A 72089-nucleotide genomic window follows, 5' to 3' on the forward strand; every position below is an offset into this window, starting at 1 on the left:
TTGTTTGGATTGCTCAGCTCACTTTAAGCCCTTCTTAGAATTCCAAAGGGGTTGTTGCTGGAGGAGAAATTCTCCACATCATTATTTAATACTCCTCTGTGTCTTCACATGTTTGAGTCTGTAAAACAATTCTGTTCTAAGACACTGAAGGTGAACTCCTGAGGTTGAACAAAAGGATTCACTTGTCTCACCAGAAATTCAAAGATATTACGAAACAGAAATATCACTTCCCCTTGGTAATAGATTAGCCACGAATCACAGCATCACACAGGCTCGATCGTAATCTAACACTTCATGCCTCAGACAACAAGTTGATTTGTCAAGGGAATACCCCTGCGAGGGCTGCCAATAGTATCGACGCCCATTGAAGAGGATATAATTAAGCTCTTGGTGAGCTAATTTCATTTTCTTTTTTTTCTAACAATTTAGGGTACATAAGTGAAGGATTGAAATAGATAGAAGATGCTAAGAGACCGTTCTCTGCCCAAATCCGGAGCAAGAGTTTCACCTCTCTTTGACCTGATAAAAGATATTTAGAGACATTCAAACAGCTTTCCCTCAATATCGCACACTTACACCATATGTCTGCTGCTACCAACTAAGCACCATCAGGTATAACCGTTTCTTCCAAATTAACTGCAGAAAAGCTCAGTGCTACATGCTTGTTATCTGCCTTTATTATGGCTCGAGGACAGGGAAATTGATTCTGATGCACTGTACCACTCACTGTGAGCAGTGTGGAGTAAAGGTATATGTCGATTAGGGTAACTTCTTAAAAGCTTGTTATTTGCTTAGGAATACATCCATTACCCAGTGAATCAAACATATTTTTTCTTAAATAAAATTTATGTGGAGACAGATAAGTAGAACATTAATAGTAATCTTAATCATGCCCATATTGGGCTAACCCCTGACCCTGCATAAGGCAAGTGCTTCACTATGACAAAGAAATAATCTCTCCATCCAAAATTCTCTCCACCTTTGACCTTCAGCCACCCCCTATAACTAAGTATAATTATTTTTGAAACACAGAAAAAGGAATTCATCATGCATGTGTTACATGTCTTGATCAAAAACATCAGTTGGAGGATTAAGAGAGCAGCAAAGATTATCTGGAGTTTTGCCTCATGTTGTGATGGCCTAGCTCACTCCTGTAGTGCTAGATTCTAAAAGCTAAGCCAGCACTTGGGAGGCTGGGCATCAAATGCAGGGAGAAAAGTTGGGTTATGAACTTTCTCTGTCATTAGTCAAGAGTGAATAAATTGGGAATTCTCTCAAAGATTCCTTGCAGGTAGCAGAATACCTTACAGAGAGTGGTTTAAGCAAACCATGGTTTGTTTCTCCCATGCAAAAAGGTGTCCAGAGATAGTCAGTGGCATTATTTAAGCAGCTCCAATGCACATGTAGAAAGACCTTTTATTGTCACCTTTCTATTTCTAACTTTACCTTTTTGTCACAGTCCAATCTCTGAGGCTCATAAATTAGCTTTAATATTTTTCCACATGTTTATATTTGTCTATCTCTCCCTGCATCAGCAAGAAACTAATAAATATGTTAGATTTCCTCTCAGAGGAAGGAACAAAGAGAACAGGAAGAAGAGGCAGTGGCTAATCATGATGAACTGAACATGGACTGAGTCCAATGGCAGCGGGGCTCCTCGGCAGTGTTCCTGGTCAGGGATGAGTTAACAGAATCCACAGCCACTCTCTTAGATAAGTGTTAACAGGGCACTTTTTATTAATCTGGTCCAGTAGGTCCCTTTGGTCATTCTTACCAAGAAGAGTACAGGTAAGCATATATTTTGGCTTATCCCTACACTCTCCTTGGTCTTGCAAGAGCTTGCAAGAACCCAAGTTTTATAAAATGCTGAACCTAATGAACTATTTCCAGGTGTGAAATTCTGGAACTTCAAAATGAAATAGCATCTGCTCTTCAGAAAATATATCTAGACTGACTTCTTGAAAGGGCCCCCTCTTTATTCGGACAATTTCTCTCATGGACATTGGATGTAAGCCAACCCCATTTCTTCTTTCTCAAGTTTGCCCCACTTGCAATTTGTTTTGTGTGTTTGTGATCCCAGTATCAGAGTCTCTTCCTCAAAAATTACTTTCCAACTCTCTCCCACTATGTTTCCATGGACTTTCAAGCTTTAAAGAGCATTACCTTTTCAGTGTTTCCATGACAGCTCACCCTAGCCCTGCCACACTTCTTGATACTTCATGGGTCTCCATGCCCTTAAATTGCTGGCTACGTCAAAGGTCTCTCTTTTCCTCATATAGCTTTATACATATGCTGATTTTCTCTTTAAATTATCTCATCCTATCCAACCATTAACTCCACGTTGGTCCATTGCATCCAAATTTGTATCTATAAACAACTCTATTCTCCTCTGGGAACTCTATTTATAATTACCATCTCTCTATCTCAATACAAAAGGTCCATCAGCACCACATTTTCAAATTTTCAAAATAAAATTTATGGCAAACAATATACATTGAAAATATATTCAGCATCATTGGGCATTAGATTAATACAAATTAAAAGCATAATGAGTTATTACTACCTTTTAGAATGGCTAAAGTGAAAAAATAAATGCTGGCAAGGATATGGAAAAACTAGATCACTCACACATTGCTGGTGGGAATATAAAATAGCACAGCCACTCTGGGAAATGATTTGACATTTTTTTCCAAATGTGCAACTATCATATGACCCAGATTTCACTCTTGGACATGTCCCTAGAGAAATTAAAAATTATATTTGTACAAATACCTGTACAGTATCTCCTTCTCCCTTATCCATGGTTTTATTTTCTATGGTTTTATTTGCCTGTGGTCAACCATGGTCCAAAAATGTGAAATAAAAAATTACAGAAATAAGGAATTCATGAGTTTTAAATTGTGCAAATTCTGAGTACTTGACTTCATCTCATCACATGGGCATCGTATCACCTCACGTCATCACAAGAAAAGAGGCGCATGTGTGGGATAAGTTATTTTAAGATAAAGAGATCACATTCACATGACTTTTATTATAATATATTGTTACAATTATTCTATTTAATCATTAGTTACTATGAATTTCTTACTGTGCTTAAATTATAAGTTAAACTTTATAATAGGTATGTATGTATAGAAAAAAATATAGTATATATAGGATTTGGTACTATCCACAGTTTCAGGCACCCACTGGAGGTCCCTACAGTATATAGATACTGCAGAAACATTACTGGTAACAGCTCCAAACTGAAAACAATCCAAATGACCTTTGATAGGTGAGTGGTTAAAGAAACTGTGGTACACACATACCATGGAATAATACTTAGCAACAAAAAAGAATAACTATCAACATATGCAAGAACTTGGGAAATTTTCCAGGAAATTAGTTATGCAGATTGAAACATGCCTACCCCTAAAGGTTACATGCTGTATGACTCCACTTATACAAAATTCTTAAAATAAAAATTTAGACATGAAGAATGTACTAGTCATTTCCAGGGGTTGGGATCTGGGTGACGTGGGTGGAGGGAGGGAAGTGTGGCTTAATAAAATGGCCAAATGAGGAGTCATTGTGGTAATAAAAATGTTCTATATCTTGACTGCTTATTGATTTCAATATGTGGGCTGTGATATATTTTTATAAGATGCAACCATTGGAAGAAATGGTAAAGATTACATGAAACCTCTGAATAATTTCTTACAACTATATGTAAATCTACAGTCAATTCAAAATTTAAAGTTTAGTTTGTTCAAAATCAAATTTGCTCAGGATACCTCAGCAAATTAGCAAATTAGGAGAGCAAAGTAAAAAGAAACCATTCAAGTAACTAGAATGAGAAAATTTCTCATTAAAATTATATTGTAGAGTGTAACCACATTCTTTCTCCGAAATTATTTCATTAAACCTTGCATTAACCATATTCCAAAAGGCTTAATTATCTCTACCTTGATATGACAATATTTGTATTACTTTCTCTATTTTTCTCTTATAAATTCTATGTAGAATCAATATTTTGGGGATTTTTTGGGAAGAAATCATCTCTTAAACCTTAAAGCAAAAAACTTACTAGGAATTTTTTTTTCTAGTTTTCATAACTCCTTGTGAGTTTCTTAACTTTATTTTTATCATTAATATGATTACAGATGTCCCCATTTTCCTTCCCTTTTCCTACCTCTCCCCCGCCCTGGCCCCACCTGCCTTCTGGCCATCACAACACGGTTGTCTGTGTCCATGGGTCCTGCATATGCATCCTTCAGCCATTCCCTTCACCTTCTTTCATCCAGCCCACCATTCCCACTTCTCCTCTGACAGCTGCCAGTCTTCTCGATGTATCCATGCCTATGTTTCTATATTGTTCATCAGTTTATTTTGTTCATTAGATTCCACATATAAATGAGATCATAGGGTATTTGTCTTTCTCTGACTGCCTTATTTCACAATGTTTCAAGTGTGTCTGATACTAAACTGATACTATTTGATTACTATTTTTACCAACTTCATATACTTCAGATAAATGTATTTCTCTGAGTAGATATGAAGAATATTTATGGTGAAGAAAAGGAAAGCCATAAAGGAAAGCCATTAATAGAATACCAGAAGATACCAAGAATGAAGGACCAAGAAGAAGCCAATGAAAAAGGGAAGACAGAAGAACTTAGAAAGATTATTGTGAAGTAAAAGGCAGAGACTGATTCATTCAATATAATTTCTTCAAATTTATTCTCCATTAACTGATTCTTTTTTGGTTGAATTTACACTACTGTTAAAATTACCCATTCAGCTTATTTTTAAATTGTTTTAAGTAAACATATTACCAAAGTGTATCATATGTAGACTAGTGTACAAATGATAAGTGTGCAGGTCATCGAACTTTCACTAGGTGAGCCCAGACATGGAACCACCATCCAGTTTAAGGAATAAAACGTCACCAGAACTTGTTTTGCTCCACCTGAGTCACCAACTATACTTTCCCCAAGGGTAACTAATATTCTCATGTCTATTACCATAGGTTGTTCATGCTGGATTTTGTACTTTACATACATGGAATTAGTACAGGCAAAACTGAAATGTAGTTATCTTCCCCACAATCCACCTTCACCTTTGTTTCCTCTTTGGCTTCCCCAGTTAGAATGCTTTGGGTCATCTTCTTTTTCTCCCTCTCCTCATTCCCTCATTTCTTAAACTATCTAGCTCTGATATCTGTGACCTAAATATTTTTCAAATTTCTCCCTGACTCTTTGCTACTATTGGCACTGATGTAGGAGGTTATTAGAAATGTTTTTTGGAAATCAGTGGTGAACACCCAAACTAGTTATCTTCCAGACCTCACTGTTACCCTCTCTGCCGCACTGTTTTCTCACTACTCTTTCCAACATGACTTTTCTAAAATACAAAACTAGCTAGTCACTCACTTGTCTGCTTGAGAGCAAACTGTATCTTTGCTTTATCTTCAGAAAAAAAAGACCAATCATTTTAACTTGTTTAAAAATCCTGTGAAGATCTGTCTTTGGCATATTTTTCCCTATTCAATCTGCTTACCAATCCCACCATGCATTGCACTCCAACCATATGGTAATATTTGCAGTCTCAAAAACATAATATTTCACACACCTTGAAGTATTTTCAGATGCTCTGATTTCTTCCAAGGATGCTTTTCTACCTTTTCATTTGCCTAGTGAAGAGCCTATTCAACCATCAAAACTCAATTAAAATATCCTCACTATCCCTCATCTCACTCTCAAAGACAGTTAGTAGCTGCATGAATTCATTTCAGCATAATCTACAGATGCTTCTATGTAGCACTTCTGACATAATATACAATCATTTCTAGTCATGTCTTTCTGCTCCATAGATTGAGTTATTTGTTCAGCTCTTCCCTATATTCTCCATGTCTGGAAAAGTATACAAAAGTTGTTTTATTTGAATGAATGAACAGTAATAAAGAATAAACATGAAAGATAGAAGTACAATACTGTTCTCTAGAAGTATCAAGGAAGGAAGGAGTACATCCATGCACAAAATAGGGCATTTAAGTTTAAAGAATGCATACATGTTAGACAGGCTGAGGATGAGGCAGGAACACACTTCTTTTGGAAAAGGTGCACCTAGTATTGTAGATGCCAAGTGTTGCTTAGAAAGTGCTCATTTTCAGAGAATTTCAGACAATAAACCACTTTTTCAGGCCTACCTGAGACCTTCGAACAACATCTCAGCCACCAAACTCAGGTGCAGGCCCTGGCTCCTGGACGTATTTTGACAAAGTGAACATCATTAAATAAGAGTTGGCCTGGAATCTGAATACTCCTAGGTTTAAATCCCCCCTGCCTACAGGATATGAAGTGTGGCCCTCTACAGGTCTCCATTTTATCATCTCTGTGACAGAATAACATGTCTTTTTTGAAATGGATTAATGTGAGCATCAAATGAACTAATGTTTAAAAAGTGCCTGGCACAATACTTGCAAGCGTTAGTGCCCTGGAATTATCAGTTCCCTTTTCTGTCCACCTCACGCCTGCTTGTGTTGTCCCTCTTTTTATACATTGTGAATTGTGCACTGCACATTGTACCAGGACGAGGAGATAGAATGGTGGAAGTGAAATACACGTACTGTGTGCACTGACTGTATAGCAAAATGTGTGGAGGAGACTGTAATACTTGCCATGTGAGCATCAATGCTAAATCTTGCTATGCTGACCCCTGAGGTTCCCTGGAGGCCCAGTGTGGCCTGGATTGCTGATACAGGCATGAAAAGAATTGTGCAGCTTAGTACAAAACAGCTAGCTCATGTCACCTGATTTTGCACAGATTCAGAGCACCACACATATTCCATCTGATTTGTGCTTAGTATAGATAAAGAGAAAAAAAAGTCTGAAAACAAAACCCACCTGCTAAATCAGCTCTTTTGAGGTTCCAGCCAAGGGTGCACATAAATGAATCTGTACTTGCCTAGGCAGTTTCTACTGTGATATCTTTCAGCAACACCATCTCAGCATCTAGCAGAGGCACATCTGTATCTGACACCGTGAGGACAGAGGGGCCCATAAAAGCGATGAAATGACCATGATTCAGCTGCTCACTGCAACTGCTGCTTGAAAGAAAAATAAATTAGCTAAGCTACCTCATGTTTTTCTCAGTATGACACCACATACAGTCACGTATTTGACAAATGCTTTTTAGGCATCTACTATGTGATCACAAAGCTTCATGTTGATCAACAACCAATCTGAGAAATCCTCTTGTTCTCAGAACCAGTAAGATGTGCAGAGAGACCGAAGCACATGAAAAGCATAATGGCTTAGCAAAATATGTATTGAACAGTGGCAACCAGATGCTGTGAAGATGAGTCAGAGTATATAGAAATTGGAAAATGATTTATTGGCACAGAGTTGCTACAGAGGTGGGATCTATGAGGATCACTGGGTAATGTGGGCCATGGGTGATGGCACATAGGACATTGGAAGAAGATGGAGGGGTGAGGGCCAGAATGACATATTAAAGAAATAAGCAACAGTGTATCTTGATTTTCTTTTGCACAAAGCGAATTATCACAGTCTTCAGGAGGGTTTAACTGATCACAACAATGTGATCAAAATGTCAGCAGGCTGATCCCCACCTGGAGACTCCAGGTCCCCTTCTAAGTCATGTGTCTTATCAGAATTCTTTAAGTCATGCACAGTATATGATATCTCCCAGCTACTGTGAGAAAGTCTTTCTGACACTTCGTCGTCTTTAGAGACTACACCTCAGGGCCACAGTAATCTCCTTTTTGATTAACTCAGTCAACTCATTAGTAATCTAACTGTAGGGGTAATAATCCTTCAGATTTACTGGCCCTAACCACAGTCAGATGGAGGGGACTTCATGGGGCATGGACACCACAGGGTAGGAATCTTAGAGGTCATGTTAGCATTTGGCTTGAGGTCAGACAAAAAGTCCTCAACAAAGAATCCCCTTCATGGTTAGCTGTCATTACCCTGTATGTATTTGTTTGCCCTGTGTGGAAGAGAGTTGCAATACTTTGGACTAAGATTCTAGAATTGGATCACTTAGGTTCAAATCCTGACTCTACTTCATAGCTGTGTAACCTTGGGTAAGCAACTTAACCTCTCTGATGGCAACAAGGAGGAGTTCTCTTGAAGGCTTTTTATTTATCCTCTGCAGATAATATTAAGTAAATTTCAATTTGAAAGTAACTTCAAATGTGACCATTTAATACAGATAATTTTGGAGAAATCTTCTTGTTTTCTTGTTGTGGTTTCTTTTCCTTGGGAATTACGTCAAGAAGATCAAGTATCAGCTTGTTTATTAATAGCAAATATTGCAGTTAGACTAAAAAAAGTAATGGTCTAATCTTATTCTGTATTAAAGACCACAAAATATTCCAGTGTTTTAGACACTAATAGACCCTGGTTTGCTAAATTAAATTAAGCAGTTCAACCTATAAGAATTAAGCCCCTGCTTCTAAAGAGCAAGTCTGCAGAGTAACTAAGCCAATAAAAAGGCAGCCTTCTCTCCTTACATGGGAAGGATGGAGCAGTGTGGAATACATCCCCTTCTTCGGATGTCTGTAAAGAGGGGTGGCTAGACCATAGTTATAGGCCGGTGCAAACTTAGGTGGGCATCTTGCTGCTTTTGAAGATATTATTGATCCTGGATCAATTCTTTGTTTCCTCCAATTAATGACATTATCTCATCCTCCGGGGTCACAATCTTCACATGCGTCAAAATCATAGGGTTTCAAAGAAGAAACCTGACTGTGACTATGTGACCCAGCCCAGGCCTGGCTGCCTGCCACTGCAAAAGCCAGTCCTGGAGAGGCAGGTGCTGATGTAAAGGAAAGTGGTTATTTGCAATGCTGGCCATCTGGAAGATGGGTGACTCATGTCTCAAAGCCCATCTCCACCTCTCATTGGGACAGAGGTTTTTGTAAGGATAGAGAAGAGACAAAACAGAGAGATCAAGGGAGGGGGTTGGAAATTTCTCTACGTGCAAATGAGCGCAGTCTGGTCTCATAAGGCAGGTGATGGTCCTGTGTGCATCATCATCTTGGCTTCACGTCATCCTGGCTCCACGTCATCCTGGCTCCATGGCTGAAGGTCAGCAAATCTTCCAGAGCTGGTTTGCTTGAAGGTTGGAGCTGTATCTTTTGAAGTTAGTTCCTAGGATTCTTACACAAATGTGTTTTTCATCTACAAACCACACACTAGTCAGAGTCAGCACTTACAGAAACAATATCAAAAGAATGGTGAGGTGGGTTATAGTTTTTCACTGTTACATTTTTCCACTGTTACAAATGGGTCCTGACTGGGGGACCACGGTTGTGTACTGGGAAGGCAGACCTACATGCTTGTCACTGCATGCTTGTCTGACTAGTACATTGGTTTTTCCATTTGTGAGAGTGTAACTTTAAATGCTCAATGGGATGAGTCTACATAGGAATGCTACAAATAATTCAGCTAGGCCAATGTACTCTAATGTGAAACCCATGGAAACTGCAAGGTAGCAGCTGTTTTCCTAAGGCTTGGAAGTGAGTAGGTCTAGACTATATTGGTCCTCAGTCCTTGATATGCAGGGTGTCATACACAGAGCATCTGGTGAGGTGGGGCTGATTTTAGGTATAAGGTAGATATCTGGTCTTGACCGCATACTCTGAAAAATGCTCCTCTAAAAGATAGCAGGCAAATATTGTGGCTATAATTATCTAGGCAAAGATCATTGGGGCCTAGGCTACAGCGATGTTGGGGAAAGGGTGGGGGGTGCTGGAGGCATTTTCGGTGTTTTTTAGCTTACACTCTCCTGAGGCAATGAAACTTGTGTCATTCGGAATAGATATTTAGCAGAAAAATTTTTCTCCCCCTCAGTCTGGGCTCTGAGAGCCTGCATTTTATCATTTAGACAAAGAACACCAGCGGATTCTATAATACAAGGTAACAACATAATGCAACTAAATGACACAATAACAGCTCCCTTAACATAAATTTGTAGTATTTCTTATATCTATGTTCAGCAGGAAAGAAAAGTCACTGAACTCACAGAAAAACTTCTAACCTAGCTTACAAAATAACAACAACTGAAGAAATATACATCAACCACAAGAATAAGAAATTAGTTTATTTTTAAATGACAGTATTTTTATTCATTAACTAGAGGGAATTAGATAGCCTCTTAGTCATTCTTATTATTTTTATTAGCAGTAAAATTTCTCCCTTGAGAAGTCTTTGAAGCGGTTGGAAAGTTTAGAATGGAAAAAACATAAAAGTGAGAAATAATTGATACAGATTCTTTCCTGGTGGTGATAAGCATTGTGAAGACTCCAGTGTGCACCCTCTGGCTCCTGAAGAATAAGTTTGAAGTTTCTCTCCACAGGAGGGCGCTTTTCTCCCAGAGCAGTGATTTTCACCCTTGTGCCGTGGCAGGCACACTGGTGAGCCACAGGAATTTTTATACCAGACCTGACTGACCTCTTTTCCTTTAGATTGTCAAACAAAAAATGACAACAGCCAACACAACAATCCTATTCCGGAATCCATTTCCCTCCGGGGTCAAGGAGTCAAAATCATATAGTTTTTGTCAGATCATCAAAAATATACGTTTTGGTGTGCCGCACAATTTTAGTCATTAGTTTATATGTGTCTTGAGATGAACAAGGTTAAAACCACTGTCCTAGAGGGTGGAGTTGCTCAGTGTTGTGGAGGCCTGGCTATATCATACGTCTGAGGGTGGGTGGACTGGGAGATTCATCACAGAACATCTGATAGACCATTCGCCAGCCTGCTGCTTCTGGAAGCAGTCCTTTCTGAAGTCTCATTGGTTGGCAATGCCATGTGTGAAGGGCAGTGACTGAGAAAGTCTGGGGAACGTGATGCTTGACTCAGAGCTGCCTTGTGTAACTTGAACCTAGCTAGGTTACCTCCTTGTACCTCACTTTCTGCCACTTAAAATTAAAGCAGTTAGGTCAGATGAGACCTAAAGACCCTTCCATCTCTGCCATTTTATTTTCCTGTCATTTAAATCTAAAGTTTAAATGTGGGAAATCAGAGTAATCAAGAATTCGAATATCCAAGTATTAGAATGAAAGCCCAAAATTCATCTGTAATCTTGTTTCTGCCTACCCAGTCAGCTCATTTCTAGGCATGCTTCTTCTTGCTCAACATATTCTCCCAAGTTCCAGCTTTTCTCCAATACAAAGTCATTGTATATTCCATTTCCTCCTTCTGTAAGGCTCTTGCACAGGCATTTCCTGGCTATCCTTTGTAAAAAATGTCACTTTCTCAGGGAGGCTCTCCTGACTCAATCTAAATTGGACTCTCAGTAAGTACTCCTTTTATAACAATGCATTCTTTTCCTTTACACTGACGCTGAAGTTTAACATATATATGTGTGTGTTTTATTTGTTAAGTGTGTTTATTCTTCAGAAGACTGTAGGCTCCTCTAGGACAGAGATAGTGCCCACTGTGTTCAATACTGAACTTCTGCCTAGAACTTGAAACAGTGATCCATCTTAAATAGATGTCAAGTGAATAAATGAGTGAATCAATTAATTACTGTGATGCTTTTCTCCACTCCAACATCTGAAACAAAGCATCCCAATCCATTTAAGGCATGAGATGTACACCTTCTGTCTTTTATCACAGCTCATAGGGTGTCTGGGAGCTCACTTCCCTTGATACGTCCATCCAGTCCTAGACCTCCCTGTGGTTTATGCATGGCGGGCGTCCCTTCTTCTTTTAACTCCCAGGGATTAAAAAAGGAGGTGTTCCTCTTCTATGTTCTCCTTATGTAGGCCATTAAAAAAAAGATTCTCTGTTGTACAGTCTTTCTATCATTGCTGCAACAAATTATCACAAACTTGGTGGCAAAAACAACAAAGAATTATTACCTTATAGTTCTTGGGTCAACAGTACAAAATGGATCTCGATAGGCTGAAATTGAGGTGTCAGTAGGGCTGTGTTCCTTCTGGAAACTCATGAAGAGAACCCATTTATTTGCCTTTTTCCAGCTTCCAGAAGCTGCCTGCAATCCTTGGATCCAGGCCCTCTTCTTTCATCTTCAAAGCCAGCGAAGGCAGGTTGAACCCTTCTCAGGCTGAATCCTTCTGACGTCCACTTCTGTAGTTATACCCTACGTAAGGTGACATCCACCAGTCCCAGGGACCATGGCATGGACTTCTCTTTCTGAGGGGTAAGGCGACATTATTCTACATACCGCAACTGCACTGTCTCCCATTCTACCCTGTAGCACAGCATATTCACACCTGACTAAACCATCCACATCCTCACTTCTACCCCTTCCCTTCTCTCCGTTGTAAGAATTTCACAAGAATATTACTCTAGCACTAAGGAGGCTATGCAATGGCCATTTGTATTTGACATATTTGACTTTCACAGTTATAACTATTTGCTAAAAAACTGGAAAGTCCATTGCATTTTGCATAATGATTTTTCTGAGGCATGCATTTTAATCACTAGCCTTGTAAATAAGAGTCTAAATGAGAGAGTGGACCTAATCTTCTCTACATTCAATGTCTACATTTAATATAGCTCTTTCAAATACTTATTGTAATGTTATATGGCAACAATTGTATTCCGTAGTGCGGCCTTGTTTGTAGCATTTCAGAAAATCTATTATTTATAAAGACCAAAGTTATAGTGAACAAAAAATATAACTATCTTTGCCTAATAAATACCAACATACATTAATTAGGGTTTATTATATATAATGCACATTTGACCTTATCATCTATTATCACAGCAACCCTGTTGGAAAAGTTTTGCAGGCAGGAAACAGAGGCTCAGAGGCCATCTGGAGTTCACCAAATGCCAAAGATGTAGTAAAGGGTGGAGCCAGGATTGGAAATGGTTTGGGAAAACAATCAAGTTCTTTCCACTTCCCCAAATATCCAAATGCATTCATGTGGGTTCCTTTTGTTCATCTTGTCATATAAAATCACTGCAGCTTCCAGGTGGCAGAAGCTCCAGCTCAGCAGATTGGGTCCTAATTAAGGCCTATTGTGCAGTTGACACTCTTCCTGTGAAAGCCCAGATAAAGGCCTCAGACAACAGCAAAACCTGCCCACACATCAGACAACAGGGTCTTTTCTTTTTTCTTTTACAGAAAAAGGGATTTCACATCTTTGCAAACTATTATTTTCTCAGGACACCAAGATGGGGAAGAATAGAATATAGGAAATAGTTCTAATATTAGTTGAGCATCAGTTTAGAATTAAAAAGAAAGCATTGAAAAAAAAAAGACATCTTTATAGCACAAAGGGTAGGGTGGTTACCTGAGTAAGTAGCTGAGCTCAATCTCGGTCAAGGAATGGTGGAATCTAATTAGCATTGGCGTCACTGAGGCCCCACAAACGACACGCGAGGATGCGGCTACGTGTGCTTGGTGGGGCGCCAACACTGACCAGTCACTGCCTGATGGTTCACCCTTTCCATGAAAGCCAAAGAACAAATTCACTTCACACACGAAATTGTCCAAAAGTATCCATTCTTCTAGCTAGTTCCCAGTCAATCATTAAAGTATAATTTTCCAAAGGTTAAAAAACATAACCAGCTAATAAGTATAAAATGAGCACCTGTCAAAGATTTTAAACACTGAAAAAAAAAAAAAACCCAGCAAGAAACCAGTTTCAAATGAGCTGGAGGAATATAGAGATTTACAGACAATGTGATGAAGAACTGTAAGGATAACACCGCAGTGTTGGACAAAAAAAGTTAGTTAATATCCAACAGGGCACTCAAGTGTTAATTCCAAGGGTGTTTTTCCAACTGTAAGGAACTATTTTCACCTCTGTTGGACACAAATGTGTAAGTTAACCCCTCACCTAGGGCAGGGCTTCTCAGACTGGCTGGCGCTATGCATTGTGGGATGAAACGCTTCGTTGTGGGGCTGCCCTGTGCCTTGTAGGATGGTGCGAGCGCCCCTATCCAGTGGCACATCCCCCGCAGTCAGGACAATCAAACATGTTTCCAGATGTCATGTGGCTACTGAGGGTCCAGTAGTGCTGCTTTAACGACATCACAACTTGTCAAAATATGTACAAAAGTTGCAAATGGGCAAAAGAGATCACTGGGTCTTCTTTCAGCTCTCACCGAGCTCTTACCTTTGAGTGTCTTTTGACTGGGCTATTTTACTTAAGTCTCCAGGCAGGGATTCTGGATCAGGAACAGTTTCGTGGTACACACCCTCTACTGCTACACCCCACTGCTGATTTTCTGTTCAGTTCCGCTTCTCATTATGCTCCATCATCACCTGGGTAGGAAAAAAATCCTAATTTGACCATATGTTTGCAAATAATACCCATTTTTCAAGGGATGCTGTAAATTATGAGTAGCCATTTTTAGTCCACTCTTTTTAGATTTTAATTGTTTTATATTTAACCCTGCCTTACACATTTGTGTCAGAATGTGACAGTGGTAGGCAAGGACTATAATAAATTCAAAATTGGCCATTCACCTCTCCCTTATAGTGGTTCCATTTCCCAACAGGACTGTGCCCTCTCTAATTTCTCCATACTGAGTACGCGGAAAAGATTATGGACTTCGTGACCTTTGGTGATAGTAATGACAATGAAGACATAGGTTTACCAGTTCTTTATCTAAAACTCTCAAAGATAAGTGGCCTTCCAAATTCAGAATTTTTTAAATTTCAGGCAGCTGATATGGTTCCTATTACCAGACATTCCCAGCAACATCTGGGGCAGCATTCTGTAATCAAACAGTTTAACATTTCAGCAGCTAAGCAAATGGACATACACATCAAATGGGAATAAAAATCTATAAATAGCCTCACATCCTTTCAGTTTAGGCTTTGCTACTAAATGAGTTTGTGCCAAATGTATGAAAAAAGATTTTTGTTTTCAGACTTTTTAAAATATCAGGACTTTAAATTAGGGATTCTAGACGGAGCATAATAACAAAAACAGCAGCAGCAACAACAATATCTAACGGAGTATTTACTATGGGGAAGGCCCTGTGGAGTGGTACATGTGATTAGATCAATTCAACCTCCCACAATATACCAAGCACTTTTATTATCATCCCTGTTACACCGTGGAGTTTGAAGAGTTGGGCACTAGCCCAAGGTCATACAAGATTTAGACCTAGAGAATTTGTTCCACAGCCCAGGCTCCAAAGTCAGATTACAAATTGAAACCTAATGACTCGAGCCTCCATTCACTACTCAGACTTTTCCTTTTGTTCTGCCTGTCAGTAAGTCTCCAAACAGTGAGTCGGGGACATTTTATAAGTCAGTGAGGGGCAGGTTATTATGTTTTTTCTACATACCCTGGGTATTTTCAGGCAAATATGACTTGAGTACAATTGACTCATTCTCCTCAGATTCATGTGCTTCCCTTTTTAGGTCATTTAACTTACCTTAAAGCTTAAGGAATTATCAGGTATCTCATAAGCACAAATAGGACATTCAGTATGGTTAGAGAGAAAAGCTGGTAGGGAATATTTCAACTGTTTCCAAATACAACTCTTCTCCTGATACAGACTTAGGGAGAGTTATAACCCACATGGCACTTCCTTCTTTTCTTTTTTTTATTTAGATTTTTTTATTTTTATTTTTTAAATTTTATTGTTTTTCAAGTAAAGTTTTCTGCCTTTTCCCATGATCCCTCCCCACCACCCCAGCCATCCCTACCTCCCTCCCCTGTTTCCACCCCCCTTTGTTTTTGTCCATGTGTCCTTTATAGTTGTTCCTGTAAACCCTTAACCTTTTCCCCCCTTGCCCCCTCCCCTCTTCCCTGTGATTACTGTCTTTTTGTTCTTAATGTCAATGTCTTTGATTATATTTTGCTTGCTTGTTTTATTGATTAGGTTCCTGTTAAAGGTGACATCATATGGCATTTGTATTTCACAGCCTGGCTTATTTCACTTAGCATAATGCTCTTCAGTTCCATCTATGCTGTTACAAAGGGTAGGAGCTCCTTCTTTTTTTTCGCTGTGTAGAATTCCATGGAGAATGGCCATCATAAACAAAGCAACAAACAAGTGTTGCAGAGGTTGTGGAGAAAAGGGAACCCTAGTGCATGGTTGGTGGGAATGCAGACTGGTACAACCACTATGGAAAACAGTATGGAACTTGGTCAGAAAACTAGAAATGGAATTGCCTTTTGACCCGGCAATTCCACTGCTAGGATTACTTATATCCTAAGAACCCTGAAACACCAATTCAAAAGAACCTAGGCACCCCAGTGTTCATAGCAGCACAGTTTATAATTGCCAAGTGCTGGAAGCAAGCTAAGTGCCCATTAGTAAATGAATGGATCAAAAAACTGTGGTACATTTACACATAAAACTTTCATGAAATGCTTCCCAAATTATTTTATTCAAAATTTTATGTGAGGAAAGTCACCTGAAGGATTGACCAAAGACAACCCAATTAGGAGGAATAGAATGGCTAGAGCATGAGCCTTTTCTTTATGCTACATTTATAAGCAGGCTTCTTACATGTGTCATTTTGGGAATTACAAATATACATTTTGTCTATCACTATGCTCATAATTTTCAAGTGCTTATCAAATCAGTTGTGTTTTTTATTCTCAGTAAGTAATACATGAACATTACTTCTACAATTACAGTACTGTGTAATTCACCTCTATGATCCCCTTCAGTCTCTACTTTTAGGACTATCACAGTGTCCTCACATTGAGATTTATGAGTAGGTTATCATTTGTATCTAATGTGTGTCCTATGGACAGCATACAGCTGGATATTGTTTTTTAATCTAGTCTGACAAACTCTGCATTTTGATTAGAGTGCTTAATTCATTCACATTTTAAAAATAGCCTGACCGAGATATAATTCACATATATATTGTTCACCTTTTAGAGTGTGTAATTCAGTGTTTTTAGTACATTTACAAGGTTTTACAGCAATCAACACTATATTATTCTAGAATATTTCATCACCCCAGCCTAAGGCAACCAGTAACCTGACTTCCTTTTATATGATTTTGTAGTTCTGAATATTTCATGTAAATGAAGTTAAATGAGATGTGGCATTTTGTGTCTGTCTTCTTTCATTGAGCACATTTTTCAAGATTCAGCCATCCTGCCGCATGTGTAAGTACTGCATTCCTCTTATGGCCAAATGATATCACATGGATGAACCACGTTTTATGTATCCAATTACCAGTTCATGGACATTTGGGTTATTTCCACTACTTGTCTACTATACATGAGAATCATATAAACATTCATGTACAAGTTTTTATATGTGAAATTAGGTTTTTAATTCCATTGGGTATAGACCTAGTTGTGGAATTGATGGGTCATATGGTAACTCCGTGATTAACATTTTGAGGAAATGCTAAACTGTTTTTCACAGTGGATACAGCACTGCTGCACATTCCCATCAGCAATGTATGAATGTTTTTCCACACTCTCACCACCACATTATTATCCATATTTTTTATTGTAATCATCATAGGGTGTACGAAGTGGTATTTCACTGTGGTTTTGTTTGCATTTCCATGAGGACTAATGATGTTGAACATCTTTTCATGTGCTAATTGGCTGTTTGTCTTCTTTGGACAAAGGTCTATTCAAATCCTTTGTCTAACTACTAATTAGGTTATATGTCTTTTTATTGTTGATTGGTAAGAATTCATTAAATCAAGATACAAATCTTTTATCATACATAAGGTATGTAAATATTTTCCCGTTCTGTGGCTTGTCTCTTTACTTTTTTAAAGTTTTTTTTTCTTATTTTTATTAATTCCTTTTTTTCTTTTTATGTGTTGAGTGAGATCTTGGTGTCATATCTAAGAAATCAATCCATAATCCAAGGCCACAATGATTTATTCCTATGTTTTCTTTGAAGAATTTTACAGTTTATACTCTCAAATTTATTTCTCTAATATGCTTTGAGTTAAATCTTGTATATTATTTGTGGTAGGGGTCTGACTTCATCCATTTGTGGATATCTATTTTTCTTGGCACTGTTTGTTGAAAACACAACTCTTTCCCCACTGAATTTTCTGGGAACCTCTGTCAAAATCAATTGATCATAGTGTAAAGGATTGCTTGTGCATTTTCAGTTCCAATTTCAATGATCTATATTTATACCTGTAAGCCGATCCCACATATTTCGATTAATATAGCTCTGTAATGTTTTGAAATTGGAAAACGTTAATTCTCTAACTTTGTACTTCTTTTCAAAGATTGTTTTGACTATTCTGGGTTTCTAGAATTCCTGTATGAGTTTAGGATCCATTTGTCCATTTCTGCAAAATAAGGCAGTTGGCATTTTCATTTGGAGAGTACTGCCACTCTCAAATGTTTAATCTTCTAACCATGAACGTGGCTTATCATGCTAATTACTTAGTTCTTGTTTAATTTATTTAAAACTGTTTTACAATTTTCACCATGAAGTCTTGTGGTAATTAGTTCAATTTATTCCTAAATATTTATATTTTTGACAATAGTACAAGTAGAATTGCTTTCTTAATATTATTTTTGATCATTGAAAACTACCAGTTTTTGCCTCATATATCTGGGGCTCTGTTGACAGTTGCATATATGTACAACTATTATACTTGTCTAATGTTTGACCATATTATTACTATATATTCTTCTTTTTCTCTAGTGAAAATCCTTGTCTTACAGTCGATTTTATTTGCTATTAGTTTAGTCACTCCAACTCTCTTTGGGTACTGTTTACTTAAAATGCTTTTTTCTTCCTTTTCCTTTCAACTTGAGTGTTTGAATCTAAAGTGTTTCCCTTGTACATAGCATATAACTTAATATGATGTCACCTTTAAGTGGAACCTAATCAACAAAACAAAAAGAGCAAGCAAAATACAACTAGAGACATTTAAATTAAGAACAATCTGACAGTAACCAGAGGGGAGGTAGGAAAGGATAATGGGGCGGGGGGAAGGGGAGCAGGGGTTTCAGGAACAACAATAAAGGACACATGGACAAAACCAAGGCAAGGTGGAAGCAGGGGAGGGAGGTGGGGATGGCTGGGGTAGGACAGGAGTGGTGAGGGGTAAATGCAGACAACTGTACTTGAACAACAATAAAATAATGTTTAAAAATCATTGGGTTTTATTTAATTCATTCTGCCAATCTTTTGATCAGAAAATGTAGTCCATTTACATTACTGTAATTGGTAATAAAGTAAGCTTTGCATGCGTCACTTATCTATTTGTTTTTAGTGTGTCTTATCTCTTTCTTGATTTCCATTCTTCCATTACCACCATCTTTTGTGTCAAAGAGACATGTCCAAATTACCATTTTATTTTTCTTGCTTCTTTTTTTTTAAAGATTTTATTTATTTATTTTTAGACAGAGGGGGAGGTAGGGAGGAAGAGAAGGAGAGAAACATCAATGTGTGGTTTCTATCATGCACCTCCTACTGGGGACCTGGCCCACAACCCATGCATGTGCCCTGACTGGGAATTGAACTGGCAACCCTTTGGTTCACAGGCCAGTGCTCAATCCACTGAGTCACACCAGCCAGGGCAACTCTTGTTTCTTTTATTTTAAGTTTTTGAACAATTTTCTTATTGGTTGTCCTGTACTTAGAACTACCATTTTTCCTTAAAATGATATCAACTTAATTTAAAAGGTATATGAAAACTTTGTTTCATACAGTCAGTCCCTTCAACCCTCCTCTGTACTATTATATCATATTACAAATATACATTTACGTATTATAAACTCATTTTACTATTTTTGGCTATTACAGCAGTTGTCTTTTAAGTATGATAGGAAAAGAAACAAGTTACAAAAATTGCATGTATACTCTTTTATCTTTACATATGTATTTACCATTAGCAGTGCTGTTTATTTCCTCTTGTGGGTTAAAGTTGTTGTTTGCTCTTCGTTTCAGCCATAAGAACTTTATTATTTCTTGCAAGAAAGGTCTGCTAGTGGCAAATTCTTTTCAGTTTTGTCTTTTGTTTATCAGGGAACGTATTTCAACTTAATTTTTGTGCTAGATATGTGATTCTTGGTTGACAGTCTTTTTCTGTCATCACTTTAAATATATTATTCTACTGACTCTTACTGTCCATGATTTAAGAACTGGTATAGGATTAGTTAATCTTTTCTCTCTGCTTTTAAGATTCTATTTTTCCATTTTTGGCTTTGGCTTTTGACAGTTTGGCAGTGATACATATAGGTGCCCATCTCTTTGAGTTTATCCTACTTTGGAGTTTGTTGGGCTTATGGAGTATGCATATAAATGTTTCCCATCAAATTTGTGAGGTTTTCAGCCATTATTTCTTGTATTACTACTTATTATTGTATTATTTTCCACATGAGCAACTGTAAACCTACTAGTTGTATTTAATGGTTTCCCAAAGGTCCCTGAAGATCGCTCATGTTTCTGTTTCTTTTTCCTTCTGTTATTTCTATTCCATAATCTCAATAGATCTGTCTTCAAGCTCATTAATTTTTTCCTGTCATTTTAAATTTTCTGCTGACCTGCTCTAATAATTTTTCATTTCCGTTATTGTACTTTTCGACTCCAGAATGTTTATTTAGTTCATTTTTATAATTTTTTATCTATTGATATTGTTTATTTGGTAAGACATTGTTGTATTTTCCTTTAGTTTTTTTATGAATGCTGTTTTTTAGTTCTTTAAAAATGTAGCTGCTTCTCATTCACTGTCCCACTCCAGGGGAGGGTGCGAACACAGCTGCCCACTACCACAAACTGTGCTGTCTAGTTCCCCACATTGTGGGGATGATTCAGCGAGCAATGGGTAAACCTCACCCTGGGAAACCCACCTTGGTGATCATGATATCTCCCCTGCCAGGTAAATATTATAAAAGCTGTTTTGCCATCATTTTCTGCTAAGTCCCAAATGTGGACCTTCTCAGAAGAAGCTTCTGTTGCCTGATCTTCCCCCTCACCCCGTATTATGGGTCATGTGTTCCTGGTTTTCCTTTCCATGGCTCCAAATTGTTTTTGAAAACTAGTCTTTTTCTTTTGCTACTTCTATATTTACGTAATCCACCCTTTCCTAAGGTTTACTGTTGTCATCGTGTACTTATTTATGTAGTGACTTGACTGACCAGTTCAATGAAGTCTCTCTCACATTGTACATTTAAAGGTCACATGTATCTTTCACTCATTTTCATCCAGTAGCAGCATCTTGAAAAACTATGTTACAATAGTACAAGAATATTGACATTGATAATACATTCAAGATACAGAACATTTTATCACTACTCATTTCTTTCTAGTCTTCCACTCCCTCCTGAGTGTTTCACATCTACTAATCTGTTCACTATCTCTAAAATTGTATCACTTCAAAATGTTACAAAACTGAAATCATATGTATAAACCTTTGCAATTAGCTCTGTTTTAATTCCCTGGAAAATCATTCAAATTGTTGTAAACATTAGTAATTTGTTCCTTGTTATTGCTGAATAGTATTCCATAGTAACCCATCACTTGTTGAAGAATATGTTAGCTTTTTCCAGTTTTGGTTCTTACAAGGAAAGCTTCTGTAACAGTTACCAGTTTTGTAGAACTTAAGTTTGCATTATTCTGGGACAGATTCCCATGAGTATAATTGTTGGTTCATGCGGCAATTGCAAGCACTCTATAATAAACGGCCTCACTGCATCTCAGAGTAGATACACCACTTTCCATTCCCACCAGCGATGCATGAATGATGCATTTTCTCCTCATATTTGACAGCACCTAGTGGTGTCACTATTTTTTACTTTATCTATTCTGATAGGTAAGTGGTAGTGTTTTATTAGCAAATTTAATCTTCATTTCCCTTATAGCTAATGATGTTGGACATCTTAGTGTGTGCTTATTTGCCATCTGTATGCTTCAATCAGTAAAATATTTCTCCTTGCCTTTTGGGTATGTTCCAATTGGATTATTAGTTTTATTCCTGTTGAGTTATTATAGTTTCTAATATATTCTAGATATGTAGTTTGCAAATTTTTTTTCCAGTTTATAGCTGATCTTGTTTTGTTCTTCACATAGTTTCAGAAAGCTAAAGGTTTTCATTTTGATGCAGTTCAAGCCATCCATTTTACTTTTGTGCACTGAAGTTTTAGTGTCAGGTGTAAGAATTCCTTGCCTAGACTAGACCTGAAGATATTCTCCCATGTCATGTTTTCTAAAAGTTTTATAGCTTTACATTTAAGTTTGTATTTCATTTGGGGTTAATATTGGTGTAAGGTGTTAGGTTTGGCTGAGGTTATTTGTATTTTATTTTATTTTTTTGGTAGAGGGGAGAGGCGATTCATATCCAATGTTCCAGCATCATTTGTTGAAAAGTCTATCCTTGCTTCATCGAATTGCTTTTCTCACCTGTGTCAAATATCAGCTGGGTTTATTGCTTTAGATCTATATCTGGGTTCTTTGTTCAGTTCTGCAGATCTATGTGTCTATCTCTCTGCCAATAACACACTGTTGTAGTTACATAATGAGTCATTAATAGAGAAAAATATAATTCTTTCCACTTTATTCTTCCTGGCAAAGATTTTTTAACAATTCTAAAGCCTATGCTTTACATATAAATTTTAGAATAAGGTTTTTATTTGTCTACCAAGGTTTTTTTTTGGTAGGCAAAAAAACAGTATTTTTTCCAGAAATTGCATTAAATTTACATATCAAGTTGGAAAACTATCTGTATTATTGCTTCTTCCTCTTAGATCAGATAATTTCTATTTTTTTTACCAATTCACTTACTATTTTTCCTTCAACTATCTTCAACTGCCATGGCCCCAGATTTGTTGTTGGGTTTTGTTAGAATGAATCAGGACTCCCTTTAGTGCAGATATAATTTAGTCCCACTACTAATGCCATACCTTTATTTTTACTAAGACACACTTTTTGTACTATAAAATTTACTTTTTTTAATTTATAAAATTCAGTGGGGTACAACCATCATCACTATCCAATTCCACAAAATTTTTATCACCTCAGAAAGAAACGAGAAACCCCACATTACATATTAGTAACTCTATATTTTTCTCTCCTTCCAACCCCCGGTAACCATTTATTTTCTTAACACCTTATTTATTTTGGCCATTCTGGACATTTCATATAAATGAAATCATACCATGTGTGGCCTACTATGCCTGCCTTCTTCCATATAACATATTTGCAAGGTTCACCCATGTTGTAGCATATATCAAAATTTTATTCTTGTTAAGGCTGAATAATATTCCATCATATGTACATGCCACATTTGTACATTCATTCACCAGTTGAGGGTTATTTGGATTATCTCTATTTTTGGTTATTATAAATAATGCTGAAATAAACATGTATACATGTTTTTGAGTGAATTTATGTTGTCAGATTTCTTGGGTATATATACCTAGAAGTGGAAATGCTAAGTCATGAAATATTCTCCTGAGAATTCCATCCAAATGGCACAAGTTTTATGAGTCCTTTCTAGTATGGACCTTAAAGAGGTGTCTTTAATACCAAAATTGTTTTTTCTCAAAGCCATTGTTCTTAAACTTCTACTTTTCTATTCTCCAAAATATACCTAATGAATATATATTTTCATAACTAGTGGTGGTCAACAATTGTAGTGATTTTCAAATAGAAGAGGCAAAATAATTTGCTCCTCCAAAGAGAAAGAAAATTTTTACCAGAATCAATATCAGGGAATTTATTAAAAAACAAACAAAAGAATCATTGTTCTATCATATAACCAGCATATCAATACTGTATTTAATAAGCAACCACAAGCATGTACTGCCTAATATGGGGGAGTATTCCTGGGGGTAGAGTGTGGCTATAAAAGGAAAGGGACAGTTCAAGGGGATTTTTTCGGAGGGATGAATGTATTCTGTATCCTGTGTTGTTGATAATTTGAATACATGCTTGTGTGTGTGTGTTAAATTCATAGAACAGTACACCAAAAAAGCTCACATTTATTTTATGATAATATTAAAAATAAAAATGATTTAAAGGAGACTTATGAATTATGATTTAATAACAAATACTAGGCTTTTAATGAACTAGAGTGACAGCATGATCAAAGAGAAATGAAATCTTTCTCCACTGGACTCAAAACTTTTCTCAACAAGGCAAATTTTTTTCAGAAAGAATTCTGGATTCAATTTTGCTTACATATATGTTTAAACTGAGCAAGTCATTTTTAGCAATATATGAATTTGAACAGTATATCATGGCTGCCTGCAAAGTAATTTAGAAGGCCTGTGTAGTTCATCATGTAAGTAGTCAAACTTTATCTAAATAGATTATTCTCCTCAGATTAGGGTCAGTTATCACTGAAAAAGTTAAAGAAGATGTATCTATTATACTTTATAGAACAATAAATTATATGATTGAGGCATAACATGGGTGACTCAGTATTTGTTCTGAACCTAAACATCCTTCACACCTTTCTTGAAATGCTACATTTTCTTTTCCTAATGTCTTTTAAAAGCCTGATTCCAAGGTGTGTGTTTGACATACTGGACTTCACTTTAAAGGAGCTGGTGACACAGCTGTAACTGAAAACTGAAAAATAGTTCTTAGAACTGATTTTATGATATATATTTACTATATGTAATTGTATATATATATGAGAGAGAGAGAACTTACCCAAAAGGATGGGAAAGTCCTTTTGGATCATTTCTCCTCCACTTCTCTTTGAAACCTACTGCCTACCCCTGACTGGTTCTCTCCTTATCAAAAGTGGTACCTTAATTCTCATTAACATATTTGCTTTTAAGACACAATCAAGAGAATCTCAATGGGTTTATATTATATTTTTTAAAGAGATAATGCTTTAACTCACATTATAAATTTTAAAACACCCTGGCTGCTCAGTCTTATGTCCTAAGGTTTTTCTTACAGACTTATCCATGTTCTTATTGTTCAGAAAGCATCTTCACACTGGCTCTCCTGCTCCCCCTTTTCAAGGTCAGATAATGAGCACACCTCTGAAAGTTCCCCATAACAAATATGAAAACAGTGATTGAAAAATACTATGGTAAAATGGCAGGCATACTTATTTGGCTGGGAATTAAATGAAGCAAAACTTGATTTCTACTTTTATGAGTTGTAGTATATTAGTTCTTTCTGAACTATAGTTTCCTCATCTATAACATGAAAAATAAATATTATATGAGATGATAGTCAAGACTAAATAAAATCTCCTTTTAAAAAGGAGATCTTTGGCTAGGTTATTAGGAGTTTACATATTTTTTCACGTTATTCTGTAGAAATAACATGGACTTAAGAGCCAGATAATTTCTCATTCTAATCTTAGCTCTACCATTTTTAAGCTGTATGCTTTGAATAAGTGACTTATTTCTGAGCCTACCTCTTTCTGTGAAAAACAGGGATCATAATGTGTGAATGAAGAAATGATAGTGTGTAATTTGATTATTATAGAAACAGGGAAGGATGAGGTACTCAATAAATAGTGCTTATCATGACAAACACCTGGGGGAGGTAGCACGCCCTCTTCAGCAGAACGTGTGCTGTGGTGTTTGGTTCACTGAGTCTGGTCACAGCTCTGATAGGTCTTACTTCAGCAGCCTGCTGCAGCTCCCGAATGCCACGCCACTGACAGGCTAACTGAAAAGTGACTATGCTGGCAGAGGTCTTCACTCACACAGGACACCACGTCACAGGGCCTTGCATTTTACCGGCTTCTTTCACATCCCTGTGACGTGCAGTGACATGGTGTGATTCATAGAACAACACAGCTCTGCTGAAAGTGGAACTTGATGACAGACAACTTGATACTTCCTTTCTAACCTCCAGAACCCCATATAAATGATCGGGGGATTGAAAAAATGAAAAACTATTTGAGAACCCCGAAACTTACCCATGAAAAGATAGCTCAGCAAACTATTGGTATAAACCCATGGATAAGGCCTCATTCCAGAGCCTGGAAAGCTTAGAAGCATAATTCATCACTTGAAACCATTTTGACAGCTGGAGATTTGTATCGTTTGAGAGTACTGGTTTATGTGGGAAGTTCCTGGTTTTAAAGTTATTACCCTAAGGAAAAAGCTGTCCTCTTCTGGAGGTAATAGGGATTTTCCTGGCATGTGGGCACCAGTCAGAAAGCTATCTAGACATCGCCATAGAATGAACCAGTTCAGAATGTATCCCACACAAATGGATGTCAGACAACAGCTAGCTCTGGAATAGCAGTATCTTCAAGGTACAAAAGTAAAACTCCACAACTGAAACAGCAAACTACCTATCAAAATTCTTAGGCTGTTACACCCTACACTGCTTATATAAGTTTGCATCAAACAGGTAAGTACCTTAGTACTTAAGACTAACTTCTTGTGATGAAGAAGTGAACCAGTATTGACCTCAGCCCCACCACCCAGGGTCCCAGCTGAACAAATCTGATAAAACATTAGTGTCCACCTCAGAAAATCAAAACTCTTTCTCCATAAATTTCTATATGTACTTTTCCATGAGGCTGGGGCATTAATCTACATACAGTAGGATGTTCGGAACAGCACAGAATCTATCTTGGCTCTCAAGGAGGAAGTCTAGGCAATTCTATCACCTGTTACAAGCCCAGTCACTGAGGATGACCTCAATGCTTTCCAGGGCTGAGGAAGGTAGAAATCACTGTATTCTCTGGAGGAAGGCAAGGTACTTCCGGGTTCCCTTGCAGCAAATAAAACCTCCCAAGCACTCATGGTCCCTGGGGAAGGAAGGTGTTGTTTATAAGTACTCTGACCTAAGTGGTTCCTGCCTCAGTAGAGGAATGAACAGGTTGACAATGCCTCCAGTGTGGCCTCCTGATTGGCTTGCAGCCCTTAGAGTTCCCAAATCCATTCCAGTAATTGAGTCCAGTCCTTATTTATGGAGGGACCACCTGAGGACAGTCAGTCTAATCTGTTCTGTTAATTCTCCCCAACAAGGATGCGACATTTGTTGGCTTCACAGAATGATGCATCTGAGGGTGGGAAAATCACCCAGAGGTATGGGCGGTAAAGAAACTGGGGCCACCCCTGCTATTCCCAATGGCTTCTCAGCACAGTTAAGGGAAATGATAATCAAATCATGGTCAGAGCCATCTGATGGAGGACAGCAGACCAAACGGTCAGTTATCAATAGCTTAAGGTACTTCTATAGTTTGAGAGAGCCTCACCAGCACATTTTCCTTGGGAAGGAAGGTTTTAGGGAAGATCCAAAAGGCAAAGATTGCTAATGCCTTGCCTTCCTCCATATTTCCATATTTTTAGTGATTTTCAGAACACCCTTACCCCAACCAAACTCGTGGTGCTGGGACATGACTTTTCCTCCAACACCAAAAACACCATTTGGGAAGCTATATCTTCAATTTTTTACAATTAATCCCTACTTGTCCCTTTTGTCCAGAAGGATCACTAAGAATGAAAAGAGGGCTATAATAAAAAAATTCTTAGAAAATTCTAAGTTTAAATTTGTGTTAATTAAAAAGAAAATGTAGATTTAATGACAATGGGAAGTATTGACAACATAAGCTTAGAGAAAACAAAAGATCTGAATAGTTTAGTTTAACCCTAATGTAGAAAACATGTCAAGCCAAAAGACTGAAGAATATATCAAAATTTAATAATAGTAATTCATGAGCTAATTTTATTTTGTAGCTTTAATGTTCTTGACTTTTATTATTTTAATATGATATATATGCTATGTGTGTGTTTCCCATAAGAGGGAAAAATAGTAAATGCTCTTCTGAAAATTCAAATAAAATCAGTGGAAAGTCTTATAATTTCCCACAAACAATATGGCAAAAAATCTATCTTAATTCTTTTCCCAATTGCTTCCGTCTTTTATTGTAGTACAGCTTCCTTTTCTTTTCTTTTTAAAAACATCCTCTAAAATGTCTGTGTCATCATGTCTCCTAGTAAGTATGTGACTAGAATATACATGCAATAGATTGATTGAGGGAAACACCTATGAAGGATGAAGAGAAAAGGGAGGAGGCAGGCAGGAGCTTCAGATGAGATGCAGGTTTGATATCTGTGAACGAAGAGGACTGGAAGGAGTACCAGGTGGGAGAGTGTCTGACTGCAGCACAATTCTAAGGATGATTCAGCTGATGGAGTATACCAAGTCAATGTTTCCCATTAGAGGAGGCCCGCTCTCCTGTAGCAACTGTTACCACTGGTTCCCTGCCTCTTGTGCTCATTGAATGGGAGTAGCAAGGGAAAAGCCTGGTCCCTGTGAAAACTCAGAAGAATTCAGGGACAAACATTGGTCACCTGCACTCCTTCCAGCAGGATTCTGGGCAGTACATTTCCAAGGCTGCCACAGTTTTCCTATGAGACTAGTCTTCATAACACTTTCCACAATATTCAGAAATGTTTTCCTCACACCGAAATTTCTCTTGAACTGTTACCTGTACCCTGTGAACCTCTTTATCTGTACACTTTCTCTTAAAATTAGCAGAGAAGAACAAACTTTAATATATTTCTTTTATCTATGAATTTGGCAGTAGAATGGGGCTTTGTAAGAAGACAGACAGACCTAAGGTTAAATCTCAATTTTGCCAATCATGTGCTGTATGATGTTAAATAGCTGGAAACTCATCCCCCTCAAGTCCAGTCCTTTCTACAGCAGTGTGGTAGAAACTTTCAAGCAAAATTTCTCAATGAGGAGAGACTTTTTAAAGGAACTCTGCACATGTGCAGCTGCATTTACATTATGTGAGCAAAACTGGCCACATCTGAAAAGCCTGTGGGATGGATACCTGATGTACACTGTGCCAATTAAGGTTTTTCTTCCAGGTATTTGGGATTAGGTCACACATGTCAGTGTCTAATACACTTGACCTTGGAAGAAAAATTTATAACAAACACTCATGCAGTATGCTCAACTTTCATCCTATGCATGTCAAATCCCATGCACAAGAACAGACCAGTACCTGAGTATGAAAGGTAAAACCAAGAGACAATGAGGAAGAGATGCGAGGAGGCATTCGGATTGAGAATATCTGCCTTGGTGCCTGACTTTCATTTCTGGGGATCAGTCCTGGTGTGACTTTTCCATGGAGCCCAGGACATACTTCCTTGTTCTTATAATGAATTACTTTTTATACATAAGTTAAATTAAATGGATTTCTGTTGCTTTTTACTGAAAGAGCTTTAAATCAAACAGAGAGTCCTGATTAATAGATGCTTTTCAGAATAAATGCATTTCCTTTAACTTTAGATTTCCTGGAGTCAGCTATTTTCTAAAACCCATTTTTCCTTTTTTTCTTGAACTTTCATTTAGCTGGCTCTGGCCAGATTATATTAACTGATTATAGCTATGTTTGGAGAAATGAGCAAAACTCTTATGCTCATATCCTAGAGCTAAATGTGAAGCAGAATAAAAGGGAAAAAAGAGCACCTGAGAATGCATCTTTAGCCAATGAATTCCAAAAAACTTGGAGAAGAGTCATCAACCTCAGGTTTCTGCTCAGTGTCAGCTTAATGATTAACTGAGAAATCTGGCTTTAGAAATTATCCAAGTACAAAGGCAATCTCTATTCAGCAAGGGTAATTTAATTAGATACTGTTCCTTAAATGTAATATTTATTACTGAATATTGTCTCCTTTAACTTTTAGAAAACTTAAGTTATGGTGACTTTCTGAGCGATATAATTACAGACAACTGTAATTAGGTCAGTACGATATTGCCAATACAGCAGGACAAATGGAGCCATCATCCCGGTAAGTAACTGGGTAAGTACCTGGCATCCTTCATATGTGAAGCTGAAGCTACTATCCCCAAATTAACAGAAGGTGATCTTGGTGTTGTTTTCCAGCAGGAGAGATGGCTTTATGCTCTTTCATTGTAACTAGAACCATCTTTTGCTAAAAGGATTGCTAGGATTAGAATGCAGGTTGCTACACAGAGCAAAATTAGCTGGTCTATATCCAGATTATTCTGTAGCCTACATCTCAGGTGCACTGTGTCATAATCACCTTCCTTGGCTATCAAAGAAGTCTGTATGTATCCAGCAGAAATAATCCATTTCATCCCTATATTTGCAAAACAACTCATTGGTTCTTTTATTATAGTGCCCATCACAGTTTATTTTGTATTTGTTTTAACTGTATGTTTCCCCTGGATTATGTGCTTTTGAGAATCTGCTCCTGTGTCTTATTCACTTCGTAGTTTTTATAGAATCTACTAGTACTTATGCAATATAGGTAATTAATTTTTACAAGTAATAAATAAGTGACTAACAATATTTATATCCCTTTCAGAGAAGGAAATAAAGCACTTTGAACTTCAGGGGTGATAAGTCAGGAAATGACAAATCTCCCAGCAGAAACACGGTCCCATATAACTTGCTGCATATATCTGGATTAATTTAAAATCGTAAATATTTTAAAATCAAAAAACTTTTAAAGTGTTAAGGAAAGAACATAACGTGGGAAAAGACTTTATACACACTGATAAGCAGGCTGAAAGGTGCATAGCTGGCCATGAAGCAAGTCAAAGTCTCTTCGCATCAAGTATGGCTTTAAGGGTACTAATATGTAGATGCATTATATGTAGTGATCTGATTGGTTCTCTAGACAAGATGGATTATGCCTCAAAGATAACGGAAGCTCTGTTCACTGTCACAGGAGAGGAGCTCATACCACGGCTTTAATGGCTTTTTTACTGCCCAACATCTGGTCATAGTGATTACAGCTTAATAACTCAGAGAATGGGAGATATATGCTTCTCCGAGTTAACTGAGATATTTGAAAAATACAAATTTCATTTAAGGAAGGTTTAATAATATTAAATATCTTAAAATTTATTTAAAAAGAAGGCTTCCTTTCAGTCTGAAATTCTTTAAATTATACTTATTTTTTTGTTACCAAAAAATTAAAATCATAATTGTAAACACATGTTGATTATAGAAATTTTAGAAAAATTATACAATACAAAACAAAATACTGTAATTATTCTCACAATCTAGAAATGACTATAAGTCCTATTTTCCTGGATTTTCTTTAATATGTTTTCTTTCTGTAAATAAATTTTACACACTATAATTATCATACTATATCAACTAAATTTTAACATAATATAAATAATAATATATACTGTATTTTACTTAAAACTATAACATGAAACATTATCCATGACACTGAAAAAGCTTTAAAATTATTTTTGTCATTGACTACACAATATTCCATTACATGTATATGCTCTTAAGCATATTCTTAAGAATTTCTCTATTATTTGGGCTTGTTTTTTTTCTAACTTTTTAATTATAAATATTTTAAACCAGCATCTTTCTCATAACCTTTTTCTAAGTATGTATGTATGTATGTATGTATGTATGTATATAAGTAACATTACTAGTCAAAATAATATGGACATTTTAAAGGTTCTTGCCACAATTTACCAATTTGCTTTATAAAAAATGTATCAAAATTTATATTCCCCTAAATAGTCACACAATCTCATTTCACTATATATTTTGGCTGGTATGAAGAAATATATGTATTCCAAATTTACTTATGTTTGCTAATGGCAATTTTTTACTTTATTTGGTGTCATATACTCTGGAAATGAATATAAATTAAAAATATTATTTTAAACTCAAATCCCAGTCTCATTCAGCCAATATTCTGTTTTTATCAAATTCTACCATTTTATAAATCTTTGAAGTAAAAAAAAAACCTAATTATACATAGGTTTCTTTTTTATAAACAATTGTGAATATTTGGCATAAATTTTTTGTTTTTACCATCTTTGTATTTTCAGAAAAATTTATTTGGAAAAATAGCTTTTATATTTATTCTGTACTGAATAACAATAATGATGATGATATACAATAAAAGCAATAACAACTATGGTTTTCTTTCTTTATGCCAGATTCATAGTGAGACTTCATATTCATTACTGGATTCAAACCCAAGGTAGAAAAAATGTAACTCTTTAATGTAAAATTTTAAACCCTATATTCTTTGATTGAGGTGTTTATATCTAAAAACCATGTATTCTTTTATGGGGAGAGGAGATGTGATTCTAAAGACTTTTATTGAGCACTTAGAATCACATCCAGAAAATCAAAATATAAAAACTATATGTTCTCCCTGTTAGTCTAATCATGACTGGCCCTAAACTGTAAACCTCTAATTATCAGTTATTAGCAGATTCTTCAGGAGGTATATGAGGGCTATGAGAAGACACTACTTGGAGTTGCTCCTTCATCTACAAGATTATTAGAAAAAATAAAACGTGGGGATTTTTGGAGGAGATTGACTTGGAAATAATAAAGAAACAATCGTGAGCCATGCTACCTGAAGAACCCTTGTGTCATATCTGCACCTCTCCTGCACATTGCAAAGCTCGTGTCTGATAGCCATAAATGCTTTTGCTAGGTTGTTTAAATGCTAACAGTCCCACTCTTTCATTTTATCTCTCATGGAATATAATATTAATCTGTATTTAACTGCTTTTTTGTGGATCAGCTGCATTAAACCCAGCAAATGTAAATTTAAATAAGTAGCTGATAAATCCTTGTTAAACAGAAAGGTATCAAAGAATTATAGCATAAATAATCCTGTATAATTCAGCATCTTTTCTCTTTTGCTATAAGAAATTACATAAAAATTTACCCAGAACTAAAGAATCAGAAAACTCAGAAATATTTTATCTATAGACTTTAAATACCTAGATGTGTTGAGAATGGACAAAATGAAAAGGCAGTGAGCAGAGGTTGCTCCAGTGGTGGAAGATCTCAGAAAACACTAAGATGGAAAAAAACCTACATTTTTTAAAGTGAAGGGATAATGGGGGGAAGGGCAGAGGGTTGTCAGGAACATGTACAAAGGACACCTGGACAAAACCAAAGGAGGGGGGAGTGATGGAGGCCAAATGGAAACAACTGTACTTGAGCAATGATAAATTTTTTTTAAATAAAATAAAATGAAAAGGAAATAAGGAACAAACTGACAGTGACCAGTGGAAAGGGGTGACAAGGATAATGGGGGAAGAATGGGAAGGGCCTAGTCAAGGAACATGCATAAAGGACCCTTGGACATGGACAACAGGGTGGGGACTGACTGAGGGAGGGGGCAGAGGAGAGCAGTGGGGAACACTGGGACAACTGTAACTGAACAACAATAAAATACAAAAAGGAAAAAGAAAAAGAAAGTGAAGGACTCTGGATTGCAAAAGTTTATCCCTTCATTGTAATAATAGAGGCAGGAACAAGACTGAGAAGGACTGAGAGCAAAAGCTGTCAGTAATTCCATTTTATTAAAAAAAGCTGAGGGGGACAATTACACAAACAGGTTAAAAAATAAAGCCACGTTCGAAGGAAGCTATGTGCTCTTGGGGTAGTAAGAAAAGAACAATCCTCATGGAAGTGAAGCCTAACATACTCCAGAGGAATCTCCTATACAGGGAAACTCCTACATATTCTTATTCTAGAAATATATAATGTATTAAATGATGAATAATAAAAAATAAACTGTTACAGCATTAACACAAATATATTGTAAGAAAAAAGGAAGAAAAAGAACAACAGAAGTTAAATACAAACAAACAAAGAAACATGGTAAATACCTTTATAAAGGATCTGCTTCTGTGAAGGAGTACAAATAACAAAGAATATAAATTTAGAGATAAAATAATAAGGCAATAGGAGATGAAGAACTATAAATTGACAACGTGCAGAAAAGAAGTAGAAAATTAATCACAGAAAGGATGACAAAATTGAAGGAAAGGAAAAGGATATTATATCTTGCATGAATCTTCTAGGATCAAGTATAAAAAGTGGTCTAAATAAAATAAAACAGAGTTAAAAATCTAGACAGAAAAAAAGATAAATGCAAAAATGAAACACTAAAAAAGAAAATCAAAACAATATAACAATATAAATGTTTAAAGAAAATATGTTTAAAGCTTCCCTAAAAACAAACAAATAAACAAACTGACTGACTACTCAAATTAAAAGTGAAGACTATGAAAAAATATCTCAGGGAAAATCAACACAGAACTTTTAAAAACAAGACATTCTGGTAATGTATTGAATTTAAGAAATAAAAAATAATCTTTTGGTTAAGCAGAGGGTTCTAGTTAACATTTTTGTGAAAAAGATATCAGATTGGTTCAGATTTCCTCACAACATTCGACACCAGAAAAAAAAATGGTGAGATTAACCACAGAATACTTCATAAAAGAAAACATTAACCAAGAATTTTATATTCACTCAAGCCGACATTTAGGTAGAAAGGCTAAAAGAAAAGGTATTTGACTTTGCAACTAGTCAGGGAATATTTTTCATGAGTTATTTCTTGAGGAAATGACTAAAGAATAAACTTCATAAACCAACAAGAGACTTTAAATCTTATCAGGAAAAGATTGGTAATGTGCATAAATTATATTTAATTTAGAACAAAGAGTAGAATCAATGAAGATTAGATTGAAAGAGTGAAATAAAAATGTATATGCCCAGACACCATAGAAATGCTACAGCCGACCAATATTTGGGAAGGGTAAAAAAAAAGTGAGACAAAAAGTTAGTCGCTGATTGCCACTTCTAATGTTTCAGAGTCAAGAGGGTATCAATCAAAGGTGACAAATTATGTAGGAAAAATTTAGAAATAATTTATAATACCAAACTATAAGAAAGACAATTAATATAGATTAAAACTGGTCACAAAAGATATGAAGAAAAGCTTGCAAATGTTATTGCCCTTTTTAATAGGGTGAAAGCTCTAGCTACAGTCTGAAAAGATATGTTAATTGCAACTTAATATATTGCAATAATCTTTCTACATCACCCAGAGAGAATCAAACTCAGTTTTTATTGGTTTTATAGAATTCCTATTTCTGAATATATGATTCTTTTAAATAAGCCATATTATTGGACACGTGTTACCAAAAATGTTAATATTACAAAAGACAAATGTTAATATTATAGTGCTTAAACTTTATGCAAATGTTTTTTATGTATTTATGTGATTACATTTTAAGTCAAACTTCTACTAATACAGTTCTTAGATCAATAGATTGGCAAATTTTTGAGGCTTTTGAAACATATTGCCAAAATATCTTTTAGAACAAGAATGGTGATTATTTCTCTTGATCCTTGCCCACACTATATATTATCATTGTTTTATATCTTTACAAAATGTCTGAGCAAAAGATATGCCAGTGGAGTGTCCATGTCACTTTGACATTCTAACATCATCAGTGATTTTGTTAATATTCTGCAAATTGTCTTGAACTTTGTAGTATTAAAATATTTTTAAAGATGTTAAAAGTCATGTGTTAAAGCTAAAATTCATGTGTTAAATAGAAAACACAGGGGAGAAAAGGAAGAACAGATAAGCAACAAAATGATTACATTAGATATTTTATTTTAACCATAGGCTATGCTGGAGAACCTAACCCATTCACACCTCAACACTACTATGAACTTTCAAATGAAGGACTAAGTATCTGCTAGTGAGGAAACTTTCTGTGAATGAGTTACTAATCCCTCTGCTTTGTTGCTGTTACTTTGTGTTTATTATTAGACCTTCTAATTTTCTAGTCATTTTGTTTTTGTTTCTGATAATTCTGGTTTGACTTGTGTTTGTCCCAGTCACCTTAAACTGCAACATCTCACTTCCAACCAGGCTCTGTTCCCTACCCATCAATTCCCAAGTCATGTCTAACTTCAGGCAAGATTTTCATGGCCTTGAAGCACCAGCAATTGGTGCTGCTTTTTGGTGGGTAGTAGTTTTCCCAGCCACTTTATAAAATAGCTGAGCTTTTGATACGCTTGTTTGCCCCTAACTCTGATTCTGCAGTAGGGAAGTTATTTGCCTTCGTATGTCTCTCCAAGTCCATGCTATAGGAGGCAATTTACCAAAGCAAAAAAATACTACATTGGTAGGCAAAAGTTGTCTCCTCCACAATTCACCTTCAAAGAATTTTTATTTTTACACACCATTAGAGAAAAAAGGACAAAGAGATAAGAAGAAACAAAAGATTATATAATTGCTATCAATCAAAACTCAAAGTTTGTTTGATGTATAATACAAAGTAATATCTCTACATGAGAGCTCTGATCCTTGGATCAATTTAGTATGCATTCGCTTCTTTGCTGAGCATCAGAAACTACCTGTCATAAATGAAGGAAGGAGGATATCAGGTGTGTAAGAACACAAAAATGTGTAGAGTCCAGACTGGATTCAAATCTGGGACTTCCCACTTCCTAAGGTATATGATCTTGGACAAATTTTTGAGGCAGTAAAAAAAAATGTATGGTGCTTATCTCATATGCTTATAAAGCAAAGTAAATGCAATAACATATGTAACATGATAAGTAAGTGTTCAGCCAGTGATATGCAAGATTGACTTTTATTATATTATGACACAAACCAATTATTGTCCTTATTACACTAACCTAGAAGCTCACAGTAAGCAGCACTGTCTACAACAGCAAAGGCAGCCATTCAGCATGAGTGATGGTGTTTCATTCTAACACTGACCCTCTGCCCCAAACGTCCCATCTGCCATATCCCCAAAGAACAACCTTGTGAGAAAACATAAAAAAGATTTTTAAATAACTAGTGTATATATGGGATTGACTGATTCATTTTTGATCAGGGAAGGAGGAGTTTCACAAGTAAATTTTCTAAATTAAAAAAAAAAGGAGTTATCAAAAAAAGAGTCAGCATATTTGATTTACCAAAGGCTGATATTTAGTTTAGAATAATATTTATTGCATGGTGCAGTAATACTCTAGCAAATATTTTTGGATACCCATCTAGCAAGTTTTCCTCAATTCTTTGATGCCAGAATTTAGATATTTGTGAATCTTAATCATGCTACAGAAATCACTGGGAGAGCTGGTTTTGGCCTCTTCTAGTGAATAAATAAAAATATGGTGAAGGTTGAGGCATTTGGAAAATTATTCCTGGCTCTGAGAGAGACTATAACCAAAGCAAACACTTTTTTCAGACTCTGAAATTTCTCAAGCCTGGATGTGATTCATTTTGGAAACTGTTACAGTGAATTTGCTATTACCAAGACAAGTCAGTAGCAAAGTTGAGATGCCGAGGGTGGCAGAGCTGAGAGATGAGGATCTTGTGCTGGAAACTTCCATTTGGGTGCACAATGTTCAGTCCTCCCTTCCTACTCACTGGCTTTGTTTGTGTCATGGATGGGATGAACTTAAAAAAAAAAGTATTCTCTCCAGCATTCTTTGCAAATGGAAGACCATATTCTTGTGGCAAGTGAGATATAAATTGAAGGGCTGGTGGATGAAGCATCCAGGAAAACTTTTTAACAGGGAAACAGATTCACATGAAATGTCCTCTTTTCTTCTGGCCCATTCCTGTTCCTGACTGGAACAGTCATGTGATACTTCAGGTAGAGAAGCCGTTTCACAAAGGGGCAAACATGAGAAACAGAATGAGAGATTAACAGACCTTAACTATGACATCACTGAGAACCCGAATCAATGTCTAAGAACCACCAAGCTCTCGGCCCTAGATGTTTCATTATGACAAGAAAAATAAAACCTTTATTTTGTTGAAATCATTATTTTTTGATGTTCCTATCATTAGAGACCAAAGCATTCCTAACTGAAAACCACTAAGTGAAAATCATAGGTATACTCCCTCAATATTTCTTATGTGAATAAAGGTTTTTTATAAACTTTAAGCAGATTGAAGTCTGAATGTTCTTTTATTTACTGTTAAAAAGTATCCTAAATTATACACACTCTCATTTTTTAAATATTTTATTTATTTATTTTTAGAGAGGGGAAGAGAGGGAGAAAGAGAAGGAGAGAAACATCAATGTGTGGTTGTCTTTCACATGCCCCCTACTTGGAACCTGGCCCACAACGCAGGCATGTGCCCTGACTGGGAATTGAACTGGCAGCCCTTTGGTTCACAGGCCAGTGTTCAACCCACTTAGCCACACTAGCCAGGAGCACACTCTCTTAATAGCCATAAAAAGTATATAGGATTATTTTCCCTATACTAAGTCATTCTGGGCTGCTATCTGTATATGTGTGTGTGTGTGTGTGTGTGTGTGTGTGTTATGTAGCTACATATATATATATACATAACAGTAGTCTCTCTCTCTATGTATATATATATGTATATATGTGTATATATGCATGTATAAGTATGCATGTGTATATATATATACACACAATATATATAAGAATATGTGTGTGTGTGTGTGTATATAATTTCCTACAACTTTATTTACACCTACCTACCAAAACTTTTATTTCTAATCAACTCCTTCAAATCAGTTGTGGGCAGATAGAGCAGAAAAACAAGTATGTTAATATTTTATAGCATTTATATTGGCTTTTTAATATTTTACAGTTATAGTGTGTCTTTTATTTTTAAATCTTTTTTAAATTAATAGACTTCAGTCATTAGAGAGTTTTAGGTTTGCAAATAATGCAGCAGATAACAGATTTCCCACATACCCCATCTCTCCCTGCTCACAGTTTCCTCTATTATTAACACAGTGCGTTAATGTTGTATGTTTGTTACCACTAATGAACCAACATCGATGCATTATTATTAACTTAAGTCTGTAGTCCACTTTAGGGCTTATCCTTTATGTTGTACAGTTCCATGGATTTTCACAAGTGCCTAATACCATGTTTCAGCCATTATGTGTCATGCAGAGCAGTTTCACAGCCCTAAAAATACCCTTTACTCCACCTATTCATCCCTGCCCTCCTTCCCCCAGAACACCAGCAACCACTGATCTTTTTACTGTGTTTAAACTTTTGACGTTTCCAGAATGCCATATTAGATTCATGTAGCATATGCCGTTTCATTTTCAAACGGGTTTATTTGAGTTATTATAAGGCATTAAAGGCTCCTCTGTGTCTTTTGGTGGCTTGATAGCTCATTTTCTTTCATTCTTAAATAATATTTAATTTTATGGATTTACCACAGTTTGTTTATCCAGTCATCTTTTGAAGAACATCTTGCTTACTTCTACCATTAAGCAATTTTGAATATATCTACTATAAACAGTGGTGTGCAGATATTTTGTGGATATAAGTTTTTAATTCAATTGAATAAATTCTTACGAACACAATTACTGAATGATGGGGTCAGCCTATTCAGCTTTGTAGGAAAATACCAACTATCTTACAAAGTGGCTATACCAAGCCCCACATATACCAACAATGGCTGAGAATTCTTGTTGCTATGCACACTTTCCAGCATATGGACTTGTCAGTATTTTGGATTCATACCCATTCTAATAGGTGTATAGCAGTGTTACAGTGTTGTTTTAATTTATAATTTTTAAATGACATATACGTTAATTATCATCTCATACATTTATTTGCCATTTTTTAGCTTCTTTGGTGAGCTGCCTATTCAAAAATTTTTACCAATTTTTTTGAAAAAAAAAAACCAGTTTATTGAGGTATGATTTGCATATAAAAAGGTATACATAAATGTCCAGAACCAAATATTGTCAATAGTAAATTCTACCAAATATTTAAAAATAAATTAATACCAATCTTTTTTTAAACTCTTCAAATAGAAATAGAATAGGAGGGAATACTTACAAATTCATTTTGTGGCCAGCATTACCTTGAAACCAAACCAGACAAGAATCTCACAAGAAAAAAAATACAAGCAAATATCCATGATGAACATAGATTTAAAAACCCTCAGTAAAGTATTAGCAAATCTAGTTCAACAATAAATTAAAAGAATCACATACCATGATCAAGGAGGATTTATTCTAGGCATGCAAGGATGGTTTAATATCCATAAATCAATCAATGTGATAAATGACATTAAAAGAATAAAGTACAAAAATCATATGACCATTTCAATAAATGCAGAAAGAGCATTTTACAAAATTCAACATCTATTTATGATAGAAACTCTCAACAAAGTGGGTATAGAGAGAACATACCTCAACATAATAAAGGCCTTATATTACAATCTCACAACTAACATCATATTCAATGATGAAAAGCTGAAAGCTTTTCTTCTAAGATCAGAAATAAGACAAAAAGTAACCACTCTTGTCACTGTTTCCCAACATAGCATTGGAAGTCCTAGATGCAACAATTATGTTAAAAGAAGAAATCAGAGAGGAAGAAGTAAAACTGTTACTATTTTCAGAAAATGTATTATATGTAAAATACTTTAAAGACTCAATTAAAAAAACTACTAGAACTAATAAAAAAATTCAATGAAGTTGCAGTATACAAAACCAATAAAAATCTATTGCATTTCTATGCACTAAAAATGAACTATAGAAAAAGAGAAATTAAGAAAACAATGCTATTCACAGTTGCATCAAAAAGAATAAAAAACCTAGGAATAAATTTAACCAAAGTAGTGTACATTGAAAACTATGACATTAATGAAAGAAATTGAAGCTGACACAAATAAATGGAAAGATATTCCATGTTTATGGATTGGAAAGATTAATTTTGTTAAAATGCATGTGCTACACAAAGCTACCTACAGATTCAATGCAATCTCTATCAAAATATACATGGCATTTTTCACAGTAACATTACAAACAACACTGAAATTTATATGGAACCACAAAGGAACTCAAGTAGCCAACACAAACTTGAGAAAGATGAACAAAGCTGGAGGGATATAGTAGTCAAATAGTAAGTATTGACATGAAAACACTCATAGATCAAAGGAACAGAGAATCCAGAAACAAGCACACACATATATGGTCAATTAATTTATGACAAAGGAGCCAAAAATATACAATGGAAATAGAACAGCATCTTCAATAAACGGTGTTGAGAAAACTGGACAGCCACATGCAAAAGAATAAAACTAGACCACCATCTTTTACCATACACACAAATCAACTCAAAATGCATTAAAGGTTTGAACTTAAGACCTAAACCCATAAAACTCGTAGAAGAAATGAGGTGGTAAGCTCCTTGACATTGACCTTGGTGATGATTTTTTGGATTTGACAACAAAAGCCAAGGGAACAAAACAAAACTAAACAAGTGGGACTACATCAAACAAAATAAGATTCTGCACAGCAAAGGAAATCATCAACAAAATGAAAAGGCATAACACAAAGTACTGATGTGATTAAAGAGAATAAATGATACCACTCTCATACATCATCTATAAAAATAAACTCAAAATGGTTAAGGACTTAAATGTAAGACCAGAAACCATATAGCTCCTTGAAAATATATATAGGTAGTAAGCACTTTGACATCAGTCTTAGTATTATCCTTCTGGAAATGGCTCCTCAAACAGGGCAAACACAAGAAAAAATAAACAAATAGTACTACATCAAATTAAAAAGATTTAATTTCTTTTTGCACAGAAAAAGAAAATGTTAACAAACAAAACAAAAACTAACCAAATCAAATAATACATCTGATAAGGGGTTAATATCCAAAACATACAAAAAATCACATAACTCAACATAAAAAACAAACATTAAACAATGGGCAGAGGACATGAAAAGATTTTTCTCCAAAGAGGACATACAGATATGTGAAAAGATGCTCAACATCACTAATCATCAGGGAAATGCAAATTAAATTCACAATGAGATATCACCTCATATATGTGGCTATCATCAACAAAACAACAGATAAGTGTTGGCAAAGATGAAAAGAAAAAGGACCACTCATACACTATTGGTGAGATTAAAAATTGGTGTAGCCACTGTGGAAAACAGTATGTAGATTCTCAAAAAATTAAAAATAGAACTACAATACAATCCAGTAAATTTACTCCTGGGTACTTATCTGAAGAAAACAAAACAAAACAAAACAAAACAAAAACTAATACAAAAATATATATGCACCCCTATGTATATTGCAGCATTATTTACAAATACCAAGGTAGCAATCCAAGAGTCCATTGATGGATGAACTGATGCAAATGATGTAGTATGTAGGTACAATGAAATATTATGAAGCCATAAAGAAGAGAATCTCTACATTTCTGACAACATGGATGGACCTTAACGGCATTATGCTAAGTGAAGTAAGTCAGACAGAGAAAGACAAATATAATATAATTTCAATTATATGTGAAGTCATAAAAAATAATTGTTCATAGATATTGAGATGCTGAAAAGAGATTGGTCCTTGTCAAAGGCAGGAGTAGGGGTGGGCACAATGGGTAAAGGGGTCACAAGGTATAAACTTTCAGTTATAAAATAAATAAGGCATGGAGTGTAATATACAGCATGATGACTATAGTTAATAATCCTGTGTTGTATACTTGAAAGTTGTTGACAGTAGACCTTAGAGGTGCTCTTCACATGAAAAAAATTTGTAACTATGTTTAGTGCTAGATGTTAATTAGATTTATTGTGGTGATCATTTTGAAATACGTACACATATCAAATAATTATGTTGTATACCCAAAGCTAATATAATTTTATATGTCAACTATATCTTAATAAAAATAAAGAACTGAACTGTAAAATATGAAGTTACTGCATGCAAATATTTTAAAAATGTGATGCTGACTATGAAACTTGTGGGTAGGCCTAATCTATAAATCTCTCTTCACAAGTAAAAGGAGATGATGAAGAAAAAAGAATAATAACAATGGTTTGAAGCAATGCTCAATACAATGATTTCAAAATTATAATAGAAACATAAATGGAGCTTTTTTTCATTTGCATCTTTTCAGACACTGAATAATCTGAGCACGCCAACAGAAAACATGGAGGACTGCCCGTGATCCAACTCTCAGATTTGAAGTTAATGTGGTGCCATTATGTGTTTTAAATATTCACAAGTGTACCAAAATGTCACACATTTTCTTCCTCTTCTCCCAATTTTCTTTATTTCCTTTATCCATTCTTTCACCTGTTATCTGTGTAAATTGGCAGCTTTTAGGAGATCTAGTGAAATTCTTAAATCACTTATGTTCTTATTCTTAATACCTTCTGGCATATGCCAAATTAGATTACCTAAGAATGGGAGAAATATTTCCCTGAACAGTTTAAAAATCTAACCTAAGTGCACCATTGTACATTTTATTTTACTTTTCCCTTTCTCTATTTTTTTCTGTCCCAGCTATGGATTCATCCATATGGCATCTTCTCAGGAATGCAGCCAATTCTTCTGTATTATCTTTTAATTTACAAGTCTTGTGAATTTTGTGTTTTGATGTTCTTATACTCCTGAAATCCTGTGCTTTGGATGATTCCATTTCAGCAATTTCTGTCATTTATCTCTTTGAAGAATGTATTGTTTCTAGTTATATAATGGTACTGGAGATAAGAAAGTATAATTGAATTTGACCAAAGAAGATACAGAAAGGATTCTCACTGCCTTCTTTAACTGGTTAATTGATACATATATTTCAAAAATTGTTCTGGTTCTAAACTGAATAATTACCTCAAACTATCCTTTAACCTGATTTCTCTATAAAGTAGAAGAAGCATGACCACAGACAAATACATGTGTTCAATTTAAACTCCATGCCTTAAAATTTCCACTTTAAAAAACAGTGACTAACCATATATAAATTTTGCAAAGAAAGACTAAAATGGCTTAGCAGCTTTTGAATAGTACACCCACATTAAGATTATAAAAGTGTTGTGATGTTGTAAACTGAATGTAGTGGAGGGGATTTGTGTGTAGATAATCTTGGATGTATCTGCTGATATACTGTTAATGCCTCCCTCTCATCCCACCCCATTGCACGCGCGCACACACACATGCGCGCGCACACACACACACACACACACACACACACACACGGAACAGGTGGGAGTAGGAACTTGTCTTTAAGCTTAGTAAGAGAGTCTTAAGCGGGATCATTCAGGTTTGATATGCATCCCAGGTCTTGCTCCTGCCTAGGAAATCTGTATTGTAAGGGTAGGCTAGCTAGCAGCTCTGAAGCCATTGTGAAGGAGAGTTGCTGATGTGGTAAGATAAGCCAGCACAACCTATAGTTAGTGCAGTTAATAATGAGTTAAATGACTGGATTCCTAGAGCCTGAGAAAGGAGTAGGTGACCTTCCAAATAGAATGTACTTGCCCAGACCTAGGAAACTATGGGTAAGGAATCATCAAAAAGTGGGAGTGGTAGAGGTGATCTCCAAAGGCTCTGTGGAAGTGCCAGATCAAAAGGAACTTTAAACATCTCCAAGACAAGAGAGCAGAAAGCTAGTTTACAACAAAACCAGTCAAAAAAATTAATTCCCCAGCACCTTTAACTCTCTTCTCCAGCGTGTCCCTTGTCATCTGCAAGGGTCCAAAGCTATAGATACATGGTGGGGAGGGTGTGAACAAGAAAGATGAAGCTAACCACACAGCCCCTTCCTTGAGGTGATTGGCTCTGGCCATAGAAGGTGAAAAGAAGCTTTACCTTTGATCAAGTTAGAAGCTTGGATGATTATGTTGGGGTAGGAATTTTTAATTAATAAATTAAATTATTTGTGAAACAAATTCACTTGGACTGTCCACTATCTGCCAGTGACCCAAAAAATCTCATTTTTATCCAGGCTTTTTTCCCCTGGGGCAATCAATGCAAGGACTATGTTCACTCAGACAGTTTAAAGGGACATTAGGAAACAAAATAAAATTGCTTTTTATGTTTAGAACTTATGAGTTTTACTTTATTAATTCCATGAATTTTATGGCCTCAAGCAAGTTACTTAAACTCTTAATTCCTCATGTGTAAAGTTAAATATTAGTACTTCATAATATTGCTATGAAGATTCAAATATTTTTAAAATGACAAGAAACATTATTATTTACATTACCTAACACTGTGTCTGTCTGATAATAATAATTAAATAAATAGTACCTACTAGGCATTTTCTAGCTCATGTGGACCTTTCACTATGATTAAGACATAGTTTACAGTATTCACTGGACTGGAATACAGACAATACTCTCACACTTTTAGCAAAAATATTAATTGAGTACCCACATTTTATAAGACATTACACTAAGTAATTGTTTATGTACCTTTTTATTTAATATCCCCAAACCATGGTAAAGGTATCGCCATTAGCACCATTGTGTATGATGCATTTGAGTATTAGAAACATTAAGAAACTTGTAAAGTCATGAAGCAAAGACTTCTTACCAGTCATGGTAAGAAGCAAAGCCATAATTGTAATCCTTTTCTCTATGCTAACTGACCAGGACATTTTTTAATATCTCAAGCTATTAATAAGAATTTTTAGCATATGTTCTGTCCAAGTGACTAATAACAAAGGGCTACAAGAGAGATACAACTGTTTTCTGAATAATTACATAATGAAAGAACATATACTCTGTTGGGGACTGCCCTGCCTGGTCTCAGGAAGCTATAACCCCCCGTGACTTAGGCTGACTGAAAGACCTCTGGACCAGAAGCCACTAAGGAGACAAAACTTATTTCCCTGGCATGAATGCTGCCTGTTCTAATGCCTGGCTCTCATTGCATGATCAGCAGTCAGTGATGGGTAACAATTCTCTAAGAAAGAGAATGAATCTAAGACAGACTCGATCATGTGGGAATGCCCTAAGGGAAGAGACTTGGGGCTGTGGATAAGAAGGGGTGATGGACATCAACCCCTGCCCCCTCAGCTTTGTCAAAGCCTGAGTCCTTGTGAGAAATCCAAGTCTCCTGGCTGCCTTTGTCTTCTCTGTTAACTCAGGTCTGCGGAAATAGCAGGGGCATTGCAGCCGAGACCAGAAATGGCGGACCCCCGGGGTAATCAGGCCTGGGACATAGAATATGCAAGATCCTGTGAGATTTGTTTGCTGGAGGATGCTATTAACTTAGAATCTGAAGGCACAGACAGGAAACCAAAACTGCCCTTTGAGTTCTGTTACTCCTTTCAAATGTTAAAACCCCAAACCTCTGCCCAGAATCACAGCAGGGGTTCTGTCTGCACCTTTGTAAGTCACCTACTTCTTTTGATCTTTTCTGCCAGACTGTGAATCCACAAACTAAGTCTGTATTCTCAATAAAAATCTGCTTGAGAATGGATACAGGGTGCTCCCCACTAGAGGGAATGGCCATGCACTCTCCACTAGAGAGAGTGGCCCTTCTGTCCCTATTTCCCCACAGGACCTGGTTGTCTCTGTGTATGTTTTTCTCATGTTTAGACGAGCATCTGCAGCAGGAATGGATACTGCTGGCCAGTATCTGACACAATACTCTCATCTTATAAACTCTCCTATGGCTGGAGAAATCTTTTTTCAGTAAATATCTGTGGGTTCTGAGTTCCCAGACCCATGAGCAGCACTTTGAGTGACCAAAAAAGGTATAAGGTTTCTGATCTTAAGGGACTCAGTTTCTTTTCAGAAAAATACATTAGTAAAATATGACTACATGTAAAATTATTGTTACAAACAGTGAGTGATGAGGAAAAGAAATGTCAAAGAAGCACATGTCTGAAGGGAGGATTTAGCAGACAGACCTGTAGAAGGAGGTGGGTTTGAGGTGGGCCTGAGAGAACAGAGAGGCTTCAGAAAGATAAATCAAAAGCAGACACTTTTACAGATGAGAAGTATAAAAAATATCAGATGTACTTTGTGTTTAAATTTGTGATGGCTGTGTATTTCGTCCTTTTGAATCTATTTAACCTGGGAATCTAATGATTTAATTGTAAAAACAATCATCCTTTGAGGTTATCAAAATCATAGATTAAGACATTTAATTTCTTAGTCCATACAGACTGCTATAACAAAAATTTCATAGACTGGATGGCTTACAAACAACAGAAATATATTTTTCACTGTCTGAGAATAACTGTAGCCTAAGAAGAACAAGATCAAGGTGCTGGCAGATTTGCTGTCTCTTAAGGGCCAGTGCCCTGACTCTTAGATGACCATCTTCTTGCTGTATCCTTGCATAAAGAAAAGGGTGAGAGAGCTTTCCAGGATGTCTTTTATAAAGCACAAATCCCAATCTTAAGGGATCCACTGTCCTGACCAAATCACTTCCCAAAGGCCTAACCTCTTACTACCATCACCTTGGGAGTTAGGATTTCAACATAGGTAATTTGGGGGCAGGGGGACACAAACATTCAGTCCACAACAACACTGTAAAGAAAAGGGCACTCTTTTCTTTAAACAATAGTTGATTTGTTTTTTAAAAATAATAGTATGCACTATATCTAATCATGTTTTGGTGATAACGCAAAATGATAAGTTAGAAGTATTTACTATACTTCATTCAAGACAAATAAATGTTTATGTTGAAATATACCCAAATAATTATAATGTTTAAATAACTGCTGTTCAGATAGTTTTTAATTCATGCTTATTTATAATATATAAGATTTTCTAAAGATGATATTGTTGCATAAAGTGTTTCATTGCTTCATTCACATTTTTCCCTTACATGAAAACCATAATTTAAAAGTACATACCATTTGCAAGACAGATTCTTAATAGCCCTTTATATCTAGTAGAGCTTTTAGGCCCTATGTGTAAATAGGTATGGAGAATGGTTCTCACATTTACAAACAAATAAGTCAGAATTGGGGAGTGAGAGGGAGGCAAAAGGAGAAAAAGAAAAGAAAATATGACTTATTAAAAGAAAACACAAAGCACACAGTTAGGTCTATTGATTGTCAGGAATTTTCTCAATGGTTTCAACTAATATTTATCTCCCATATCCCATTCAACATTGTAATAGATATTAACATCTGTATTTAATTTTCTTGCATTCATAATTATGCTGCTGACCCATACAGAGTCCCTTACACATACACATATGATCTTAACTGGCAAATAATTTAGTAGAGCTATATTTTAAACCTCTAGTTACTAAGTCTAACTCTGTATCTCATTGATTCCAGATATCTGTAACACCAAAATTTGGTAGCAGAGGACTTCCAGTCAAGATGGAGGCATAGGTAGACAGGCTTTGTGTCTTCACACAACTACAAAAAGAATTAAAACTAAATTTAAAAACAAATAACACCCAGAACTGTCAGGAAATCAAATTGTATGGTAATATGACAACCAATGATTTAAATAAGCCACATTCATCCAGATGGTTAGGAAGGGTGGAGATGTGGAGACAGGGCAGAGAGGCTAGGAGATAGTGCGGTGCAGAGAGGCAGTGGTGAGGGTGGAATGAGCATGGGTGTCTTCACATTCATATGTGGTGGATAAAAATCAGGAGGGATACCTTGGGAGTGTGATCTCAGCCTCAGACCAAACTGCACAGCCCAGGGTTCCACTGCCAGGAAGACAATCCCTGTAACTTCTGGTACTAAAAACAAATGGGGGTTGGGGTGGTAGAAGAAACTGCCAGATTTTCAGGAAACTCTGCTTAAAGAGCCCACATGGTCTTAAAACATACACAAACCCACTCACTCTGGGATTCAACACCAGGGCAACAGCTAGAGGGGCGCTAGTCAAATATGGACAGTGCGTGAAGTGACTGGAAATGGGGTGAGTGCTGGAAAACTCCCCAGAAGCCAGGTGGTGGCACAGTTCCTTCTCAAAGCCCTCTGCCCGTACAGAGCCAAAAAATGGCGAAGCAGATTGCCCCAACCTGGGGATTACCTAAGGCTTTACCCTTACAATATAACAGGTGTGCTAACACAGGGAGTCAAAGCAGTTCTACCTAATAGACAGAAACAAACACAGGAAAACTGCCAAATTAAGGAGGCAAAGAAATATGGCCCAAATAAAAAAAAAAACACAGAACAAAACCCTAGAAATAGAAATAAATGAAACAGAGATAGAAAACCTATCAGATGTAGAGTTCAGAATAGTGGTTATCAGAATGCTTAAAGAACTCATTGAGTACATTTCTTGTAGCCTGTCAAGGTCAGGCAGGTTCACTTGGGATTCGGGCAGATGGAAGAAAATTTGCAAATCCATGGGAATGCCTTACATTCCTTTATTCAAGAGGGGGTGCTGCATGAATGCTGCAAGCTGCGTATTAAGCCACAAGAAGTCCCAACTCCCTTATATATCAAATACACACAAAGCCAGCATGACACCAAAATATTATGGAACAAAGTATGATTCTGCACATGCAGGTCTATTCTCAAGGCTATGGGAATACTGCATATCGGGCCAGTGAGGGAGCCTGACTGACTCTGTTTCCCCTTTACTATGGCAATAACATGAAGAAATGAAGGTTCCACTATGGGAAATAAAAATCTACAGAGAACCAACAGTGAAGAAAAGGAAGTCAAGATTCCAATCAATGATTTGGAACATAAGGAAGTAATAAACATTCAACCATAACAGAAAGAAGAAACAAAAATTAAAAAAAAAAACCTAGGATAGTGTAAGAAGACTTTCGGACATCTTCAAATGTGCCAATATCTAAATCATACAGATGCCAGAAGGACAAGAGTAGATCAAGAAACTGAAAATTTATTTGAAAAAATATAAAAGAAAACTTCCCTAGTTTGGTGAAGGAGATAGGCATACAAGTCCAGGAAGCAAGAGAGTCCCAAACAAGTTGGACCCAAAGATGACCACAAAAAGACATATCATAATTAAAATGGCAGAGGTTAAAGATAAAGGGAGAATCTTAAAAACAGCAAGAGAGAAGCAGAGATTTACCTACAAAAGAGTACCCATAAGACTATCAGCTGATTTCTCAAAAGAAACTTTGCAGACAAGAAGGAACTGGCAAGAAGTACTCAAAGTGATGAAAAGCAAGGCCTTACAACCTAGACTGTTCTATCCAGCAAAGGTGTCATTTAGGATGTAAGGGCAGATAAAGTCCTTCCCAGACAAGGTAAAACTAATGGAGTTTATCATCACCACTCCATTATTACATGAAATGTTAAAGGGACTTTTTTAAGAAAAAGAAGATCAAAACTATGAGCGTTAAAAAGGCAACAAGTTCACAATGATCAACAACTGAATCTAAACAACAACAAAAACCTAAGCAAACATCTGAAACAGGAACAGATCCATAGGTATGGAGATGATTTGGAGGGTTATCAGCTGGGAAAGGGAAAGGGGAGAATGGGGGGGAAGGTGCAGAGATTAAAACACATAATTGGTAGGTACAAAATAAGTAGGGAGATGTTAAGGATAGTATAGGAAATATAGAAGTCAAAGAACTTTTATGCAAGACTCATGGACATGAACTAAGGGGTGATTGTTGGAGGAAAGGGGAGTATGGACGGGGGGGCAGGGGGAAAAATTGGGACAACTGTAATCACATAATCAATAAAATGTACTTAAAATTTTTTTGGTAGTGGAGAAGGAAAAAGGATTTGAAACAATCTAAACTTAGACTAGTGTCCAGCATGCATAAAGTGTTTTAATTCTAGTTCATGCCTCCTTGAACAACAGATACATAAAAACAAAATGAAACACCCCTGACTAGTGTGGCTCAGTGGGTTGGGTGGCGTCCCACAAACCGAAAGGTCACCAGTTCAATTCCTGGTCAGGGCACAGGCCTGGGTTGTGGGCTATGTCCCCAGTTGGGATGTGCAAGAGATAATCGATTGATGTTTCTCTCCCTCTCTCTTTTCCTCCCTTTCGTTCTCTCAAAAAATATATGGACAAAATCTTAAAAACAAAACAAAACAAAGCAGACAAACAAAAAACAAGAACAAAATGTGGTAACAAATGGCATGACACTGAAAACAGAATGGGATTTATATGTTACTAAATCAGGTTGGATCTGAAATCTATGTATCCCAAGAGAGTGATTACCAATTTCTTAGAAATCTTGATAAATGCAGATTATAACTCAGTAAGTTTGTGGATGGTCCTGAGGTTCTACATTTCTCACAAGCTCTCAGGAGATGCCCATGCCGCTAGTTGCAAGTACCTAGCACAAGCCCCATGAGATTGCCAAGGCTCAGCTTCTAGTCTCCAGGGAAGACTAGAAACATCCTTAGTGTTGCTGAAAAGAAGTGAATGTAGTAATTCAGCTAAATCCCCAGTGTTTGATGTGCAGTAGATCCTCAGTTAATAAATACTTTGGTCAGAGGGGCATCATTCGGACATCTGTCCACCATCTCTAATGTGATTTTCCTTCCTGCAGTTTTACTTAAGTCTCAACTTTCCACTTGTGGAATAGTTTTGACAGTTAAATATTCCAATTAATTGTGATCAAAATATTGCAAATTCCCTGCCAGTATTTAAGAGTTAACTAGCAATACAGAGCTTTGGGCATTACTAAGGCCCTCTTCTTGGACAATTAATGATATCACCTTGAAGCAAATGGCTGTCAGTCAAAATGCCTTATAAGACCTGAATATAGGACACCATGTTGTATCACCACGAATCTGCATTTCAAAACCAGAAAAAGCAGCTGCCTGTTAGCCTGTCAGGAATCATTCAGCTTGCACCTAAATGTGTTTTTACGCTTTTCACCTCAATTTTTAACAGTGACAAATGGAAGGATGGCTTCTTTAACCTAATAAAACTCTCACCACCTTTGAGAGGTACACACACCCCCCAAATGTTTTCTGAAACAAGATGTACAATGTCTGTGTCACAGAGGATGTCACGGCTCATTTGTCATCTAACCTCACACCCCTGAGCAGCCGGGGACCCACATGGGAAGAGAATAGTTCTTTCAGACAGTGAATTCTAATGCTTTGAACATGTAAGTCATTGTCTTAACTCTACTTAAAGTATTTTCAGCTTTTCCATTTCAAAGTAAATTTCTAACTGCTATATTAATAATCATGAATGTATGTCTCTCTTGAGGAATGAACAAATATGCATTTTGTCATGAGTCTGAATTCACTGGTTCCCCTTTAATATTAATGCCTCTAAATTGTTTATTGACTATCACTTTAGCATACCTTTTTAAGCTAAAGAAAGACTATTAATAATATAATCCGTGTGTGAAATGTTTAATATTTAACACTATTTCCTAGCTGCTCCCAACCTAACATATTAATATGGATGCATTGGTATGCTAAAGGAAATGCCTCACAATGTTAGAAAATGTTATGGACCCAAAGGAACAATGTCTAGTTATTACTAGAGAGTAATCTTCATCTGGTAGATTCTGTCTTCTCTGGTTTATGCTCTGATAGGTCTCCAGATGATCTAGGAAACAGTCTCCTTAAACACGCAAAGGTTTCAGAGGTTATTAGTAGTAACTGTGTCGTACAACTGAGGGAATTCTGTTTAGCATGATGGAAGCAGCAATGTCATTATTAGTTGATTAGTGTGAACAATCTTTGACACCATGTAGCACCAACTATGACTCCAAATGGTGGCAGCTCATTATTCTGATTGTTATTCGATTTGCAGTATTACTAACCACAAAGTGAGTGACATGGACCAGGGAAGAAAAGCAATAGCTGGAAGATGTTTTTTATAACCAGTAAGAGATTGCATTGTTTAGGAAAATGAACCCGCATTAAGCAATCGAGATTTTGTGGTTAGAGACTTGACTTTGGGTGGCAAGCACATGATGCAGTATTCAAATGATGAGTTATGGAATTGTATACTTGAAACCTGTATGGTTTTATTAACTAATGTCACCCAGTAAATTTAATTTGAAAAAAAGAATAAAAGTAAAAAAAGAATTCTAGTAAAATAATGCATTAATGCTTACTATCATTTATCACTTTAGGATATATATATATATCCTTTGAGATATATATATATATATATATATATATATATATCTCAAAGGACTAGACATTTAAAAAAATTAAATGTAAAGTAGGTCAGATGTGGTATGTATTATTTGTCAAGGGACAAATTCAATTGCCAAACAAGACATGAACACAAGGAAAAGGGAATGTTGAAAGGAGAAATAACTGTGAGGAGGAGTTTGGAGAGTACTAGAGAAGTCTAGAAAAGAAAAATATATATATATAGTATGTGTGCTCTGATTACACCCTTGAAAAACCTTAACAGAAAAATCTTATGTAAAACTTAGAAGGTAAATGTTTCAGTGAATTCCAATGATGATGCACCAATGATGAAAGGTTTGTTTGTTTTTCTGTTTTGAGGCTTTTTGTTCACTCCAAAAGATGTGACATAATACTTACAACAATTTGTAAAGCGCAGATATAAAAATACATATCAGACACCTGTCAAAGAAAAGCGTATCATGTGGAGTTCAGACAGACTCCATTCAAGACTTGCAATAGGGGTCAAGACTTTGCAATAGCAGGGAGAGTTTGAACTGAACTTTGTTGACACAAAAGTCAGGGAGTTTTTGAGCAGTGGACTGAGCTGCGGGAAGGACTGGCTGTGTTAAGGGGAGGCTGGTCTATGTGATTAGGCCATCTGTGTATGCTCATTGGACATTAGGAAAGTGAGGCTCCATCCTACCATGGAGACTGAGAGACAGGGTCTCTAGCTGCCTTGGTGATTACATTTAAAAGGATGGTTCCCAGGTGCATGGGAAAGACATGCCTGGGTTGTAATACAGGTAAAAAGCAGGAAGAAATTTACATTCCTAAGGGTGGGGAGAAGGAATTACAATTGCGAATTTTCTAAGGTAGGTGCTGCAAGAAAAGGGAGCTCTAGGACCTATATTCAAAAGGAAACCTGTCTAAAGTTTTGTCAAACTGAAGCGAACTTTTGAAAGCCATCTTGGTCGAGCCCCACTGTTTAGATTCATCTACCATTAAACTTTTGGATACCATTCTTCTCGACCTACATCATTTTATACCTAAATTCACATTGGATATGCCATGTAAATAAATTCAAATACATGCATTTTTAAAGAAATTGCATTATATTCTACTTTTTAAACTGTATTTTATTTGATAATACATCATGTAACTACTTCCATTGTAATCATACACACACAATATTATTTTTATTGACTTCATTTTATTCAGTCTTATGGTATACCCTATAAATTCTTAATACATTTCTCTTAATCTCCTGATCTCTGAACATGCAGAGCACATTTGGGGCAAACTTTGATGGCATTTTCTACTTACTACTATGTATTATTATGTATTTGTTTATTCCTTTACTTCTCTATACTGCTATAAATTTCTATAAGGTAAAAACTTTGTCTCTATTTCTCATTGGTCTCCAATTTTGCTACCAAATCCACAGGACTGCTTTGGTACAAATAGATGGTATTTTTGATGAATGAATCACTATCCCACATAAGAACAAAGAATATCAAAAAACTAGTTATAATGCTTTTTTAAGTTACCGAGTTTCTGAATACAAAGTAGGTCCTGGAGAGATTCAAATTAAAAAAGAAGTCCTCTTTTTTTTTTCTTTTACCTCCCTCCCTCCTTCCCTAAGCAGACTCAGTTACCAAGTCCTTAAAAAAAGAAACAAAAAAACCCCACACAAACAAACAGAAAAACACCTTTTGGCATAGTTAATGTGTAGAAGACCACCAAAAAGATCAAGTTAGAAAAAAAGGGGCCACAATTTTACCATCTTATTTATGGTTGCTAAACCTTAGCCTCTCCTATCCTTTCTCCAGTCTCCTATTAAAAATTAAATAACTTTGGATGACTTTGAAGCTATCTTTCATAAAAGAAAATTTGTATCCATTATCTGGCACTTCAAAAATATTCTCCCCCAAATTACTAAATATTTACTAGATAATTTTTCTAGAAAATGAGCATACTACAGTATTTTTAGCAAAATACTTAATTTTATTTTATTTTTCTTATTTTAGTTTTTATTTTGACATTCGTATTAAGAGATTACAAGCTGAATCCTAAAGATAGGATTATTAACTAATTCATGAGTCATGCATCTATTTACATCTCTATTTTCAAAGCTAAATTTGAAGGCTACATTTAAAGTTATAAATCAATTTGTTATGGCTCGGTTGAAGCTAGGACTGTATTGACAGACCTGCTGAGCCTGATCCTGCTGTGAGATGCGCTGTACAAAATTACAGAGGATTTGTGACAAGCATGCTAAATGTGAATTCTAATAATAGCTTTAAAGAAGATATTTCAGGTTTTGTCAACAAGGTAGTTTAAGTGAAAACTTCTGGGAAAATGTTTTTATTTATCAAAATAGTTTAAGGTCAATATTGCCTTTCTTTTATGATTCTATTTCCATCTTCTTGGGACTCTAGATATCGGGCTGTTGTTCCTGGACACTGAGGAGATATTTTCATGTGGAATTGGAGAAGACTGAGAAGGAAACAAAGCACAGCTGGGTCTTCCTCCCTTCCATTCTGTTATCAATGTTATAAAAACATTAGTGAATGCCAGAAGTAAAACAGGCATCATTTTCAGTATCTGCAGAAAATTTATCATATAGAGTTGTTTCATTAATTGGAGTTTTTAAAAGATTGTGGCATAGAAATTCAGATAGAACACTCAGATAGAAATAGACCTTTAGTTTGGTCTAGCAGGGCATCAGGGTCATATACTGGAACCCTGCCAAGCCCCTTTGCTGACTGGCCACTTTGTCAGTAGGAATTCCATTCTACAATGATATTGTGAAGCCCTCCGTTCTGTATGGGAAAGTTATTGTTGTGCTCCTTGGGGGGTAGAGCTTCTCTGACTTTAGTTATTCTTTTCTTTATGAATCTCTGTTGTTCACCAGGAGTCACACTCATGACCATTTTATCAAACATTATTGCTTAAATAGAGTACAGAGACTCAAAAAGATTTAAAGAGTCAACAGCCAAGTAAACCAACAAAACTATGCTTGATTTAAGCATATTGCACTATTTATCTGTTGCAATCAATGCAGGATTCTCTATTAGAAATGCTTGAGGGGAGGCAGGAATACACTAGGATTTTTTCATAGAAATTCAGACAAGTGTGATAGTTAAGATAGTACTATTTCCAAATAAATAAAGACAGTTTAGACAAGAAGAGCTGAGACAGTATTTTACCACAGTATTTTACCACAACAGAACAAAACTCAGGTTTGTTGGGAGACCAAGAAACTAAAACACAGAAGCTAGGGACCCTCTCTTTACTAGGGTCATTAACTTGAATGATAAGAGTTGTTTCTTTCCTAAACATATTTCTACCTTTCAAAAATCAAAATTAATTAGAATCCCCAAGATATGATATTTCAAAAAACAGATTTGCATAGGTATGCAAAAGATGTTATTTCTTGAGTGATTTTTCTCCCAGTGCAGGATATGTGGCAGTATTTTATCACTGTTTATTTTTTATGTCCTCTTTGGGGTAGCAGGAGCATTAAGTGCAGGTGAGGGAATTCAACATATCTGGATGTGAATGCTGGCTCTTCCGGTTCTAAGTGCAATGCACAAAACCTGGCATATAAACCATGCTCTATAAATTTCAGCAATAATAATTATCATCACTTTCACTAGTAGCAGTGAGTTTTATCAGAGAATTTCTGCATCAAACCATTTTTGATGACATCCTTTAGTGGAGATTTGAACAGATCAGGAGAAAATTGAATACAAAATTGACTATTGCCAGAGGTGACCTACTCAGATAATGGATTTTAGACCTTATTGTGGGCAGAGATTAAGTGAAATGGGGACAGGAGGAAGCTTGAAGGTTGACCTTCTGGAAAACACTTATCTTAATGTTCTGAGGGATGTCAGTACCTACAGAAGCTTTCTGAGGACAATTGGTAGATATTTCACTAAAAGTAACTTCCAACAGGATGCATAAAGTGAAAAATGTTAGAGATGATATAGTAATGAGGCAAAATACATTTATAAATAAAAAACAGGGTGAGGGATTAACAGGGAATCTAAAAAATATCTTAAAGTTGCAACACTTTTACTGTCAATCTTTTCCTTTATATCCATTAAGATTTGCTTTACATATTTAAGTGCTCCTATGTCAGGTGCATAAATGTTTACGAGGCTTATGTCCTCTTTGGGATTGTTTCCTTTATCATTATGTAGTGTCTTTCTTTGTCTCTCACTATAGATTTGGAAGCAGCCAGAGTGCCCATCAGTAGGTGAGTGGATAAAAAAATCTGTGGGACATTTATAGAAGTGAATACTACTCAGCCATAACAAAGAAAGGGATTTTAACTTTAGCACAAATGGACCTGGAGAATATTATGGTGAGTGAAATAAGCTAGAGAAAGACAAGTACTATATGACTTCACTTACATATGGGGTCTCATGAACAAAACAAATAAACAAAAAAAAATAGAAGGAAACTCATAGATACAGAAAACAGACTGACAGATGTCAGAGGGGAGGGAGTTGGGGTGGGTGAAAAAGGTGAAGAGATTAAGCAACAAACAAACAAAGAAACAAAAACTCATAGACACAGACAACAACAATATGGTGATTACCAGAGGGAAAGGGGAATGGAGAGAGAGGTAGATGAGGGTAAAGCGGGGGATAAATTGTGATAAAAGGAGACTTGACTTTGGGTGGTGGTCACACAATATAATATACAGATAATGTGTTATAGAACTATATACCTGAAACATATGTAATTTTATCAACCAATGTCACTCCAATAATTAAAATAAAATTTTTTAAAAACCTAAAAATAGAGGAAAATTGCAACATTTTTGCTTATGTCTAATATTGTGTCAAGGAGACAGCAGAAAGCCTCACTGGAGTGGAAGGTGCATTTTTAAGTCAGAACCTTCTGTTTGTTGTATATTTTGAATAGTAAGAGTCCTCTATTTTTACAGACGTTTCACACAGTAAAGGATTAATGAGCCATTTCCCTGGCACCTCGGTCTGAGTCACCTGGTCTTTCTATGTATACCCATGGTGCCTGGGTATTCCTGTGAGTATATTTATAGCACTATAATACTTTTCTACGTGCTAGTACTGACTAAACAGTGCTTGTCAAACATTTCTCTAAATTTAAATCACTCAGGAGTTTCATTAAAATGCTGATTTTCATTCAGTGAGTCCGTACAGGATCATGGATTCTGAATTTCAACAAGTTCCTCCCAGGTAATGCAGATGCTACGAGTCCGGGACTGCACATGGAGCAGCAAGGCCCTACCAAAAGGCAAAATTCAATAGGAACTGAGAGTATCTTGATCGTTCTTATAGCACCTTCATTTAGGAGGGTGGCTGGCACAAAGTAGATGTTCAATAAATACATACCATATTAATGTAAGAATAAATAAAGACATGATTTGAGTTATTTATAAAACTGGCTGTTGAAAAGAAATTGAGTATCAATATTAATTTGTAAACTATTTGGGTTCTATATTCTGATTATGGATATTTGAGTGAAATCTGTTTTATTTTGTTAATGATGTATATGAAACTAATTTTTGGTTCTGCTAATTTGCTAATGGCTACTGCCTGCATATCTTCATCTATATGATACATTGCAAATTGCTTTTCTGGGCCCAAGTAACCACCTTCTCATCTTAATCATATATGAGTGATTTGTAGGTATTTTAATGAAGAGACATAAGAAGGATGGATAATGCATGTATTTCACTTATATCTATGAATTGTAAAGTCTGTTAATAGCCCTTCCCCTAAGAGGAGCAAAACTCTGTATTTGTAGTAAATGATACTCAGGATCTCAATTTCTACTATGATCAAATTTTATTATGACTTATTTATTATGAAAAAGCCATATTAAAATTTATTGTACATAAGAATGAATTATTTAAAATATCTATAGTCAATAATATTATAACAACTACTGGGTTGAGTCAAGACATATCAGGGGAATCACTTCATTAGTTATATAAATATCTAACCACTATACTGTATACCTGAAACTAATATAATAGTGAATGCCAATTGTAATTGAAAAAAGAATACCCTAGAGAAGAAAAATAAAATATTGAGATGACTGTAATTGAACAACAATAAAATAATTTTAAAAAGTTTAAAAATAATTATGTGTTGCATAAGATTCAACATTTACATGATGAGAGTCTTCCTCTCTGGCTGCACTTTCACTTGCCTTCTCACATTTAGAATCATTTCATTCCTATTGTCAATATCATTGTAGAGATCACTGTAAATTCCCTATTTGCTTCTTCAAAATTTTATTCTTTGTCCTTCAAATCCCAGGCTGCTGAACTCTACTGGAGAATTGTATACTGTTTGATGAAGTGCCACGCATCATTTGAAAAATATTTTCTGACCATGTCACATGGTTTCACAGAAATTCCTTCATCAACCAATCATTGGTCCCAAGTAGATTCCCCCAACATTGCAAAAGCAAATTGTAATCTCTGGGCTCAGCCGCAACTTGATCGCATCCTCACTTTTCTTCTACTAGATGATCCTGCTTCTTAATTTACAAAAATCAATTTGTTTTCTCTCTTCTTTTAAGACGTCTCAGTATTTCCTCTTCTATATTTTTCTCACTTCTTTTTTTGAGGCTGAACTATTTCTCTTACTTGCCCAAACTAAACCCTCCATCTATAACTTTGGCGTTGTGCCCTCCTGTCAATTACGGGACTATGTTTTATTAGCAGTTAGCACTTATGTTTGCAATCAGGACACTCTGTAGACTATATGCAAATACCTATAAATATTTTCACATCCTCATTATCCTAATAAATAAGATATGTGATACGATACCATTTTATATCACATAATATACTTTGCCTGCTCAACTTTCTTCAGCAAGCTTCTCATTTTTCCCCTTTGCTTTACTTTTAGATGTGCTATAGTGCCAATTTCACTCTGTATGCTCATTTACTGCTGCTGTGCTGCTCATAAGAATTGCTTTAGAGGCCTCTAAGTACATGGAGCAAAACTGATCAAGGGCCCCAGTTGCTATGCTCTGAAATCTAATGCCACACTGGCTCAGTGATTAAGTTTCCTATGAGCCGCTTTCAGGCAATAACTGAGTGCAATAGGGATGCTAAGACAGACTCTTTTCCTGGGAGACGCAATATTCCTCTGATGGCCAATTTTGGCTCAAGGACTCTCTGATGACATTCCTGGACTTTCATTAAATTGCACATGACTGAGAGCATCTACTTACCTTGCTTCCCTCTCTCCTTTGCTTGGAATCAGACTTGCTTTTACTTGCTTCATCCCCATTATCTTTCACAGGTATTTCATCAAATATAATCATTGGATCTTTAATCCTGTTTGTGTCTATAGCTGGAAGGACCTGATAACCCAAGTCCTTATTCTTCAGTGCTGTAATCAGGATATTCTCTCTAAAGTCACCAACAACTTCTAGAGATCCATATGAACTCTTCATTCTTTTGACTACTGTATAGAGTAGTCAAACTTCAAGCATTTGTCTACCCTATAACACTGTCCTCTTTTGGTTTGGAATCTATTTATCCTCTCTATATTTCTCACTATAATTTTCCTGAGTCCTATTTTGTTTCACCTTATCATTTAAGCAAAAGCATCCTGAATACCTTGTGATATTTACCTTGTCATTTTCTACTCTCTCCTTTAAAAAAAATATGTAATTGTTTTTAGAAAGAGGGGAAGGGAGAGAGAAATAGAGGGAGAGAAACATCAATTTGTGGTTGCCTCTCATGTTCCCCCTACTGGGGATCTGGCCTGCAACTCAGGCATGTGCCCTGACTGGAAGTTGAACTGATGACCCTTTGGTTTGCAGGCCAGCACTCAATCCTCTGAGCCACACCAGCCAAGGCTACTCTCCCTTTTCGTGATGTCACCTGTGTCCATAGTTTTAACCATCCTTTTTTATTAAAGGACTCCTAATCCTATATTGTATTCCTGAACTTTATATTTGAGACTATATTTTTTCCTGACTTCAACTTTCATATTCAGCATATCCCAAACTAAATTGAACTGTAAAAATAGTTTCTAAATTGGTTTTTACTTCTGATTTGCCTTATAGCACTCCAAATATAGTCTCAAATAATAGGGGATATAGTGGATATTTTTATATTTTTGGTCATCTTCTGGGAATATTTGGGAAAATTACCTAGATTATGAGTCTTGCTTTCTGAGAGAGAAGGCAGAAAACTCATCCACTCAGCCAGACATCCTTCTGTGTGGTTATGTGACTGACCTAGGCTTTTCCAATTAGAGGCACTTCTGTTGGAGATCATCGAGAGGACATGGCCACTGCTTGACCCATTAGCGTGACCCAGGCAATAAATAGGAAACTCCCTACTTTGGAATGTACACTCCACTTAACTTTCCCCACACTAGAAGCTGCCCAAGAACACACCCTGAACTAGTACTAGAATGTGGTATTGAGACCATTTAGATGGTGCACATGATGAGCCACTTAGAACCATGATATAAAATTTAGGATTTTGGTGGGTGCATGTGGAGATCTACTCCTCTTGTGACCATCTGACACAGGCTTCATATGTCAGTTCCCTTGCTTATTAAACCTGCTACCTACCAATCTGGAGTACTCGGCCTTCCTTTGGTCTCTCTCTGCTGTCCAGACACTTGGCCAGTTTTAAATTATGCCCACCAAAAAGTTCCTAAGGTTACTAATTAATGGTTTCTTTGAAGCTTGGAATCAAGTGCAGAAGCAGTTGCATGCATGGGAATATGAATGGCTTCGAATCTCTCTTTATCTTCATGAATTCTGTTCCAGTCAAAGAACACTCACTACTCTTTTAGCTCACCCTGTCAATGCCTTTGCATTGCTTAGGCTACTCACAAGTCTTAGGCTCTCAAACATTTCATATTCAAATATGTTAGCCATCCCTGAAGGTTTATATCGATTATCTATTATTCAAAGTGTTGCCTATTATTTCTGCCATTTACATCTCTGCACTTAAACTGCTCCTACAATACTCACGCTGAGAATGACAACTTTGGTCCCAATGTTATAGAACTTCTAACTAGAATTGGGCATCGTTGATTTTCTCAACTGTTATTTCTTTGGCTTTTGTGAATTCCACATTCTTGTAGTTTTCCATCATGAGTCATTCTTCCAAAGCTTGTTTCTTAAAACATATTGCTCTTCACAGTTTCATCCTTCTCACTACACATTTTATACTCTCTTCCATGTTCCTGATTCTCAAAAGTAGGTTTCTAGCCCGGTTCTCACTCTGAGCCTTTGGCCCTAATATTTAATTGCCATGTGAGACTTCACTTTTGGATAATTTTATCCATACTAGAAACACAATGTATCTCTTCGTTTGTACATTTTCTTTTTTTCTATTTCATTGACTCATTCCACTAACTACCCCATTACCTAGCCAAAATATAAACATGGGCATTTTCTTCTCTTTCACCCAGTACATTTCATAAGCCAAGTTCTATATCATTTTATATTTTTTATTGTTATTCAAGTACAATTGTCTCCATTTTCACTCCACCATTTTATGTTCCTTAGCTCTTGATTAATCCTTTGCATTCATGATGCCATTATCATACCTGCATTCCACATTACTCTTTGCCCAGACTTGTGTATTAGCCTCCTGACTGGTATCCTGTTCCTCTCACCCCATCGCCGATCCCCCACACAGTGTACAAAGTGATTTTTCTAAAGTGTTAATCTGATCATGGTCCACCTCTGCCTAGAACTTCTTACCAGTTTCCAGGGACTTAAGACAAATTCTAATATGAAATACAAAGTCTTGGAACCACTTGAGTTTCATCTTTATCATATGTGTTTTTCATACTATGCACTCTAATCACCCTGAATGATTTATATATATTTTTGACATGCCCTGTCTTTTCTTGTATCTTAATTACTGCATTCTCTGACTACTTCCTCCCCCTTGAAAATGTTTTATCTCTTTTCTGGGCCTGTTCTCTGGATCCCCCCAAGGAAATTATAAACTACACGCTCCTCCTAAGGTCTCCAAGCTCCTGGTTCTTTCCTCCTGGTAGACTTTAGTACACTGATTGTTTTCTGAATACTTAGAACAGTCCCTTCTCTGATGTACAAAGTAAGTATTTATCTTTGAATATCCCACCTAACTCCTTCATTATCTGGCACATTATAGGCAAGTCATATTTGTGTAGTGACTGAAGACATGAATGAATATTAAATCATTTCTAATCCACATATGACTTTTATACCTTCTTCCTCTGAACTTGGCTACTGATTTTCTCACCCATTTTCTTATTTGCTTTATTGTACCTTTTATTTGCTGTTTATGAAATGAATCTGCTGTCATTAATAAAAAATTCTTTAGAGTAAGTCACATCCCAGAAGAAGGAAATTCCACTGAGTTGTGTGAATTTTTGCAAACAGATCTTTCCCCAATCTATATCAAAATTAACGCCATTCCACAGGGAAGGTGAAAGGTCAAGAACTGATCACACATTACTGATCACACCATCCATAGATGTTTCTCTAGAATTTAAATCTGTAGATGAATGCTGCCTTCTTGCTTTCAATATTCTTAAGGTGATGTGGGAAAAAAAACTTCTGCACAATAATCTCTGAGAAGCCAACTAAAATAAAGTCAAAATAAAATGTTTTTAGAAAACCACACATGGAAGAATGGATACCAGAGATTTCTGCAGTTGCTCTTTTGTTTGTATAATGCGTAGCTGTTTAGGTACATAACAGCTGGAATTTGAAATGTCAGTTTTATTAATGAAGGAGACGGAGTAGCAAACTTGATGAAGAGTGACCTGATATGCACTTCAAATGACTAGTTAGATCCACAGAAAGGACTTTGTTTTGCAAATGCAAGCTATTTTGGAAATAACTCTGGTTCCTCTAAGGCAGTGATTTTCAACTTGTGTGTTGCAAGAATTTTTAAAATATGCAATATTTTTGATTATTTAATTGGAAACACGGTCTTCTTCTCCCCTAGACTGTCAAATAAAAAAAAATGACAACAGCCAACACAACAATCACAATCTTTGGTGATGAATCAAAATTATACCTATTTTGTTGTCATATGGGTAAAAAAATATATTTTTTTTGGTGTGCAACAGAATTTTAGTAATTAGATTTTTTGCCATGGGCTAAAAAAGCTTGAAAATCACTGCTCTAAAGTATTATATAGGAATTCTGAGGGTCAGTTTAAGATAATGAGTCAGTTATTAAGCATCCCTGAACTAAGTATAATAGCAGACTAGTTAAATTATATATTAGAGAAGCAGAAAGAAATTGGTCATAAAATAGCAATTGCTTTTCTTTGATGCATTGCCCATTTCATTCCAAATATTTACTAAAGAATACTTGGCCCATGCTTCCCTTAATCTATAGCTATAGTATAAATGCTACAAAATCATTACTCCAATGGAGCCCTTTAGAAACATAATTTGAAGTGATATCCTTTTTGGCTATAAAATATTCTTTTGATTTTAGAGAAACAAGGATTCAGGAGTCAGGATGAAAACCAAAAGAAAAAAATAATTAAATTGAGCATTACAGCACATTAAACACACCATTAATAGCATTTATTATCATTATAAATATGGTGATAATATGTATTATATGATATTATGTAATTATTTTCTATTAGCCTGAGGGCTTTCTAAAAGCAAACAGAGGAGCTCCTTTCTATCTAGTTCAGTTCCTGTCTTTTCAAGGAACAAGTAAGTGGCTCAATAAATACGTACTGTTAGGACTATGTTATTGTAACCAAACAAGATAATATATTTGCAATCAGATACAGAGGGAAATCAGGATAATTTTGACCTATTTGTTATGTCATTAATGTAAATTTATCCTTTCAAAAGAAGCATCTCATAATGTGAACTGCACATGTGATGTAAGACTGGCCAGGTGCAAGACCAGACAAGTGTAGCCATACTTAAGTTTTTAACAATTGCATGAATGGTAGATGATACATTTCATTTAGTACCAAGTTGACTTCTCACAGTTAATTCAATCCCAATTTTAAAACACAGTAATATAATAAAGGAGTGGTAACTAAATGCAAGATACAAGTTGGCAGAGCTTAGTCCTGGCCTCAGCATGCTGTTGCCTTAGGGGCTGTAGTTAAGAGAGAAGTAAAATTGAAAATACCTTTTCCTCAAACAATAGCAATCAAAAAGACTATAGTGTGCATCTTTTAATCTCTTATCTCAGTTCTTGTTTATTGGTTCATGATTATCTTTTATAGACCAAATATTTCCATTGCTTTTAACTTTATTATTACAAAACTCTGATAAATGAATATTACAACACAAAAGTGAAGCATTTAGTTGCAGCATCATGTAACTAGAAATTGCTGGATACATCAGACATTGATCAACTGAGAACATATTCCAAGCATAACAATCACACATTGAAGCCTAGTAATTCAAGTGATGCTTTTTTTTGGTCATTTTAAGCTTCTAAATTCTACCATACAGGATAACAAATTGTAGTCCCTATGAAATGTCCTATGGAAATCATCAAATTGACCTTTCCTTTTCAGTCAGGGAGAACACTATTGAGCACTTCACTGAGAATGGAAATCACTTCTATTGACCTCTTACTCCTTATTTTTTCCTAGTAACAGCACCCAGGGTACTTTCTGAAAAATGAGTCTTATTGGATTTGGAGGACAGAAGAATAGCTGTGTGACAATAGCTTTTAATTAATTTGTATATAAAGTGTAATGTTCATATAAGGTTGGTTATGGAGGAAGAATTTATTATATTCAGTCCATTTTCAAAGTTCACAACTCATAAAAAATTAAGTTGTGCCTGTGAAGACACACACACACACACATACACATACCACACACCAAGGCCTTTGGCATTGCTTGTGTAATATAGAAAAGAAAGTGGTGCAGGGCAAAAATTTTTACCTATTATGTATTGTTATGTGCCTACAATATGCTAGGTTAGGCAATGAAATTATGATGTCCCTTAACAATACATCAGTAATGTACAATAGATACTGTTATTCTTGTTTTAGACCTGTAGAAATGAGCACAGAAAGGTTAGGTAATTACACCAATGTCATGCAACTTGTAAATGAAGTTAAGACCCAAACCCCTCTTTTCTTTACATTAGGGTGTACACTCTTTATACTATATAATACAGTCAAACCCTGACACTGGCTATGTCTACAGCAGGCTGATAAAGTTATTCAATAGTTACATTTAGGCCATTCTCCATTTTGTTTCAGTAGCTTCTTTTTTACATCATTTATAACCAAAGGAGACAAACTGATGCCCATGTGTATCTGTTTTGTATGTGGAATAGCCACTATGTCTTATTTCAAATGAGATTACTGTTTTAAGTTTGACTATTGATTTTCTTTAAAGGCAAAGAATGCCATCAGACCAGATTTCTTTTCCAGAGGGCACATCTTTGGGGGACTACAGAGACGGCACTACACATAGACCATATCAAAGGGGACACATAAAAGTTGATATTTTCTTTTTATTACTTGAGAAAGTGCAGAGTGGCAATTAAAGTGTCTGAGTCTCTGAGCTCAAATCTATTTATTGTGGCTGATAATGAGCACAATGAGAGGATGTGTTCTGTTCCAAGAGCAATAATAACCTTTTAAGTGAAAACAAGTACAGGTATCCCCTGCTTTTCGAAAGTTCGCATTTCAGCACTTCACTTTTACAAAAGCCCTATATGAGTATCTGCTTCACCATCAAAAGATATCTGAAGAGGATTTTCGCTTTTATGAAAAAGGGCAAATGACAAAAAAAGCATTGTGTTTGTGTTTCAATGAGCCCTTGCGGCTCATTGCGGAGGCAGCACAAACCTGAGCAGCCAGGGTGGCACCGCCAGGCTCCTTCCCCCGGAGCGGCACTCGGCATCAGGCTGCCACAGCTTTGGACTGTGTCTGTGAGCATCTGCGTTTGTCTTGATTTATTTTGTGCATCCATTAGTAAGATGTGTCCTAAGGTATCAGAAGAGCCTAAAAGAGCTTATAATGCTATACTTAACATAAAACTGGACATAATTAAGCATAGTGTGATTTAGTAGGTTATTTTGGAGGTCAGGGAATGCTCCATTTTGTATTTTATTTGTATATTAATGGTAGTTGTGTCTTCCTTTTATGCTATTTCAGCTTTCCAAAGGTTTCAAAGGAATAAAAAGGGAAATCTGTAGTGAAGAAAAGGGCATGCAGGCAGGGTCCTCTGGAGTTACAAAGGATGTACAAGTTCCATTATTTGCTTATAGGAGTGCGGATGCCCGCCCCCGCCCCCCATCACTTTGAAACTGCTTTCAGCTTTACACATATTTCTCATCTGGCCTCCTGGATGGTTGTCAGCAGGACATCCATCTGTTTCATTGCTTCTCTTCAAACAGAGTCAAAAAGATCACATAAAATGCTATTGGATATTTTCAGACCATGTTAAAGTAATACAATAAATACTATGTAATTATGAAATATGCTTCAACCTTGTTTTGTTATTAGCTACAATCTTGAAAAGTTGCCTGTTAAGTATTTATTCCTACAGCTGGGTAAAAGAAAACCTTTATTTAGTCAGTCTCCACATTCCTGAATTTCCATGCTGCCTGCCATTGCAGCACCCTCCTTCTTTGTGTTACTGAGCATGACCCTGGTGGTGGGAAAGTGGGATTCCTGAAGGAGTGGACAAAAATGGCTAACAGAAGAAAGGCAGTCTGAGATATGCACTGTTAGCCCTGCTTCTCTCGTCTTTGCAAGACAGCAGCTACTTCATGAAGAAGGTGTCAGAGGACCACTCCCTGTGGTCCTCTGGCCAGCAGTATCCATCTCTGCTGTGGATGCTCGTCAAAACATGAGAAAAACATACACAGAGACAACCAGGTCCTGTGGGGAAATTGGGACAGAAGGGCCACTCTCTCTAGCGGGGAGTGCTATGGCCACTCTCTCTAGTAGAGAGCGTCCCGTATCCATTCCCAAGCAGATTTTCATTGAGAATACAGACTTAGTTTGTGGATTCACAGTCTGGCAGAAAAGATCAAAAGAAGTAGGTGATTTGCAAAGGTGCAGACAGAATCCCCGCTGTGATTCTGGGCAGAGATTGGGGTTTTATCTAACAGGGCTCAAAGGGCTAGTTTTGGTTTCCTGTCTGTGCCTTCAAATTCTAATATAATAACATCCTCCAGCAAACAGATCTCACAGGATCTTGCATATTCTATGTCCTAGGCCTGATTACCCCGGGGGTCTGCCATTTCTGGTCTAGGCTGCACTGCCCCTGCTATTTCCGCAGGCCTGAGTTAACAGAGAAGACAAAGGCAGCCAGGAGACTTGGATTTCTCACATCTAAGAACAAGGACTCAGGCTTTGACAAAGCCGAGGGGGCAGGGGTTGATGTTCATCGCCCCTTCATTTCCACAGCCCCGAGTCTCTACCCAGAAGCCTCCACATGATCATGCCTGTCTTAGGCATTTTCCTCTGTGGGATATCTTACCCGTCATTGGCTAACTGATCAAGCTTAGGAGGTTTAGGCACAGAATAGGCAGCGTTCATGCCAGGGAAATAAGTTTTGTCTCCTTAGTGGCTCCTGGTCCGGAGGTCTTTCACTCAGCCTAAGTCATGGGGGGTTACAGCTTCCTGAGACCAGACAGGGTGGTCCCCAACAGCTTCCAACCTGCTGTACACAAAGCAATCAATAATTTGTAAGCAGAAATGGATTACCACTTGTTGTCAGCTCTGCATCCACCTAGTACTCAGTGGTTCTCAGTCTTGGTTATATTTCAGAATTACTGGAGGATATTAAAAAAAAAAACACTGAGCTCACCCTGGCTGGTGTAGCTCAGTGGATTGAGCACAGGCTGCGAACCAAAGTGTCACAGGTTCGATGCTCAGTCAGGCCACATGCCTGGGTTGCAGGCCATGGCCCCCAGCAACTGCACATTGATGTTTCTCTCTCTTTCTTTTTCTCCCTCCCTTCCCTTTCTAAAAATTAAATAAATAAAAAATCTTAAAAACAATAAAACACTGAGCTCTAGGTCATTAGAGAGATTTAAAGACATAGTTTCTAAAAGACATTGTTACAAAATACCTTTCCTCTTCTACATATCCTCTCACACTCCAAATCTTTTTCAGCTGCATTTTTCAAACACTAGATAAAACCACTCCTTCTACTATCAGTCTTTCTAGTCTTTCTGGTTTTCTGTTTTCCTTCTGCCCCTTTTGTCTTCATTACTAACCATTTCCTTCTGCTTAGTATTTTATCATGTAGATGGACAAAACTAGTAAAAAAAAATCCTTCTTTCTTTTTTGGGGGGAAGGTACAAAATGGAAGAATTCGAGCAGAAAATTCTAGAGTTAGTTTATTGGGTTGGATTGAGAGGCGAGTGGAACACTCCCATGTTGCCTTTGCCTCTTCACACACTCTCATCAGTCTTCAATCTTTCCCCCTCAAGAGTTAAGGTATGCAATCCTGTTCCCTAAGAGAATCCTTACATTTAAAGCCTTGGACTTAATCTTTCATGAGATAAGGAAAAGTGTGGATGGAGGCAATTACTAATTAGATATACATCTTGTGCCTTGGCTGAAGCAAGAATAGGCCATTTTTAATATAAAGTTTTTATTTTGGGATAGTTATAGATTTACAAAAGATTTGCAGAGATAGTATGGACTTTCTGTATACCCATCATCCACTTTCTCCCATTGATGTACCCAACTGAGGAGGGGGGGCTCCATCTTGCAGAGTTCCCCTGGCTGCAATGGATGAGAATAATTCTACTAAGACATGATCTACTTGGGGAGGAATGGCTGACCCGTCTCTCAGAGGAGAAAGGCATTGAGCCTCTTTCTCAATGGGCTTTTATTGAGTTTAGTTTGCATAGGAATACAGTGTGTATATATATGTAAAGCTCATCAATCATTGTCAGGCAGTAGTGATTAAGGAATAGATAACATTCAAAGAACTATAAGGGCTTATTCAGGGTCAGATAGATAGAGTGATGCCAAAGGGCCATAAAACTTTGGGAAACAAACTCATTTTATGCTTGCACCCTTAACATTTAAACTGAGGACATTCTTAGCAAAGCAGGTTTCACAGGATTTTATGTGTTCTTTCTTAGGTCTGATTGGCCCCAGGAACCACTCATTCCTGTACAAGGCAGCACCACCCTCCGACATTGTTTCAGGCCTGAATCAGGTAGGGAATTTCAGCAACCAAGATTAGGAGACTTTTTACAGACAGAATGAGGACTCAGGCTATGGCAAAGCCAAGGGGTGAGGGTCCATCACCCATTTTCTATAGTCCCGTAAGTCCTTCCCTGCTGGTCCCTTTGTGACTGTGCCTGTCTTAGGTTGTTCCTCCCTTCAGGAATCTTATCTGACCTTGACTATCTAGCCATCCTCCAGGGGCCAAGCAGGGTGAAGAAGTAAAGGGGGCAGGGTGAAGTAAAGGGGACAGAGGGGCCAAGAGGATAAATTTTGTCTCTCAGTGGCTTATCATCCCAAGGTCTTTTTACTTAGCCTTAGCCATAGGAGGTTACGGCTTCTGAAAGCAGGCAGGGTGGTTCCCAATACTGAGGTTGGTAAATTACTGCTAACTGAACTCGTGACTTTTTTTCAGATTTCACCAGTTTTCCATCGAGAAAGTGCCTGCCATGGCATACATTCCCCACATAATAACCATAATGACAGTGACAGTTTGACCACAGGAAAAAAATCTGATCACTCATGTTCCTGGACATGGCTAACCACAGAAAATCCTTCACCCCTGGTATTGTATTATTATTCCTTTCTCTTTTGAAATGTTCCCAAACTATTTGTTTGCCCTCTTGTAGCTGATTGCAATTAACAAATGTACCCAAAGACGAACTGGAAAGTCTCCCCATTTCTAAAGATCTCACTTTAATAGATTGTTTGCCAATTCATGACCATTTTAGTTTTCCTTTTTTTATTCTATAAAATTTATTAATCTTTCTAATATTTGTGAATCCCTGATGCAATGAAAATGGTGGCAGATCTGTTTTCTTGCCATGAGTTTATGAATTGATAGCATTCATTAATTTGTCTTAAACTTAGTTTTGTCTTGGGCATTATTGGACATTTTTGTTTTTATGTTGCTGGGAGTTTGCTGTTTCTGGCATCTGTAGATTGATATATTTCATCAGTTATGAAAAAATGTGTTATTTTTGCATAGTTTTATCACATTATTTTCTATTTTCTTGTCTTTTTCCTAGATAATTAATTAAACATATATTATACTATTGATTATTTCTCTGCAGGTCTTGGATGCTTTTTATGTTTTTATTTCTTTTTTTTTTTTAAAGATTTTATTTATTTATTTTTAGAGAGGGAAGGGAGGGAGGGAGGGAGAGAGAGAGAGAGAGAGACATCAATGTGCGGTTGCTGGGGGTTCTGGCCTGCAACCCAGGAATGTACCCTGGCTGGGAATCGAACCTGGGACACTTTGGTTCCCAGCTCGCGCTCAATCCACTGAGCTACACCAGCCAGGGCTATGTTTTTATTTCTTTTTCTCATGTGTTTCAGTTTGTATAACTTGAATTTACTGATATGTTGATTTATTTTCTGCTATGCCAGTCTGCTTCTAAGTGCTTTTAGTAAATTTTTTATTTCAAATTTTAATTTTTTAGCTTTAGAATTTCTACTTGTTTTATTTTAAAACTTGCATTTTTATTTCTAAACTTATCTATTTACATCTGTACACAATTTTCTGCTATATGCTAAACTTACAAATAAGTGACTTAAAGTTCTTTTATGTCTAATATTTGAGACATTTGTGGGATAGTTGTTACTGTCTTTCTTTTTGCTTAATTAAGGGTCACTTTTCCTTATTTGCATATCTTTCAAATTTTTATTGTACGTTGGGCAGTATGACAAATTCATACTGTAGAGTATGAATTTGTAGAGTTTCTTCTTGATTGTTTTATCTTGTTGAAAGTATACTGACATTTGTTCTGTTAATAGAAGACTGTGCTGATTTTGTGAAGTTTGGTTTGAGGACTATTTTGGTTTTGCCCTTTGTTCTTCACCATAGCCCTATTCTACAGTTTGGTCCTTACTCTATGCATGGTCTTTCTGAAGCCTAAACTGAATGCCAGGGTCATTTGGAAAGTTATTTCTTCACTAGCAGGCTTTAAGCTCTGCTATATCTCCAGCAGTGAGTGCATACTCTCAAGTTTCTTCCATTTAAGCCCTCTAGAAGTCACCTTGTGCTAGAATGCAGGTAGTCTTGTCCTGAGATTGCACAGTTTAGGCTTTGGTCAAGGACCTGAGGGAGACCCCAGTTCAGATTTTAGGAACTCTTTCCTTTCTAATAACTGTCCTGCAAATTTCAATTTTTTTCTGGCTTTAATTTCACCTTCTTCCTTTGCCAATGTTAAGTTTCTTTTGCTAAATGTGATCAAATTTTTTTTTAGACTTTACCACTCTGCTCCATGGCTTAGAAATCACCTTCAGGCAGAAAGCAAGGTGGAACGCAAACAACTTTAGTTTTCCCTTCTCTTATTTATATCAATCCTGATTTTCCTGCTGTGCAATATCTGAAAAAAAATTATACAATGTGTCCAGTTTCATACCTCTATGTAGGATGAGAAAAAACCCAATACCATCAATAGTTGAAATCAGAATTTTCTTTCTTTACATTTTACTTCCATATTGTTTA

The 72089-nt window shown here is 36.3% G+C and overlaps 1 pseudogene; it reads right to left on the minus strand.

The window, feature by feature from the left end:
* Positions 1-20647: 20647 nt before the first annotated feature.
* On the minus strand, positions 20648-20795 carry LOC123809076 (annotated as a pseudogene).
* Between the last annotated feature and the right edge of the window lie 51294 nt (positions 20796-72089).

This window comes from Phyllostomus hastatus, unplaced genomic scaffold, assembly GCF_019186645.2.
Source record: "Phyllostomus hastatus isolate PE091 unplaced genomic scaffold, TTU_PhHast_1.1 phas_scaffold_501, whole genome shotgun sequence".
NCBI classification, from domain to species: Eukaryota; Metazoa; Chordata; class Mammalia; order Chiroptera; family Phyllostomidae; genus Phyllostomus; species Phyllostomus hastatus.